Source organism: Cupressus sempervirens, chromosome 3 (assembly GCF_028749045.1).
Source record: "Cupressus sempervirens isolate cs-2001-9-10 chromosome 3, ASM2874904v1, whole genome shotgun sequence".
NCBI lineage: Eukaryota > Viridiplantae > Streptophyta > Pinopsida > Cupressales > Cupressaceae > Cupressus > Cupressus sempervirens.
Window position 1 is genome coordinate 530,967,338 of NC_143120.1, and position 72,089 is coordinate 531,039,426.

At 34.8% G+C, this 72,089-nt stretch overlaps 2 protein-coding genes across 3 annotated transcripts; one reads left to right on the plus strand and one right to left on the minus strand.

The window, feature by feature from the left end:
* Window positions 1-9,530: 9,530 nt before the first annotated feature.
* LOC149567505 (peptidyl-prolyl cis-trans isomerase FKBP15-1-like) lies at window positions 9,531-44,914 on the minus strand. 2 transcript variants are annotated; one of them, XM_089820720.1, is made up of 7 exons: window positions 44,741-44,914; window positions 32,833-32,882; window positions 30,929-30,991; window positions 22,015-22,105; window positions 17,590-17,694; window positions 11,168-11,286; window positions 9,531-9,667 (listed from the first exon to the last, which is right to left on the minus strand). In XM_089820720.1, the coding sequence occupies exons 1-6, from the start codon at window positions 44,811-44,813 to the stop codon at window positions 11,204-11,206; spliced, it is 465 nt and encodes a 154-aa protein (XP_089676846.1). In that variant the 5' UTR covers window positions 44,814-44,914; the 3' UTR covers window positions 9,531-9,667; window positions 11,168-11,203. The 2 variants fall into 2 exon arrangements, with proteins under 2 accessions (XP_089676846.1, XP_089676844.1); XM_089820718.1 differs by lacking the exon at window positions 9,531-9,667 and having other exon boundaries at window positions 10,989-11,286.
* Window positions 44,915-52,002: 7,088 nt separating this feature from the next.
* Window positions 52,003-53,076, plus strand: LOC149567506 (ATP-dependent DNA helicase PIF1-like). The gene has a single exon (XM_089816646.1). It carries the CDS (start codon window positions 52,003-52,005, stop codon window positions 53,074-53,076), a length of 1,074 nt encoding a protein of 357 aa, XP_089672772.1.
* The last annotated feature ends 19,013 nt before the right edge of the window (window positions 53,077-72,089 follow it).

The window sequence follows — 72,089 nt, forward strand, 5'->3', positions numbered from 1 at the left end:
GACTGTGTATAACAAGGATGCATAATGTCTAGTCTTTGCCATTGATTGAATGTTAATGATGTTACAGCAACATTGTAATTTTAAAAAAATTAGAGTGGTATGATGCATTTACTATTACAAAATTATAATATGAAAAATGTTGAAAAACAAAATTCTCTCTTACTAGCAATGAGAAAGGTTCATTAAAACAAAATTTGAAAAATAAAATTACAAGGTTTGAAAAGAAAGGCAAACCAAAAATTATTATATAGCTTAATAATAATAAAAATGTTAGAATTTCAGTTATAAAAATTATAAATATCCTAAAATTGAACACTTCACAAGGAATGGTTTAATAGAATAGGAAAGTAAATGATAAATATATAAAAAAGTTATTATTTACATTTTTAATGAAATACTTTTACTATTTGTGAAATGTTTTTATTGTATTTAGTTAAGCGTTAATATAGAGAAATTATTACATAAATATTAAAATTTTTTTAAAAAAAAGTTAAGTTTTTTCTAAAATAATTCATTTAACAAATATTCATTTATAGTTAGCCATTAAGGAGAATTATTTTCTTTCTTGATAAAGGCTATGAAGAGTAAATTCTTGAGAATCTTGAGGGTAAATTATTTTTAGTGAGTTCTTAAAAAATATTAAATGAATATTTGATATATGAATTCTAAACTCCTAATTAGTGGGCATTAAGTTGCATACGTTACACATTTTTAACAAATTCTTTTTGTTGGGCAAAAGCCTACAACACAATGGTAAATTGTGAGCCTCTTATCTAGGAGGTCTTAGGTTCGAATCTCTTCGAGTTAAATAAATAAATAATAATAATAAATTAAAACACATAATAATTAATCTTGGCTTCGACCTCTTACCAATCAAAAAAAAAAATCTTTCTGTTTCTTAGGACACATTTATTGTTTTGTATACAACTAATTACAAAACATGAAATATATGGGAAACTTACTTTCACAAATTCAAAATGCACCATACATTTAAATAACACATTAGCAAACCAAAGTAAGGAATACTATGGATGTGCACATAAAGATATGATTTCAAATCAGAAAGAGGAATAATAAAATTAAATTTAGATGCAAATGGCAATAGAATAAAAAACAAAGCAAGGTAGAAATAAATAAATCTTGAGTCGTAAAATAGTTAGGTTTTGTGCTCAAGAAGTTGCCACTTATCTGCAATGCTCTAGTTTTAGATTAAGGTAAAAGTAGGTTTTGAAGGGGCCCCGAAACCCTTTACATCTAAGAAAAAGATAAACCATTAAGCACAACTAGGTTATAAAAGGACCTGAAACTAGCTAAACAACTAAATCAGGTTTTACAAGGACCTAAGACCAATAGATGAGACCAGAAAAAACAACCAAAACAAAAGTGGAACCTGGAAAGTCAACAGACTGAAACAACAACCTGAAAAACCTCCCAAACCAGTTTCCAACGAACCAATAATGCAACCAGTTCACCATCACAAAAAATTAGACATCATAGGGAAACAAAAGATTTTCCTTTTGATATGAATTTTCCCTTACCCGACCGAAGGACCCTATCTAAAAGGGGGGCAGAAGAATTAGACTTCTTCCATTTAACCGCAATCCAACTGTCCTCAATCTTCGCAGCCTCAGCAACCCAAGCCTCAAAAGATAAAGAACTAAGGAACCCAGGGGAAGCAGAAGCCGCAACAACCTCCGTGAGAGAATTAGACGACATCTAACCCCTAGGAGGGACATTCGAACCAAGAGTAGAGACCAGAGCATCCACCACCACCACCGGCTCGGAAAGAATGCAAACCTCAGCCACAAAATCCTCAGCAGCATCCAAGGAAAGTTCCACCAGAGCATCCTCCTTAGCCACCGGCTCGAAGCTAGCCTCAGCCTCAAAATCCTCATGAGAAACCAAGGAATGTTTCATCGTGTAGTGCTCAAAGGAGGCCTTTGACCACCAAGAAGGTGGTCGCCTAGATTTGGAATTCCTAGCAACACAATGAGTAGCAACATGACCCGTCGAGTTGCATTTCCTGCATCGAAAAGGGATTCCCTCAAAATCCAACAATTGTGTCCAAGAACCCCTCGGAGAATCCAAGCAAATTGCCTCAGGAAGGCTCTTAGAAACATCAAGTCTACAAGAAAGTGAGCACAGGTCGAGTGGAGAATATCTGAAGTGTCAGCATCCACATATAAGAAATCCTCAATAGCATTCCCAATAGTTTCAAAAATCAAATCTTGCCAAAGATGTAATGGAAGATTGGGGAGTCGGACCCAAATAGGGAACTTATTAAAGGATTCCGAGAGAGGATCGAAATCCATGTGCCATGGTTTGGCCATGAGAGGAAATTTGCCCTACCAAGAAAAATTATTGCGACACAAAATAATCTTTCTGTCATTGGTACTTTGAAACTTAACTACAAAAAAGCCTTTAGCACACGGGAAGATGTGGACTTTATTATCTATAAGTGGCATCCAGTTCTTGGAGATCCAGCCATGTAGATCAGCAAAAGAGGGCCAATAGCCGTGGAAGCGAAAAATGGCAACAAGAGAAGAAAGGTCTTCTGTCGTATGGAAAATGTCTTCAACTGATTCAGGATCTAATGAAACCCTCTAGTTATTAGGGTTGAAAATTTCAATTCATTTGAGAAGCCCCAAAAATTAAAAATTCTAAAAAAATTAATAACTATTAAAAAATACACATTAGATAGCAAGTGGTCTCAATTAGATTCAAATTCAACCTACTCTTACTTATTGTTTCACGAGATTGCCAAAACAGGTTAGCCAACACAAGAATATCAAGGCATATACGGGAGAGGACCCAATAATTGAGCACCCAAACTTCGTGCTTATCAAAATCCTATGTGGAAATTCAAAAATATCCCTAGTTTTTATAGTAGCTAACTTGGCAAGTCATCTGCTTATAACTAAGGTTTCAAGTCCACATCATCAATTATGATGCCACATCAGCATGTTTTTTGCCAAGTTGTCCAAAACAACCCAAATAAAAAGTGAGACAAATGGTTGTACAAAAAGGGTTCTCATACTTGCACAGCTGAGGTGGCGTTACATCATTGGTTGTTTTTTATAAATAATGGTACATTTTATTCAATTATGGGTAGTTATTATTGTACTAACAACTTTAAAGTCACAATTATTGGTACAATACTGTCAAAAAAGTTAGGAATTAAGATAATAAATATGAATATTAAATCATTAAGTGTGGGTATCAAATGAACAACTCCTATCACAACCATTGGAATGTGCTCAAGTACTTGGTCCTCTCCCCTAGAGATCATTTCCACATTTGCACGTCCAAATTTTTGGATAATACTCCACCAATGGCTTATGTATTCCTAGGTATGGCAGTTTGGAACCTACTAAACCTTTTCTACTTGCTATGGTCGCCTACAACACATTATATTTTATATTAATATTCTTTTATATTAACATTAATAGTAATGAGTATATAAAGACCTAGTTTGGCATGCATATATACAATAGAAATAATCTAAACAACATTAAGTCTATATTATTATTGCTTAAATATTCAAATATTGCACATTTCTATTTATTGAATTGTTGGTGAACAAATTGTCTTTCCTTATGAAATTTAATAATTTAATCTATGCCCAAGGTAGGAAATTAATAATGCTTGCAACGATTGGGTAAACGTTATGTTAACCATTTCCCTCTGAATTTTTATAGGTATAGCTCCCTTTTCAATTGACTATCAATGAATTTAAATTAACTGAACAATAAACATAAATGCACACTTTTGCATGAAAGTGCTTAAGGATCTCTCACATACTCTTACATACTCTCATGTCATTCTTTTATTTTGGCTCTCTATATTGTTGGTGTAGAGTGTATTAAAGAAGTTCCTAATTTTAATTGTTACTTGTTCTAAAAATATGAAGAATGAAATAACAATCATATAAAAAACCAATGTTATACATCAACCAATTGATAAGGCTTCTAAAGCACTAATTATGTTGAACGCAAGAATTTGTTTACAAAACATGAAAACTAGGAAATATATTCTTTAGATTATACCTTAAAGGCACTCTCCCTAACTTGTAAAAATAATGGAATATGAAGGAATAAAACAAAAAAGAGAAAAAGAAAGACAACACAAACATTCAGTGAAGTTAGAACTACTAACACATAAACAATAAGCTCTACAAGTGATAAAGGCCAAGATTTTTACACATTCCATTTCAATAAGTAGTTGCAAGGGTTTGAATCACAATCATACCTACCAATATAGATTAAAAATACCCAAAATTTAAATGTTTTCAATAGCAATTAAAACAATGATGTTGATAGGCAAGAGCCTACAATAAAACAGTAAATTGTGAGCTTCTCATGTGGGAGCTCTTGAGTTCCAATCTTCTCAAGGTTAAAACATAATAATAACTAGCAATTGTGATTTAAGCTGATAAGTTGATAGTGCTTGATAATAAATTTGTCATTTTTTAGTATAATCATATGTGAATAAATTAAATTATTAATAATCTTTAATTCAATTAGAATAGTATTTTAACTAAACTAAGAAATATTACTAATTTATATTCAATTGCATATATCAAAAAATTAATTATTTAAAAAAATTCTCCACAAAAAAAATTTATGAAAAATTAACAGGAAAAATATTTTAAAAATATTATTAAAAATAACAACTCCTCTCCGAAATATCCTATTAACTAAATGAATTATACAAAACTCATAATATTTTAAGTGAAAAACTAAACTAATTAAAAAAATTCTTAAATCAATTTTTCAAAAATTAAAAAACACATGATAGGGCAAAGATTTTATGTGAATATTGCTGGAGTTGGGAGAATAGACATCCTTTGATATTGAAGCCTTGGCACTCTAATTTCTACCCTAATACTAAAACTTTTGATATGTTTCCTATATGGGTAAGACTTTTGAATTTGCCTTCACATTTCTGGTTTGATTCACGCCTTGAAGTTATAAGAAACTCTTTAAGTAACTTCCTAATGGTTAATGAAAGTTCTTCAAACCTTTTGCATTCTACATTTACCTGTATTTTAGTGGAAATGAATATATCGAAAGGCCTCCCTAAAGAAATGTTACTCAAAACTATGAAGGGATGTTGGAAACAACCATTGGACTATGAAGGTTTACCTTTCAAGTGTAGGAAGTACTTTAAAACAGGGCATATGGCAGCCCAGTGTTCAAAACAAAGATTGAAGAAGGATGCATCTTGGTGGAAAAATGTTTCAAAGCATCATTATACAGTGGACAAGAAGGGAATGCATCAGAAGAGTTTTTTCGAAGCAGTGTATGGTGAGGCAACAAAACTAAATCATGGAGATATAGGTCATGATGCTCTCATGGTGAGGCCCATTGATAAAGTGGGCATTGTTGAAACTATTCACAACAAGTCTATAGCTACACCAAAAGGTAGAGAAAAGAAAAGACATGTAGCATCTCGAGATAGGATATTGAAGGTTTAGGTGGGAATTTGTATTAGCATGGTGGTAGTTGTAGTTTGGATGCTAGTGGTAGAGTTGAGGAGAATCCCCTAGCATGGCAAGATGAAGCGACCAAGGTGGAAGGTGGGTGGGAAATTGTCAACAGAAAAAAGGGAAGAAAATAAAGAAATCCTTTGACATGATACTTCAATCTCAAACGAAGGATGAGGATAAAAATTGAGGGGATGAGCATAGTTCTTTGATCACTATTGTTTTCCAGTGTGTTTAAGGGGGTTTTGGGTCTATCTGATATTTGGGGAGGTGGCTCTCCTACATATAGCCATCCCTAGTTTGGGGCAAGTTATTTTTCAAAAGATTAATAAAAAAAATCTATTATCAACCAAAAAAACAACTAATTTTAAGTTAAATAAATAGGAGAAAAAAGTTTACATTGGAGATACTAGCTAATTAAGCTAAATAAATAGAAATATTTAAATAATGTATGACATATCTCATTATTTTATAGTTATGATTTTTAAGTTAAATAAATAGGAAAAACCAAGAATTAACACTGGAGATAATAGCTAATTAAGGTAAATAAATAGAATCAAATAAGAATTGTTACAAATAAATTCATAAATTAAATATAATCTTATATGAATAGATAAAATCATAAAATGATTTCTAATTTAAATAAAATTATATTTAAAAAATCTTTTAAATAAGCAACCAATAAGAATTAATTTAGTTAAGGGAAAAAAAACAAAGAGGTAACATTGGAGATAATAGCTAATTATATTGAATAAATACAAATATTTAAATGATATAATGACATGTCTCATTATTTTATAGTTATAATTTTGAAGTTAAATAAATAGGGTGAAAACAAGAGTTAACATGTACATAATAGCGAAGCTAAATAAATAGAAAAAAATAAGAATTAAAAGTGGAGTGAGATGAAAATAGGCCGAAAAATAATTAACAACAAAGGCTAACAATTTTTTGGCCAAAAAAGTACTTTTACGGGAACAAACCTCCCACACAAAGCCTATGAGCTTAAAAATAATAATAAATAATATGGGCTTCAGATCATTACCTATAAAAAAATGTCGTCGAAAACCCCAATTTTGTAGTATAGTCAAGGATTTTTCATTTCAAGAATTCAATGATTATTGACTGGCTGATCTAAACATTAATTCTTCGAGTAATTTTCCACAAGAAGAATTGGCAAATACAAAGGGCCACCATCTTGACTCCTTGTATTTAGTTATTATTATGATTAGGAAAACCCTGAACACCAATGAACACCACTAAAGACTTGAACAAGAAAATGCTTATTTTAAGTCAACTTAAACAATCAAATGACTAATTTAATAATAATCACCAACAAAGTTGTTGATCATCTATTCAAAAATAATGAGCATCATATAGATGCACCAAAACCCTTGACAATCTTTACACACCAAAAAAAACTCTATTATTTCTATAAAAACTCCGTCAAATCTATAAAAAGATGAATTGGTACCTAATTATAATGCACATGAATGTTGATAGACTATACCTACTAGCCCATCAATGAACAAAACACCAAACTTTTGATTCCATGGTGATTGATTTATGTGAATCTTTTGTCTAAGCACTCTAGTAAAGAAAACAAAATATCAAATGCTCAAATAGTTATATTATTTAATAGGTGATTATTATTTTTAAATAGAAAATTTCCAAAAAAAATCTATGTAACTTTTATTTTAATTATTGATTTCTTTGAAAAAAAGAAAAAAAATTATCATTTATGACACTCCCAAAATTCAGCCACAAAGAAACATCTTTCTAATAAATTATAAATAAGACAATATATTACAATTATGTAAATTTAGCTCTTCATCTTTTGTCTAGAAAAAAAAGCTTTGTAAAAATTTTTCTTTAAGATGTAGATTTAGTAAGTTAATTTTGGAAGTTTAATGCAATTTTAAATTACTAATGTATTAAAAAATCTAGCCTTAATGATGGTAATGTCAATAGCCAGCTTTCAAGCTCATACGCCCAAGCTTGAATGTTATGGGCTCAGAGGTTTCCAATAGAAGCTTTTCTTAAGACTCTATTGTATAATGCTCTTTTTCTATTTTCATTATGACAATTATGGAGGATAAATAGTGAGGAGGGTATCTTCTATCATTTGAATATACCCCTTCCTCATGACCTAAAATTTGAAAGATTATGGTTTGATTTTATCTCAACGCTCTTCTAGTTAATTTTATATTAAGCTCTTCTAATGCTTTTGAGGCTCTAGGTCAAGGTGAGCCATGAGGCTTTTGATCCCCTATTTGTCTAGGATCATAAGTTTTGAAGGTTTTTATTGGGAGGAACAAACTAGGTTAATCTTCTTAAGAATGTTCTTTACTAAACATTTTGAAAAACTTACAATGGATCATGATTTAATTTTCCATGAAGCATATTAAGGAACATTAATTTTGGTAGCCCATCAAGATATAGATTTTGGGTTTAATCATCCAAGCACATTGTGTTTTGGTTAAATGTGAACTTGTGTGGGACCAATTAATGTTAAATTTTCTCTAATATGTGAATGAGCTCATTTAGTTGTCCTCCAAATTTGGATCAACTAGTGGCATTTTTGTCTTTGGCTATTCTTCTCTTTTCTTTTTTCTTACCCATGGTTAGAAGGTTGTTGAGATAGGAGAAGCTTACTCTAGTCATTATATGGTAATGTTTATTGGCTTCCTTTGTCAGATCAGATGGCCCTTTAGTCAAGCTATAAAGATAATCCTTCTTGCAATGACTTTTATCTCTACCACTAACCCATGTTTTGGTAAGTGTGTTATATTTGCAATTCTTAGTGATCTATCTAGCTTAACAAGATTGGGTGGATAGTTGAATGGAAAATCTTAAAGATTTTGATATAATCATTTGTATTGGCTTATTGAAGTTCTCAATTAAAATGTAAGTGTGTTATATTTGCAATTCTTAGTGATCTATCTAGCTTAACAAGATTGGGTGGATAGTTGAATAGCAAATCTTAAAGATTTTGATATAATCATTTGTATTGGCTTATTGAAGTTCTTAATTTATTTAGATTTAAAAGAGATGTAATGATAATTGATAGATTATCAATTAAAATGATTCTTCTCAAGAATAAAATTGAATATGTAATGACAATAGAGATTAACAATATTGATCATGGGTCTAGCACAAAATATTTATGTGTATTTTGCTTTCTGAATTGAATAAGTCTCAAACAAGATCAGAGGTTTTCTTTGCTCCATTTTTCCTACCAATGCATGCACTGAATGAAATTGTATTTATAAAATTTCTTTTATTCAAAGAATAAATCTCAAGCCCCGACCTTTTACCAAAAAAAAAATCTTTCTAAATTTCAAAAGCTTTTTGAAAGTGAATTTGGTTGATAGATTTTTTATTTTAGATTAACACTTATCCTTTTAGCAATAATTAATTGCATACAGCTTTCAAAAATAAACTATTGACCATCAATGGAATGCATAAAGTGTTTAAAAATAAATAAATTTATGAACAAGTCATCAAAAAGTCTTATTTCATACATAATTGTAGCAGAAGTCAAACCAATAAAAGTAGAGATAAATATCTTTTATTAAATTATAAAAACTTCAACATCTATTAAAACTATATAAATTCAAAAAGAATTCAAAAAGTTGTTAGAAAGTCTTGTGATTGAAGAATTAAATTGGGAAGTTGCATTTCAATGATTTTTATAAACAAAAAGCCAAAAATTTGTCTCATACACGACTGTAACAGAAATCAGCTAATAAAAATAAAGATAGCATTTTTTTATTAAATTGTTGAAACTTTAAAACTATATAAATTTAACAGATTGTTAAAAATGAAGTTTTTAGGATTTGGACAGTTAGGTATAGATGCGCATTTCCATGAATACTTACAGCTGAAACTAATTAAAAAAAAGAGCTTACGTTAATATAAATCATTAGAAAGAGGCTTCTAAAATCATAGTAGTAGCGCATCATTACAGAATTATCCCATCACACCATATCCCCTTCGCCCCCTTAAATTGTTGAGATTGTTTTACCAAATAACTCCAATAATTTTAGTCCGTTCATAGATTCGTGATGGATTCCAAATTTCAGTCCCATGGCAGACAACGTCGGATGAGTTGGTGCTTGGTGTTACGACGTAAAGAGCTGACGCCCCTTGTTTGTGATCTAGGGCCAGTTAATCTCCAGACTTACAAAATGAAAATAGAAAATTAAAAAAATGTTCCTTCAAGAAAATAAACAATGTGAAAAATCGATGACAACCTCTTTAAAATGCGAATGGGCAAGCCAATTTTGTTGCACGTAACAGAAAAAATTCTGAGGATGGAGAGAACAAATAAAAAATGGAAAGAACTTGTCAATGAACTTCTAACAATTAAAGATTGTCTGCGTTACATGAGAAATTGTCTTACATCATAAATATGACCCAGATTCAACTCTATGAGAACATTTCAAACTAACTCAGCAAATATGGTGTACCCATGCATGCACAGGATTTTATGATTGTACAGAACATCTCGCCTCTGGGTTCACTCAAAACCGTGGAAAAAAAACCTATTAAACATTTAACTAGCATTGCATAATATAAAGATACAATGTTTGCTTTCTATCTTATCAAAATAACTTTAAGACATGGTCTAAGAATACCATGTAACAAATTAAATTACAAGCTTACATCACCGTTAAGGAAAAAATGCAAAAGTCAACAGTTGTGAGGATGAAGTACTCCTTTAATTAAAAAACATTGGGCAAAATCAATGTCAACCTCTTTACAGTGTCAATCGACAACAATCTGGAATAGAACATGTTTCACAGTGGGGGGATTCTTGTTATAATTTAGAGTAACGGTACCCAAGATCAAATGAAAAGATGAACACCGAGAAAATTCTGAGATTATAGTAAACCTTCGTACAATGTAAATAGGCAAGTATCTGAACTAGAAAATGTTTTTAACGGGGGAAATTCTTGTTATTATAATTTATATCGATATAAATACCAGAGTCAAACAACAAAATTTTTAATTGTAATCATAAGACTAGCCGAATCTATATAGAATCATCTATAAATTGCCTCCACAGATCAAGAAATAAAGGGGTTAGTGGAAGTAATTTGAATTATCATATGATCACCCGAAAGGTGGCTATATAACGAATGACAGTCTTGGGTTTTGCCGGCTTTCGTTGATTTCCTAGTTCTAGTACAATAAATAAGATATTTTAGGTTTGGTTTCTTGTGGGAGCTTGTATTCAATAAGAGGCTATAACATCTTTGAGATCTGTGATTGTCTGAGGCGACTTAGGATATTAAGCCCATTGTTAAATCAAATGTATTTTTATCAAAAAAATAAATGCACAGACACTGGAAAGAAATGATCATGTCAAAATACTCCCTTACAGCAGTAGTTTCAACCTTTTTAGCAAGTAGAAGCACAATAAAACATGAAAATAAGAAAGTGGCTGCATAGAAGTTTAAAATTAAAAGCTACAATTTTAAGAGAAATAAAACCAATATGCCAAAAATTTGACCCTTTTATCTTCAGTCCATTGAATAAGTAAATGAAACAAGGATTGGTATTTCACCTTTAACACATTCAACCTTGATTTCCCATTCCATGAGAGCAACATTTTGTTTGATTTGGTGAACTTTTCCAAAATAAGAAACACAAAGCCAAATAATTTAATATACCAACCTTGACTACTATCTAAATTAAGTGGAAATATATCCTTTACAGCTCACTATCTCCATCGCTTTTAGCAGGTTTCCCATTAACAGCAACAAGCTCTGTATCGAAAACAAGAGTTGCTCCACCTATATTTTGATATAACACAAAAATTAAAGACAGTCTTCTTCAACGCTTTAAATGAGCTCCACATACATTCTGACATATAAATTACTGTAGCAAGGAAACTGAAAATAAACTTGTTCCTAATTACATTAGAAACTTGAAACAAAACATTTAATGAGTTCAAGAACATAAGAAACTTCACAATAAAAAAATAGAAGAAATACAAGGAAAACAAAACTTGGAATGGTAGGAGACTCGTATTCATATAAATATTTTATTTGGTGCACCAACACATTTGACTGACAGACCCCATTTGTTCCAAAATATAGAACACAATATTATTCTAGTAGTTATTGGAGTGACAATTACTAATCTCTGTAATGTCCCCTTTTTGGGACATTACGAATTCTTAAGTCAAATTCATAAGAAATTAATTTTGGCTTAAGGGAGCTTAATTAAATGGGTCAAATTAATATTATAAAGTGGGTTATTGGTGACAAGAGGGAAACAAACGAAAGGACTAGAGAAGGAAGTTGAAGATTCACTGTTTGAGCATAAAATAAAGATAAGGAGCTCATTTTCAGCATGCTTGGATTTACGATTGATTTTCTGGTTTCTCTTTGCAGAATTTAGGGAAGCTGCTAAGTTTCTCTTGTTGAAGCTTGAGGACGGAAACCTTCAGGATTTTCTGAGACTCCAGGTGCATTTTATTGTTTCTTTCTAATCTAATTGTGTAACTGTATTTAAGATTGGATTTTGATATTTGGTTATTGTATTTCTGATGTATAATGCAATAACATATTTTGAGGTCTTTTAATGAACATTTACTGGTTCATTGCTGGGCTTATTTGCATAAGATATTTGTTGTTGTCTGAAAATTATTTGAGAGTATTTGGGGTAAAGATTCGATTGGGATATTCCAATGGCATCAGAGCAGTGTATCCTGCCAGCCTGCAAGGTTTACAATTTGAGAGTCTTGATAAGTTCAGTCTTAAGAGTATTGAAGTTTGATCCGATATTGAGAATCTGTAATTTTCATTAAGGAAATATATCTAATTGCAGTCATTGTGCTTTAAGTTTTCAGTATATTTCTGAAAGAATATAAGGCTATGAGAAGAACTAGGACAAGGAAGGCATCCTAGAAGTGATTAAGGAACTTGATAACATTCAGCAGACTTTTAACGTGGATAGCTGCCCTAAGAGATCAAATAACAAAATTTTGGATCATATTAAGCTAGTAGACAATTCTTTGTTTGAGGTGGATGCTGACTGGGCATATGATATTACTCTATTTGAGTTGAATACAGAAGATCTTTCTGATTTCCGTGATGAGGATGATCCTAACTGGAGGATGTGGAACCCAGTTGTTGTTCCTAGCGGTTAGTTTTGTTCACAAGATTGGTGTGGTGACCCGATTTTGCCTTCAGAGCATACTAATCCAGTGATTGGGAGAGAAGGATTGGTAGAAGCAACTAGGGTAACTAGGGTATTGAAGTTGTCTTAATTTTGAGAAATGATGAACTGCAATTAAGTTGATAAAGACGGTGAATGTATCTAACTTGATAGCAATTGTATATTGACAACGGTGATCAGAGAACATGGTATATTTTTGTAAATTGGGTGATCTATCTTTTGCCTTCAAAGCATACTAATAATCTTCAATTGTACTAATAAGCCGTAACATACTTAATTCATCCTGAATGTTACGTCTTAAACCATTAACATACTAGAAACCTTTTCCTGTCATCTTATAAAATTCATTGGTGTACTCTTGAACTATCAAATCTTTTTGCTTCCAAGTTCTGCAACTTCTTAAACAAGCCCAATTCATCATCTTTAAGTATGAGCTTGGACTAAGTCTAGAAACCATAACTCTCCAGCTAGCAATCTTAGGTTATCTGTTATCTTCCCTATCTTTCTACAATTCTTTCCACCATAAGGCAAGATGACCTTTTAACTTTGTTTGGGCTGAACTAACCCTTTGTGGGTCCTTAATGTCTTCAAGCTCAATGAAATCTTCTAGCTCATTAATCTAATCTATCAAATCCTCAAGATGTAAATAAACAACAAAGTTAGAAACTTCAAGTCTATGACTCTTACATATATGTGCCATTGCCTTCAATAGTACCGTCTTCTTCTATAGGAATCTCCACTTTAGCTTCTTCCAGATCTTCAACAACCTCTTCAAATTCATCTCCAATTTCAAGATTCATCCTAGTCCCAGTTAGAGTATTTTGGATTTCAACTCTCCGCTCATTCCTGAATTCCTCCATCATCTTCTTCAATCCTTTAGGGCTCATCCTTCTAGGTGGCATGTTAAAAAAGATGTCAATCTTCAATTTCCCTAGGTTCGACTGTCTGATTAGAAGTATTGATTGCCCCAATCGGATCCAACAATCTACCAGCACCAATAATCTGCCTCAAGCAACAAGGTTTGTTTAATACCAAGAAAACTACCAATTTTGAAAACCAATCAAACTCTTGTGCAATTTTCAAAAAGTGTGACCTCCAATTCTTCCAAGCAACCAACCCTTATTGTGCCACCTTCGGTTGATGTAGATCAGATCCTTAGCTTCTACCACTCAACAACAAGGGTTGCAAGTCAAAGACTAGATTCCAAGTGCTTTTTCTGCTCTGATGTAAAATTGTGCTTTGATACCACTTGATGTGGTCAAGGACATAGAACCTCCAACTGAAATGTCCAATCCTCGCGGCTAAATATCAAGGTTGCATGGGTACTTGTACCCACATCCTTGGTACATGTACCCACGTATCCAAGTACCGGCTACACACATCCCAAGTACTGGGAACTCAGTGGGGAGCATCATAGCTAAGGACCTTGATTAAAATTTCTGATTTTTTTTTTGGTTTTTTTTTTGTATATCAGCTTGTTGTTTATCAAGCTTAATTCAAATCCTAATCAGTTTGAAACTTCAACACAATATTGATTAACAATAAACTTTATCATTGTTCAAGTCAGAAGTTTATCATTTGCAAAGTCATTGTCATATGATTAATGTTCTCTGTTATGCAACTAAACATTGATCATATATATAATATTATTATTACAAACATATAGCAAATCTGAAACTGAAAACAATGCATTATATTTGCAAACTTTATCACTGTTCTTGTTTTGAAAAACCATTGCCATGACTCATAATTTCAGATTTTCTATAAATATAAAAGTATAATTAAAAATAAAGTTTGACATACCCAAGTACCCTTGTCCCTTATTTTGAAAAATAGTCGTACCCATACCGATACCGGTATCCTAAGTACCCCAAGTACCCTCCTCCCCATGCAACCTTGCTAAATATGCTATAGCAGTAAAGCCCAACAAAATAATAAGAAATGAACCACCAACGGAAAAAATATCACTGGATTACCATCAAGTTAGCCTACAAATGCAATTTAACAGAAATAAACCATGTTCTCCAATCACCATTGTCGATAGACAACTGCTATCAAGTTAGATACATTCCCTGCCTTAATCAACTTAATTACAGTTGATCATTCCTCAAAATTAAGACAATGTCAACAGACCCTAGTTAACACAGTTGCTTCTACCAGTTTTTCTCTTGTAAACAAGAACCACTACCTATTTATATACAAGATCGCCACCCACAAGTCATCTTATCCAATCATTAAATTCCAAGACAATGGAAACGTATTACGAACAGATAGGTCAAGACCCAAATCCGTAAGAACATGCCCAAATAGATATAGTAACTCATGTGAACATGCAAGAGGGTTGACCAATCATATAACAACATTGAACAATGCACCATTGAGCATCACATGTCATGAATCTTCATTGCAAAACGGAACTCTCCACCCTAACCATTAGAACAAGTAAGCCAAAATAGGACCAGACCAAACTTAACTCTATCCAGAAACATTGAAACGCGTTGCAAAGCTAGAGATAAGGTATCCACAATGCCTAGATCACACCATAAGGATCACATAAGATAACGAGCCAAATAAATCAATCACCTATCAAAACAATAGGCAAAATGTCCAAAATGAACAGGAAACATTAAACAAAAAGGAAAGTATTTTGGGGTGATGTAAGATTGCCAACGATCCAAGGATGCTCCTCCATCATAGTTAAGGTTAGCCTTTGTCTCCTTGGTAATGTGAGGAGGTAGTCATTTCATTCCTGAGCTTATTTTAGAATTAAGGATTGCCTGTTAATATGAATGTTTATTGAAATTTCATTTTATTGATATAAATGGAACTTCATCCTTGTTCATATATATCGATGTGAGTTGGAACCATACCATCTTTATAAGTGAAGGAGATAATGACTTCAATTGTATTTGTATTATTCGGCATCATATATGCATATATTCTTATGTAATGATTATGCATATATTCTTACGCAATGGTCATGTATATATATATTCTTACTCGAGTGGTTCTCAAATTATTACTTAATAATTTGATAGCAAATATGTATTATATTTTGTAAGCAAGATGGGAGAATTTATGAATTATTTCTCTCAAACCAATCTCGGCAGTTTCAATTGAATAGCCAGCACTCTAAATCTATGGGTAGTAGTCATTGAAAAAAAAACCATCACTTGGCCACGATATCAAGAAGATGGGAGTTGACATTCAAGAGGGTAGAGATACAGACACACGAGGAGGATCAGAGATTTACCATCTTCTCTTTACACTAAAAGTTGGGGAAACAATCTAGGAAAAGGGGGAAGGAAATTGAAAAGAAACTTGGAGGTTCTCGGCTAAGGAAGAATGCAAGCTAATCAAGTCTGCCTTAATCATAAACAAACCAGGCATGATTTCCTTTGTGGATTTAATTTCTATGATGAATATCAGCATTGTGTGTGCTGTGACATTGATTCTTTGGGATTTGATTTATATTTCATCTTTTAAACCTATGAAATGTTGTCCATTCAACATATTTAGTTCAAGTATCATGAGAATGTCTATTTCTATGTTTCAATAAAATAAATGTGTGCGAACCTGTTTAGAGCAGAAATATATGTACACCCTATAAGATATGTATATCTGCGTATTAGTAAAGGATAGGTATATCTGAATTTAGATGGGGAATATGTGGTTGTGCATTCGCACCATGAATGAAGTAGAATGTGAAATTTATAAGGAATTTAAAGACAAAAACAGTCTCTGATGTTAAGGTTATTTTCCCACAGAATTCTCTAAGAAGTTCAATCCAAAGCTTATCGTAAGAATCTTCCTGTGAGTTTCTCCCATGAAGCTGCAGTTCAAGATATCCCAAGAACAACTGAAGTACAATCCTCCTTGGCTGGAATATTTCAGACTGAATAATCACAGGGAACCATTTTACCTCATGTGGTTGCTCCGTCACAGAGTCATGCACAATCATTTTTATTATATCAGTCACTTAAAGGAACAACTGTTAAACAGTCAGACGCTAGTGAAGATTAACTTTGGGAAAACAACCTGAAAAGCCATGTATAAATAATATAATGCTCATATATCTGTTCATGAAGATATAGATGTTGTGAACTCCATATATCTCATCAAAACTTTCTAGATGTTTTCTTTTGTAATAGTTCTGATAATTAGGAAAAGAAGATATGCCACAAAGCTATTGCCCAGGCTGACCACTTTTATTGTACAGGAGTACAGTAAAAACCTGTGTCAAAATGACTAAAGATTTTGATGTTACATTGAGTTATTGGAACTAGGTACAAAAGAAAACATTTAGAAATCTAGGCAGTGACATATTTGGAGTTTACAACATCTAATTCCTTAGAAAAAAAAATATCAGTGTCATATTCTTCATACCTGGCTTCAGTTGTTCATGCATCTTAATAATTTTTTGTGTCTCACAATTTGTATGTGTGTAATTATATATATATCAAAGTCACTATTTATATTTGTGCACGAAACTCAACAGCAACACAAATTGTAAATCCTACAAAAATAAACAGTTAATCTTGCCCATTGTGCGTATGTGTAGTAAAAACACAATTAATATTTGTAAAAATCTAGTTCTGGATTCGATGAAAAAGTTTTGAACCACAATTGAATCCAAAATCAAATTTTGAACAGCTTTAATGGATTGTGGAGGCTTGGTATCATTAACTATTGATATTTGCGCACAAAATTCAACAGCAATAGCAATTGTAAACTAAACAGGTATTCTTGCATCTTGATAAGTTTTTGCATTTCACAAATCTCTTGCTGTCAAGTATAAGTTAGAAGTACAATAATCTGCTATTAGAAAAAATATGGGAAGCTTATATTCTGTATCAAGATTATATAAAAGTGTTGTCATCAAAATCTGACCAAACATGTAACTAACTTCATACCAGGGATCTTGGGAGGAGATCCATGATCTCCATAACCCAATTTGGAAGGTATCTTCAATTTGCGTTTCTCTCCAACACACATTCCCAGAAGACCTTGGTCCCAACCTGTGCCATAATATATGATGATATAGACCATCAGGCTTCCATTAATCCCTTCTTTATCCACAAAAGTTATAAACAACAACAAATTGATCAATTTCATAAATGATAAATTAAGTATCAGAAAGCTGATTTTCCTTCACAGATGTGCCTCTCACAAATACAACTTCATAACTACATTCTAGGGACTAACCTAGACATCCACAACTTAAAGATTTGTGACAATTACTGAAAAAAATTGCAATAGGAAATGTGAACTTCATGAAACGTCATTAGCAGGGTTATTCATAAATTGTGTAGAAATCCAGGACATGGATCAGATGTGATAGGAAATGCACAATTTAAAGACTAAACATACAAAAGTCACTTAGCTATTATCAAAGACTCCATTACCAGAAATTCAAATAAGTTTGACATTTCTTCCAAATAGTCTATCATCAAATCACTGGTCACTTTGAGGGATCGTATATTTGATGATGCAATGCCTTAAAGTAACATTATTCAAACACTAAATCTTACTATAATAGTATAGATCACTATCCCAGTCCACTAAAAAATTGAAACAATCATGTCACCCTGATTCTGTTTAAAAATGTTACAAAGATGAATAGTACTGTGAATTAAGTTGCTGGTTTGGTTTTGGGTACAGATTCAGGTATGCTAGTTTGCTATATTTTTAACCCAGTTTCAGTGCAGCTTGAGTATGACCATACAAAAAGTGTCAAAGATATACACGTAGCCATAGTTTGCATAAAACATACAAGCTACCTCCAAAGCACAACTGCTAACTGATAATTTAATACCAGATGTATAATAAATCAAATTATACTTAAATCATACCATGTCCAGGACCACATACGTCGAGCCTCATATCAAAGATATCATCAAAATGCTTGGCCATAGCAATATATGAAGTACATGAATTCACTGCAATAAAACCAATGAGCTCCTTCAAGTGGCACAGTTCAATCCGCATTTTGACTACAACATTTGAAGCTAGGGTTAACACAGTTCATACTGGACCTCCCCACAAATTTCATTGTGTGCATCCAACAAAATAGTATGCAGAGAAGTTACTGCACAAATAACTCAAAAGGTCCACCATCCTTAATAGTTAGTACTTAATAGTTAAAATTATAATTAGTTATAGTTAGGGTTATAATTTTTAGTTATTCCATGTCTATGGAAAACCTAATTATATTCTGGGAGCACACTTGGTTACCTGGACATTTGGGTTCCATAAATATCTGATTGTTTGACATTTGGAATAACAAAAGTTTGCATTGACAATTTCCAAAGTAAGCATATCAAATGCTGAATCTGAAAACATGATAGATCATTATTTATAATGTTGTTACTGTTCGCATTATGATGGAAGAGTGGTAAAAGCATAATGAAGATATATGGCTGTCATTGATGGCAACTAACGAAACCTACGATGAAAACTATGATGAAAGCCATAATTGGTGAAGGGATAAATCTCAGCACAGGAACATGATTGGTGAAGACATATCGATCAGTGAATAAGCCTACGATTGGTGACTACAGCAAAGCAACTGTCATAATACAAAGCACCTTCACAGTAGTCAAGGAAGACGAGTAAACAAGAGATGCAATCAAATGCACATAATCTAAGTGATTATCCCATTGCATATTTACGACAACAACATAATTGGTTGACTGGTGTAAACAGTTCGAATTAATCCAGATGTCAAGCAAAGGAATAACACTCGAGGAAAGTTAGAAGATTTGAGATCATTGAAAGGTACAATATTTGTTATCCTATTGGATAAAGTGGCAATCAAGAGTGAAAATTATGAGATGATGTGTTGGTTTGTTGGATCAGTATAAGGCAACACTTAAGCGGTGCATTGTGAAAGGTAATATGTTTTGACAGCTCTAAGTGATCAACAGGGAAATCCAGCTTAAGGCCAACAGGGTCCGAATAAATCATTTTGAGATATCAAGATATGTGATACGACTAAGGAGTTTGAGCGGGAAGCTTAAGGCTTGAGCGAATGGTTAGGATGAAGAAGCAAAAGTTATGTCTAGCCTAATAGTTATTAAAAAAGGTTTGAAACAGAAGAAATGATGATGAGAAGACAGTGAATTGTGAGAAAGATACAGAGCAAAAGAGAGCGGACAACAGTTGCAGAAGAGTAAAGAACTAATTAGATTTGAGTGCCATTTCCAGATCAGCGATTTAGTTGTTTCCTAACAATTACAACAATTGAATCCTTGAATCAGGCGAACCCTAACAGGTTCTAATTGTAAATCCTTTAACCAAGTAAGCTAATGAAAGAGCAATTGAAATCCTTTAACAAGGTAGATTCTAGCAGATCTATTTGTACTTCTAACAAGGTACAAATCACTCTTAACAGGGTGAACCCTTAGAAAGGGTAATTGTATGCTCCTAATAGTGCAACTCATTTACTGCAGTAGTGAGCATATGGATATCATCTCATCGTCATTTTCACACTCTAACAAGGGCTTCCACGATAAAAAAAATCATTGTGTTATGTGTGATGATTGTGTGGTGATTTACAATTATTATCATTTATTTGTTAGCATCAATTGCATGCTTTACTGTTTGGAAGTAAATATTTAAAGTTAGCAAATCGGTGGTAGAAGTTTTTAATTACTTGTTTGTACTGATTCACCCCCCACCCCCCTTCTCAGTAGTCAAGAATCCTAACAGATTATAGGAAAGAAGTTTATGCTTTAATACTTAGGCCCAATCATTAGTAACTATCCCAGCCTTCCCTGCAAACTTAAATATGCTATTGAATTTGGTGTTTCTCAACCAACTCTCGATAACGAAGCTATTCTAGTTTCTACTGAACTAGTTTGTCCAGCTAGTTCCTCTTATCAATATTATTCTCAGTTGTACTTAGTGCATTCAACATTCATATTATTGTAACTCTAGATGGTACTACTGCCAGAGAGTTGTGCATTTCATGTTCGAGATATTGTAAACCCTGATGATTTAATTAGTTGATGCATTTATCACTGAAGGTCTTTGTCAGTTCACCACTAGACCCACTTTCCATTTTAAGCCCACTTTGGCAATGATTGGATCCACATGTAATCAGCCACTTTGCCTTGATTAGATTCTGTTGTCATCTGCCAGCGCTCTGCATTCTCTACGCATACCGAAGAGTGTTGATTTGGGTCATCTTTGTTGCATGCATGCTCTGGTCAGCTTGCCACCTTTACATTTCGGCAGTGCATTCATCTAGATACAGTGTATGGTGTCTGAACCATCATATGCTCTCATCTTGCCCACACTGGGAACTTGGCGATCAAAAAGTGCACGGACTCATATTTGCATTTTCTATATTGGAAACTAAAAAGAATTGGTATGCGGTTATTACAAAAACTAAAATTTGTCTACTTAAGAATCACATCCAAAAGGCATAGAGTGCCATCAAATTCTAGCTCGATAAATTTAAGTTGTCGAAAATAATATTTGAGGTGTACATAGCTATTTTACCATTTTAAGTTTGCAGGTGAAAAAAATTAAAAAGGTGTTTGCAATTGACAGAGAAAGAGAAGCCCTTGGGCACAAATTCTGTTTATTCCAATTTTCCATTGACAAATTTTTTGTTAGAAGATGCTGAATGGCATATAATAATTGTAAAACATTTCCAGAATGTTTCATCATTACGCAAAAGATCTATCGTTGGAGTATATAATATGGCTTTCTTGATCCAGGATGTACACCATTATTATATGTTTTTTGTGCTCCTTTGCCTATCTTAGATAATGAAATAGGAAATTACTTCACTACTCAATTTTATGAGCTGGCAAGCAAGAAAAATAATTTTAAACAAAGATTTAAAACAAATTTATCCATGGTAACAGGTTCTCTCAGAGTACAACATTTAAAAACAAAATTCAAATCAACGTCCAGAAAATTGCAAGTTGCTTCAGAACTCAATTTTGGAAGCTGGGTAGCAAGAAAAATTATATTAACTTAAAAAAGAGAAGAATTTAAGGTAAAATTGTCCTATTGATAACAGTTTCTCTGAAAAGAACATTTCACTTTAAAACCCAAATCCACATATACTAACTACTTTGTTCTTTCATCAGCCAAATAAATAGACGGATAATAAAAAAAATATGCATGTGCTACAAACATAGTTTTTTAACTTGGGAAACTTATAAGCAGCTCAAAGGACCTCACATAAAAGGGATGAAAATGTATTCATAGGATTATTTAATAATTATCTAAATTGAAGAACTACTTACCCAGAACAGTTAGCATAAAACAGGCTTTCATTAAAAAGAGGACTTCAATCTAAAGTATATTGCCAAATAGCTGACCTTTGATTACTTGACCACTGCCAAGTTCAAATTCGATTGGATCTCCCCTCTCAAAGCTTGAATCAAAAACTGTCCCATCAGTAAGAGAACCCTGAAATAGAGGTCATATATCAGACATAATTGCAATTATTAAAATTTCCAGTTTCCAATCAATAGTTTACCTACTAAATTATAAGTAAGCCACATAGCATGTAATGCAAAAATCCATTATTCAGTTAAAGTTCTTCGATGTTGTGAAAATCCACATTTAGTATATCCTACTTGTGGCTTATCAAAGTCACGCCTTGTAAAGTAAACAATTGTTAGTTAAAGAAAACATCAACAATATCAAGACTACAAATCTAAAGACTAAGTGATCCCAAACACTTGATGAAGTTCCGATCTGGTGGTCACATTCTTTTGAGCAATGGAAAAGCGTAGAAACCCTCTCACAAAGTAATTTTTTTCTTTCATTTGTGAGATACAAGAAAATTCACACAGGATGTTTCCTGCAATCAAGGACATCTCTGCCCCATTTTCAGTATGGGAAACACATCCCATTCCCTGACACATGTCCCAAGGGATCAAAGACACATTTCCCTACAACTGTGATTTTCTACAATTAATGGATTAAAGTTTTAAACTCTCCATTTTATTCGCTTTCTATTCTATGGGATTGCCTCTAAACTTCAAAGGCAGGTCCTTTTAAAAAAAAATTATAAATCCAATTTTTTCCTAAACTTTTCCTAATTGAGACCCATTTTTTGAAAACAAAGAAATTGTAATTTTGATTTTCCAATTTTTTCCCCAAATCATTTCGTTGCTGTGGTTGACAGCATATATTAATTTTATGTTTTAGTATATCTTTTAATTGATAAGTAGGAGGTATTTTCCACAGCAAGTCAAATTGTGATATTGCTATCAGGATTCAACTGTGTAGTTTTTGAGTCAAACTCATTGAGCTATATACCATGAGTATATCGGTCAATGAGTTTGACTCAAAAACTACACAGTTGAATCCTGGTAGCAATATCACAATATCTTTTAATTTTTTTGTTTTTTATATGTGACATGTCATCTATCTTTTAATATTTTAGTTTGTTATATCTTTTAGACCATGTTAGGTTGCCAACACTAAATGTGCATCACACACAATCATCTTAAGACAATTTAAGGAATATTTAGATGCACCCAGCACTCTGGTCATCGATACTTGTTAGAGTGGAAGGAGGTAATCCAGTACAGAGAGAGCCCAAATATCAAGGGATTAAGCTTAGGTGATGGGTGGTTGGCCCATGTGGAATATATTCTGAGTTTCACTAAGCCCATCATTGGCATGATTAGGTATGTTATTACAAATCACCCCTGTTTCACTGAAATTTATAATGGCATGGACTCCATGGTTGAAAGAATGACCATAACAGGTGCCACAAAAGCAAGACCACACAGAACCATTTCTCAAAAGGGTGCAAAAGATCAGTGCTGGATGTCAAAACAAGATAACCATGACCTTACATCTCCTAGCATTTGCTTTGTCTCCAAAACGCTATAACTCAGAGGTATTTTCTTTGCCGAAAAGGGTGGCACTATATAGCATATAGTGATGAAGAGCTTGTTATTAGCTACAAGAATGCATCAAATAATATTCTCATATATAAATATACAAAGTGTTCCCTCAAATGAGTTTGGCTGCTTCATATCCTTAAAGAATCATGATGTTTGTGTTGTTCCTACAAAAAAGGTGTTCATGAATAGTGGTCGATATGGGCAAGGCTCTATTTACTTGCAATCTCTTCAATAAAATCACTCTTTCAAGTAGCATCTTTTAAATTTCAATTTTCTTTATTTTTAATTCACTGCTATAAGCCTGTATAGTATAAAATTATAAATAGATTTGTACTTTGTAATTGTAAATGGTGTATGGAAATTCAATCCATTGTGAGTTCTTCTTCAGTTAAGAGGAATTGAAATACAAAAAAAAGTTGAGAATTTGGTCTTTATGTACTCAACTCGTGTCTTTTGTCACATAGCAAACCTCTGATTATAATGACGGGGTGATGAAGAATTGGGTTAAATCTCCTGAGTGTGCCTATGTAGATGATAGAATTGCATACCTTGCAAAAGCCTCTAGAGGCAGCATTTGTATCCGACATGGCTGGTAAGAGTGGTGAAGTAGTTGATTGTGTTTCAAATAGAATTGAACCAATTGTTGAATGAGATGCTGTTGATGAAGAGCATTGTGAATTATTATATATTAATTGCAACTCTCATTGTGCAGGGACATTTGACAAACCACTGAATTAAGAAATTTTAAGTATTTAATGCATCCATAAACTCATACTCTGTACCTGTTCCCATGCCAGACAGGCAGTATTTGAAAGCATCACTGGTATGTTTGCAAGCTCCTCCTCAATCTGAATTGAAAGTAAAGTAGCAAAGAATGTATACAGAGACTGCTTTTAAAACAGCTAAAATTAAAAAATCTTTTAAAAAGCATATCCCATCTGTTGGTCTAGTTTATATCTGACCACCTTATATCTGAAATTCAAGCATGAGAGTTATCAGGTCCCACCAGTAGCTCTTGAATGCCTGGGGCATCTCAAGCTTCAGCAAAATGCCTGGTCTATATGTATTATGGAGTGAGTAATAAAGTGTATGATTTCCTACACATCCATAATAGTATCCATGAGTTTTCACCCAGGTAGAAATGCTGATTGATTAACAGATATAAGCTAAAAAACTGGTGGTTTCACCCTTCTAGCAATTAGTTACAAACTGATTCTATAAAGACTAAAGTAATAAACTATATTGTCCAATGCAATCAGTCCATAGTTATCTATACTTTTAGCCCAAGGAACCTTTGGAAACACACCTTGAGGCAGCCCTCTATTACTTGTGGCTCTCAGAGACAGCCCTGAACAAACCCCCCCCACCCCACCAAAACTGGCACGTACCATTCTGTTCGGGGGTACTTTCCTGTGGATGGGGCTTGGGGCTCTTAGTTGGTGGCCCCTGCTTTCCTCTACTTCTGGCTTCCCAGTGGTGTTTATAGTAATTCTTCCTTTTTGTTTCTTGGTTGTTTGTTTTCTTTTCCCTAGGCACCGTTTGGTGTTCCTTTTGTCAGTTGTCTCTTGGTTGTAACTCTCAGTCCCTTAGACCCTTTGTTGGTCCATAGTTGGACATTAATAAATGATCTTTTCTTATTATCTTATGGCCAGACAGTTCACCAGCTCCTTTTCTTTTTCAGCCATTTAAGTTGTGAATCCTTGCTCTTGAAAATGATTCTGAAAAACAGCTAATTGGGTCATTCTCGATTTGGATAGTTCCAGAATCCTATTCTACTCTTCACAACATTTAATTTGGCAATAAGTCCAGCAAGCGTAAACGATGTCAACAACTATAACAAAGTCAACAGTTGGATGATCTGACATGAAAAATTATACTATTGGAATGGCATTGACCAAAGGGGGATTTCACGTTAGGCTGACAGAAAAAATCAAAAAACTAAAAAGGCAAAAAAAATACAAGCAATTTTTCAAAAAAAAACCTTAATCATCAATGACTCAAGTACATATTTCTGAATGCATTTCACTCTTATGGAGTTCTTTAGAAAACTGAGTGATGGAGTCTAAATTTCCAATATTTTGAAGCCCCCATTTGTGCATCCTTTTTAATCTTCTTATCCTTTACCCTGTTTATATTTTGATTTCCATATCCTTGAGTTATGTTGTTCATCATTATAAAATTTTAAGCATCTTTCAAGCTATTACACTTCATGAGGCAAATCTCAGGATCATTGCTGTTTTAATACTTAAGTTGCTCTGCTTATGTATTTTTATTGTTTCTCTTGCTGATACCGACATATCATTGTAGCTATTATTCATCTCAAATTAAAGCATGGATGTATGAAGAGGGAGAAAATCAAGGCAAATACACTTGGTTATGTTATGGATCATGAGAGGTTTCCATTGATGAGTTTCAAACATACTGCAGGATTACAGTATTTACAGTTACAGGACATCACTGCCAGATGGATTGGAGAAGTTTGCTCAAAACAGTGTAATGATGTAAATATTGTGCCTATTTGAAATATAACATGTTTGGTCAATAAAAAACACATGTCAATTGAGGAAAAGAGATGATGTTGGTATGAGCCTGGAATACACCATTAAGCACACAGATATTCGCATCTATACTGTCTCCACAAGTTATATCAATTAGGCCTGTTATCATGAAATCACGTAAAGAGGAAATAGATGGAAAGTTTAGTGTGAATATTATGGTGGTAAAGGCTATAAAGACAATTTATATAGCAGCAATTTGAATGAGAGCAATCCACATATCCATGGTGAAGATGATCAATCAAATAGTGGTAACTAAAATCATTTGCTAGATAATGAAATGATGACTTCGTGCTCGTGTCAAATCAAGTCAGCGGCATACAAATGGTGATCTGTAAAGAAGTCAAATAAAATATTAAAATTGAAGATATAGTTTACAACTTATAAGAAGCAATATGATCCCGTTGAAGGAAATCACCCATTAAAAAGGGAATGAAACAATCGTGCGTGTGTTGTCCACCTCCAGTAATAAAGTCTTCAGCAATATATATATATATATATATATAGAATGGTAATTGAATTCCTCCATCGTAAACAGAAAACAGTGAAAAGGGGACTTCTGAATATCGGATGTCGTCAATGAGAGTCGTCGTGGGTCTCAGTTTTATAAATCAAAGCAAGCAATATAAGATAGTGTGTATAAAATTTTAAGTTTGTGCCCAGCGGCAACCAGAAGTATAGGATACAATCCCAGATGTCTTTGCAAACAAGGAAGGCGCTGAAATATAAAAACGGCAGCCAGAAGATGTCAATAATTAATGGAAGAGCCCGATACAATATGCTTGATAAGTGAAGACATTGGCGCCCGTATCTTATAAACCGCTGGAACATTATCAATCATAATTAACTTTATTTTGTGTTTGCTGCAGGTTGGAGCATCACCGTGGAAACAGAGAGAACAAAGAGGAGCAGCCAACGCAGATTTGGAATGTAGAGATTCAAGCATCTTCATATATTTAATTGAACTTTTGAACTTTTAAAACCCAATCTTAATCATCATTGAGAATTAAAGGCAATATGGTTATCAAACGGCCAAATAGTTTTGCCAAAGTTATATTGAAATTTTGTGTTTATTATAACCAGTTATAAAGAGAGGTGATGGCTAGAGAGGCAACCGACACCCTTTGCTAGTGTATAAATATGAGATGTGAAACCAGACAAAAAACAATTCATATACAATATTTTTTAATTCTGGGCATTCTCAAACTATCCAAGCGCTTATGATATACTATTTTCTTATTGGCAAAGATCGAATGATTGAACCAAACTGGTGGATGTTGGAAAATTGGGCAAAATTTAATATTGGGATTGAATGGCAGCGAATAAAGCATCATCATTGAGTGCCTTCATTGCATTTTTATTCCAGGCATAAACAGTAAGAGATTTTATTTTATTTGTTCTTAAAGCCTTAGAAGCAAACTATTATATAGTTCTGTCCTTTATGATTATTTTTTATTTCTGTAAGTAATTTAATATCAGGATAAGTGGATAGAATCAATTATAGTGAAATACTAAATTGTTTCCATATTTGTTTCTATTTTGTCTTCGTAATGAGTTAAAAACAATTCAGACTAATTTGAAATTGCATACCTGTAATTGATTTGTCGCATATTGGTAATTAAATTACTTATAGTTTAAATATACAAGATTTCATAAAGTTTAACGTTAAAACTTGTAATATTGACTCTATCGCCCCCTTTGAATTCTGGCACTGGTCATTAATTTGCTCATAGTTCCTAATCCATATGCTGGCAACCATTCTGTATCTTTTCTTTGAAAGTTGATATATCCACTTGTTTTGACAATTCACAATATCTTTTCATTCCAAACACTCATATTTATATGGTCAATAATTTTGTTCTTAATTCAGAATCTGCAAGTTCGAAGTATTCATATTTCGAAGTTATCATTAAAGTTGTACTTCTTTGAGGAAGTCAAAAGCTTTCTAAATTTCTTGCCATTTTGGAAGACCTTTATTGTATTCAAATCTATCTGTTATACGTGATCTTGGATTCAAGTGAGTGGTTCAGGATCAGGTGCACCCGCCTTGGCCTTGCAGAGCCAGAAGTGCTGAAGATCGAATTGACTGATCTTGTCAAGTTGGCCATAACAGATTGGATATCCCAGCATCGAGTTGAGAAGACTTGTAGGATTTCAATCTGTGGTTTTGGGAACCAAAACTGAGCATGTAACGAATTACCCAAAACCTCCAGATAGGAAACTCTTCACTGCAAAGGAGGGAAAAAGTAACGTACCCTCTAGGTTACCATGAATAAATAAATAAATAAAAATCCTAGCCTATTCTTGTATTCATCCCTCATAGGCTAAGAGATTTATTAATAAAGGGGGCATGGAGATATTTAAATAAATCAAACAAAAAGCTATAGTTGCTCAGATGAATTTTATTGTTTACTAAGTTCATTAAAGAGGGCCAAAATAAATTACAACATTAACCTTTCCTAGGCAAGTATTCTCATGCAGGCGGCTTAGATAAAGTGAAGCAATTAAAATTAAATGCCCAAGTTCAGCAGCTAGGATTGAAAAGGCAAGTGATCAACTGCTTTTTTGGTTCGAGAGTTTATAAAGTAGTCAAACGAAATTTTGGGATTCATTCTTAACATGTGATCAAAATGATTTTTTCTCTGCAAGTTTTTCACAATAACCTTCTCAGGACACAAACCATGTCAAGACCTGTTCTCTTGGACGGAACCCCAGGAGAAGTTTAGCCAACACTGCATGTTTGTGGCAAGCTGCAAGCATTTTCAAAGGCACAGAAATTAATCTGATGAAGTCACGGAGTGTAGGGAAGGTCTGCAATTGATTGAGGGCACCTCTTTGAATCTGAAATATTTGTCAGCCAACATCACTTTGGTTGCAGCACTTGATAATGGAGACGTAGCCTGATTAAAGCCTTGGAATGATAAGCATTCAATATCATTCAGTACATAAGATCTATGAAACATCACACGGGAATTCAAACAAGTTCCTGACTTCTGCATTGATAAAGTTCTGAGAATTCCTCCTACTAGTAGCACAATCAAGTACGTAAAAACGTTGCTTTCTCAATATCAGAACTCAGTAAATCTGAAGTTTTCCATGGGATTTACTTTATGTCTGTTTCATATGAAATTCTATTGTTGCATGCTCAATTATTTTAGTTCACAAAACAAACTTGAGTTATCACAGCTTGACAAATTTTCATACTTGCACAAGTATCTGGAGAAAGGAAATTTCAGAAGTGCTAAAATGTGTATCTAGAAACATATATCTATTGTAAGGTAATTTGACTATGAATCAAGCCCTGTGGCCTCTGCAAATCAAAAGATGATGCCATGTGGCTAAAACCAGACAAGCAAGTTGGGATTCCAAATAAAAATAACAAAGTGAGGAGCAACTTACTCCCACCCCCGATGCAGGGTGGCCAAGTCTGTCTCATTACTGAACCTATCCCAAGGTTTTCTTTCAATTCGACAAGCAAATCAATGCCATTCACTTATTCATGCGAGCAAGTGCATGCAAGAACTGGTCCATCCTTTCACTATCCCAATGGGATGGACTGCTACCAATATTATAAGCATCACAATTCAGATCTAATTTTCAAGATATAAATCCAATGAGTAGAATTTGCAGGTCAAAAATGATTCTGATATTAATTTTGTTTGCTTACTTTTTCTTAAAAAGCATATAAACACTCCCTACCTGGTATACAAATCGGTTCATATTGTGGTTTTGCGTTGGACCCGTCTTTAAATGCTTTAGTCAGAACCCCAGTCTTTTCTTTCAAAGTACTAAAACCACCTTATGAACTCTATTCCTCTAATCTGGTATCTCATGAAATAGTCTTCTCACATTACAATTTTATTATGAAAGGCAAGTTTTCCTACAATCGTTAGATTACAAGCATTCAAATGTTTCAAAGCAGGTAAATTCACAAAAGATTAAGTTTAATTTATCATCAGGCTCATTGATGTAGTTCACTATCCAAAATTCAATATCAATAGCTATACTCAAAAGAGACTAACCTCAATGGAAAGCAATCCTAAAGTCATGTATGCTTGTAACTTCCACAAGTTTCAGAAGCTTTAAATTGCAACTGCTATGTCAGTTATCTTACCTAAGTTTAGGACTTATTAAAAATGTGATGTGCTATTTCTTTGTCAGATAGTCTGACTTGCTTCCAGTCTACCAGAAGAAACTGTTGGATTTCCAATCTGATCAATGTTTCGCAAATGCTCATGGAAAAGGTGGATGTTCGAGACATTTAAAATTAAGCACTTATTTTTGAAGTATTAACCTAGCATTCAATTTTACCATTAAGTGTCGATGCTTGTGGTGCTTAGTAAGATAACCTGATCAGTAGTCAACATAGCAGTACCAACCAATTATGATACAGAAAATATGCTCTATCTTCTCCAACTCCACTTTATCAACTCTCTGTCAAGCCCTATCCCCTTTCAGTCTTCTTGTGGATATTATATTTTGGATTGCAACAGAAACAATAAATAAATCTTCAACTAGATATTCAGCATTGACATAAAAGCTTAAAGCATATGTTATGATTTTCTGTTGTTTATTTGTGATGAAATAACTCTTAGCCGGTTGTCAAAAGACAAGGATATAAATTGTAGGTAACATATAGCAACGTAGCATTCTAAAATTTCATTTATGTAATATTCACTCCCCATGCAGTACAGCAGAAACTTTACAAAGAGGATTCAGAGCTCAGTATGCAGCAGGACTAAAGTATCTAACTACTTATGCTATTCTTGTCTATTTTCACAGAGAGCAAATTGTGAAATCATTAGCATGCTTACCCGATAGTGGACCTTGATTCGATCACCTTTGTGAGCTTGAATATCACATGATTTTGGTTTGTGCTGAAAAAAAAATACATAAGATTAGACATTATCTAAAACTATTACTAGCACAAAATATAGTTAAATTAGGCAAGGAATCTAAAATTATGCATCAAAATATACATATAAAACATTTTCTCAAAACCAATGATAAAATATAGTCAAACTTAGAAAAGGACGCTAAAAATTTCATTTCTTAAAAGAAGAAGAGAAGCATCACTTTTGAAATGTGCTCTGGAATGGAGACTAGGATTTTCTGCTTCTTTTCAGCTCCTGAATGGAGGAGGGTATGTCATGAGGACTGTTCCAGGCTAGTAAACACAGAGAACTCAGTAACAAGAGCATCAAAAGGGTTTCCATGCTAACTCCAGGCAGCATATGTCTTCCGCTAAGACTGACAGCCTCAACAGCGTTAATAATTGTCTAAAGAGGTGCAGTGATAAAATGCAGCTACTCACCAGCCTGGAGGCAGTAGCTGAAAACGTGTATCATCTAAGGAATTGCATCCTTATATGCAAGTTTATAGGCATTCACGAAACTGGCATTCATGTTAAAATAGTTTCCAATGGTCTAGAAACCACAGAAAACTAGAAGTCATTCTTGCACCAAAGGCTAATTGATTGGCATTTTCTCCAGGATAGTGGATGAAGTTGAATTTTTTTAAGCGTGGCCATATTGGCATATTCAGGCAATCATGCTTTTCAAAACATTGAGTTCCATCCCACACAAGAAAACCCTCAAAAATTCTACATGATGTTTCACCTCTTCAGTTTTTCCTTAATTTTATAAAAGGGACCCCCTTCATAAAGATAAAAGTTCATTCATAGACTCCGGTTTCTCCTTCATTCATATAAGGGATATCAGAAGATGAAAGCTCATTAGGTTAGATAACTTTCAGAAGTCACCATTATGCATTGGTTAGTGAACTCGATGACATACTCATAATGTGGTGTATGTCATAGTCGTCATACATAATCATTACTATTCACAAATATCATGTCAAAATATAAATATAATCACACAAGGTTTTATTGTACACATAAGAATGGGAAACTAAATTCAACTCGAATCTTTTTAAAGATCACAAAGGTCGCAAAATATGAATAATCCTGTCAATAATACAAAAACATGGAAGGGTGCACAAGTTTAAGAAGCTTCTTAAATCAATTCCTCCCAAAATTGTTGTGCTATGATGGTAGTGTAAGTTGTCCATGAATTTCTTCACTGTTCATGAATTTCTCTGAATAAATTGAAGTATTATCTCATATGTTTATAGTTTCACAAGTCTATGTAAACCAACAAGGAAATACATAAATTGTTGCTTCTAAAAAGTAATTCCAGTTAAAACAAAACATAGATTCTTATTTCTGAAATCACGGTCCAACAAGCATGTACAAGACACTCATCTAATGAAGCAATTTCATATTGAAATAATATTGGCAATTTATTGAAAGTTGGCTACAAAAGCACTGTTTAACACGCATACAAAAGACACTCATCTGCTAGAGCAATTCCATATTGAGATACAAATAATCAGTTTATTGTGGGTTGACCACAAGGTATATTTTACTGTATCCATAGAGAAGCATTACAATAAAAACAACTGCAAACATATAATTAAAAAGCATCTCACTCCCTAACAAAGACAATGTGTCAAATTCAATAATTGTTCTTAACAAATTACAACAATTTCAAAGCAAGCTTCGAAAATCATGTATGTGGCGACAACATGAAACTGTTAACAAGTTCCAACCTTTTACCTCAGTTGGATTAGAAGAATTTAAATTATTCCGGCCACTATTTTCAAATGATTTAATTAATATTATTTCATTTCAAAATGTAATGAATATATTATATATTACCTTCACTCCTATTTGCAGCTCTACAACATCACTTGACTTCTTAGCAGCGACTGCATTGACAAAAAAACAAATGTTACTAGAACTCTCTCTCCTCTTCTACCTGTCTCTACTCATGAACACATACATATATTTTAGATATTCCAAAAGCACATACAAATTTATGGAAATGTCAAAAAGCATTTTTACCATGCATCATGATCAAACATAAGATGGATAGGATACTTCAAAATGGAAGAGAATTGCATATTAAAATAATAATACTAACAGAATATTAGGGAATATTACAATTGGAAAAAGAAACATGAAACAGAAAGAAGTTATATTTATCATAAGGGCCTTCAACAATATTACAGTATAATGAAAGCACATTAGGTATATCAAGAAACTAAAAATATAAAAATATTATCCTACTACACCTAGGATTATGTACAATAGTATACCCTTCCTAATCTGCAGGGATTATGTTAAAACCACTGTTTGTGTTGGACATTGCGCAAACTGTTTATGGCATCTCATTTGCTTGAAACAAAGCTCCAATCTTCTTTAAAAAAATCCTTGATTGATACTTTGTTCCTTGTACAGATTTAAAATTTCCACAAACCAGGATATTGACTTGTTGAGTCTGGAATTTGTTTCTCAAATGGAATCAAATGTCCACCATACAGCATACCATTTTGATAGAAATACTGAACCCTTTTGCTAGGAAATTTCTTGCCAACATTTTCTCTTTTAATTGAACCAACATACTTTTCTGTGATGAAATTTGTGAATTTGCCAACATTTTCATTTTCAATTGAAAACTTAGCATTACTTTTGACTCTTTGAGTGATAAAATTTGTCAGATCGCCACCAGTTTTGTGCTAAATGAAAACTCGGCACTACTTCTCAGTGATAAATTTGTAAGTCTCCCACTGTTTCTGTGTTGATTAAAAACTTTGCATTACTGTGTGATGAAATTTGGACGAGCCTATTCAACTTCTATCTCTATAACTTCCGTCTCCAACTGATTACACCTGTATGAACTGAAAATTGGATAACCCAAATTGATTCCACATAAGTAACCCAAAAGTTAGTTGAAGCATCCACTAAATGACCAAATTTTTTATCAAGCTAAAAATGTGAAACACTTGTCATCCACAATGCCCTCAAATGAAAAAATATCGACACAGAAAAACTTATTCCTGTGGCTGAAGATTGCATAAAAAATGAAGATATTGATGATCTCACTTCACGAATAGTCATCAAAAACCAAAACAAATTGTGCAATCTCAAGTGCTCAAGTGCTGAGTTAAACATTACTTGGTGAGACCTGTTTGAATCTTGTATAAGAAAGAATATTCAAATCGCAAAATCAAATTTGAATATTCAGCACATGAAACTAATTTAAAAATTACTCATTCAATAGACAGAAAGAGCTATAATATATAGCCCTAAGATTCCAAAGCCAATGCGGACAAGGAAAATGCAAAAGATCAAAAGCCAAGGGCTTGCTAAATAAATAAGTTTCCAAATCTATGGGGATAAGATAAAAGCGAGATCCCATGAAAAAAGGAAATTATATACTCAAAAATCCTATCCTACCTAAGTAAAATTAATATAATATGGTGCAATTAAAGAATCGCCCCATGAACAACCCTTTAAGTGCAACTTATGACAGCTGTGAAATATGAAATTGCCCTAGATGCTAAGACTGATTAAGTGTCCATACACAATGATGATGCCCCTCAAAGGATGAGAAGGAGAAAGCCCATCAAACAAACCTCCTCTTAAAGAGAGAATGAAGAGAGAAGGTCTGAGTAACAGCCTCCTCAAAAATTGAGAGAGACATCCTAGTGCAAGGGAAAACTTCCTCACAATTTGAGAGAAGGGAGCCTATGGAAGTCCCCACTTAAAGTATAGTCTTCTGCACCAATGGGTTGATGCTCGATATGGAATGTTGACAATGGTCCAAGATCACCAAACAATGTTTCTCCCCTTGGGAAGAAAAAATATAAACTTGTGATGCAGGGGTGATCCCCTTAATACCATAAACTCATAACAAAAACAAAGAAACAACAGCAAATGCGAGAACAAAATATGGACTTCTTATTTGTGCTGCAAATGCGGAATTACAGAATTCATAAGTACAATATGCTAACCCACATGGGCGCCTTCAGTACAATAATTTGCAAGATAAGCTGCGAACTATCACCCAAAGCTATCCTAGACAATGTTCGGACCTTTTTTAAATAGGCAGTTTTATGCCACTCAGGAAGGTTCTAGATGCTCAAACTTAATACCTAGGGCTGACAGACCCTAACAATACACATAGAGTCGGCCAAATACATCTTTGACAAATTATCTTAGAAATTTCGGTAGCCCAACTTCTAGAGACCATAACTCACAAATTGTTGCTTCGAATGACTATTATAATCACTTTTCGGAAACGCTAGCTCCCAATCTACCATCTCAAGATCGCGCCATGCCCTTCCGTTGAGTTGTTGGACCTCATCCGGGCACTCTAAGGCCTCCAACAGTGAGCCTAAAGATTTTTCTACAAATTTTTCCATCGAAAATCCACAATAACTTCTCTGATACTAATGCTTGAGCAATGAGATTTTTATAGTAGGCTTACAACTCTAAAATGAATCTTCTTGTGGAAAATGAGAATATTCTGTGCTCGTATGACAAACTTACTAAAAATAGTAAGCTCCCATAAATACTAACCACCCTGTCTACTAGTCCTTCTTAAAATAGAAAAGATTGAAAATAAATAAAAATTTTGGGTGATGCAAAATTGCTCTTACACCTTGGATGCTCCTGCATCAGACACCCGAGGTAATTTGAGAAGTGACCCTATCATGTCTCAACTGTTCAGAGGAAAACAAAGACGGTTAACCTCCTCCTTTGCTAGCTATGATGAATCCTCAACTGGTCTCCCTTTCAATTTGACCAGATATTCCTCATAAGTTTTGTTTTTGGTACTTTTGCTAATACGATTGTCTAGTATCTCCTCAATCTCCTGTGTAGTTGAACTAGCTATTGGAATACTCCACTGCACTTCTGCAACTTCAACTCCATCACTTCCTTCATAATACTCTGTCAAATCTGAAATATTAAATACTGGTGAAATATTCAATTCAACCGGCAACTCCACTTCATATGCATTTTCAGAATCATGTCTCTTCACTATCCTGCACGGCCCAAACTTCTTCATCTTCAACTTATTATACGTACCCATTGGAAAACACTCCTTCCTCAAATGAACCATGATGTCATCTCCAATCTAAAATTCCTTATACCTGCTATTCACATCTGCCTTAGCCTTATACTATGTATTCATCTTTATGATGTGCTTCCTCACCTCCTCATGGATGTTCTTCAAATGTTCAGAAAAATCTTTTGCTTCAGCACTACTTATCTCTCCTTTATCCAACTGCCTCAATTCGGAAGCATTTCTGGGACTACTCCCATATACAATCTAGAATGGTGATTTACCAGTACTCCTATTGACAGAATTATTATATGCAAATTCCGCCTATGGTGAAATCATATCCCATCCTTTTGGTTTATCTCCAACCAAGCATCTCAGGAAGTTTCCCAAACTACGATTCACAGCGTCTGTCTATCCATCAGTCTATGGATGATGCAATGAATTGAACTTCAAATCTGTCTTCAACTTCTTCCATAATGTACGCCAGAAATACCTAACAAATTTGGTATCTCGATCTGAAACTATACTCTTTGGCACACCATGTAGTCTCACCACTTCTCTGAAAAACAACTCTACTACATGAACAACTTCACTAGTCTTCTTGCAAGGAATAAAATGTGTCATCTTTGAAAACTTTGGACAAACTTTGTCACAACTTGCTGTAACTATGGCCAATAATAATTTTCAGCAACCAAGTCTATAGTTCTATCTCTGCCAAAATGTCCAACCAATCCTCCACTATGTTTCTCCTTGATGAAGTTCTCTCTCATTGTACTTTTGGGAATGCACAACTGACTTCCTTTGAACAATATATTATCCTCGATCATGAAATCCAACCACTTTGTCCTGTCAAGTGTAACAAGTTTTGTACATGCCTTCCATGCTTCACCAAAATCAAGATCATTTGGATATAATATACTAAGTTCCTTGAACCCAACCACCTCTATCTGCATTTATGTCAGCAAAAGTTGTCTTCTACTAAGAGCATCTGGGACTTTGTTAGACTTCCCACTCCTGTGTTTCAAAACAAATGTATAACTTTGCAAAAACTCAACCCACTTTAAATGCCTTTGGTTCAATTTTCCTTGACTATTCAAATATTGCAAAGCTTGATGATCAGTATACAAAACAAACTCCTTGGGGAGAAGATAGTGTCTCCACTTCTTCAATGCTTGAACTATAGCATAAAATTCCTGATCATAAACAAAATATTTTCTTTTTGCATCATTTAACTTCTCACTTAAATAAGCAACAGGTCTACCATCTTAACTCAAAACAGCTCCTATTGCAATACCACTAGCATCACAGTCTACTTGAAACACCTTGTTAAAATCAAGAAGTGTTAAAATAGGCTGCTCAATAACTTTCTATTTCAACGGATTAAAACTCTTATCTGCTCCTACAGTCCACTTAAACTCTTTCCTATCTCCTCTCATTGTTTCAGTCAAGGGTCCACAAATACTGCTAAAACTTCTTATGAACTTTCTGTAAAATGTAGCCAGTCCATGAAAAGATCTTACCTTTGTCACACTCCTTGGTGTAGGCCAGTCAAGGATAGCCTTCACTTTCTTTGGGTCCATTTTCAGACCTTCTCTCGAGACTACAAATCCCAGATACACCAACTCTTTCTTTACAAAACTGCACTTCTTCAGGTTTATCAACAACCTTTCTTCCCTCAACTTATCAAACACCTTGCGAATATTAATCAAATGCTCCTTCAATGTCTTACTAAAGATCAATATATCATCTAGGTAAACAATGACAAACTTACCTAGAAACTCTTTCAGTACCTCATTCATGAGCCTCATGAAAGCGCTTGGTGCATTGGTTAGCCCAAAAGGCATGACTAACCACTCATATAGTCCTTCCTTTGTCTTGAAAGCAGGCTTCAACTCATCACCTTCTCTGATACGAATCTGATTGTACCCACTCTTCAAATCTATCTTTGTGAAATACTTAGCCCCATTCAAACAATCCATAATATCATCCATCTTTAGCAATGAAAATCTATACTTTACTATGATCTTGTTGATAGCGTGAGAATCTATGCACATCCTCCATTCTCCATTCTTCTTTGGTGCTAATATTATTGGTACAGCACATGGACTCGGACTCTCTCGAATCAACCCCTTCTGCAACAACTCATGAACTTGCCTGTTCAACTCTTCACTTTCTGTTGGTGTTATCCTGTGCACTGCCTTGTTTGGCAAACTGGCTCCTGGTACCAAATCCATCTGGTGACTGATCTTCCTCACCGGGGGCAATCCACCAAGTACATTATCTGATACGATATCAAAAAACTCTCCCAACATATCTGCAACTTCTGCAGGTACCTCCTCTACTTCTTCCTTACTATCTTTAGGAATTATAGCAAAACACATATGCTCATGCTTCATACCTTTAAGAAATTCTTTTCCATCAACAAAACATATTCTGACAACACTACATACCTTTTCTTATTTATCCTTCAACGGCTTCAACTTATGTTTCACTCCATCCTTTGTTAGAGTGTAGGTATTTACTCGCCCATTATGTACAGCATGCCTGCCAAACTGCCACAACCTACCCAACAACATACAACATATGTCCATAGGTATGATATCACATAGTACCTCATCCTGGTAGCTTCCAATCTTGAACTTCACTGAACACTGCTCATTGACCATGACCTTGTGGTCATCTTGCACCCAAGCAATATGGTATGGACCCAGGTGTTTTTGCCTCTTCAGCTTCAACTTGGTGACTATCGTTTCTAACACCAGATTGTCAGTACTTCCACCATCAATGATCACATCACAACACTTATCTTCACATCTGCGCCTTGTGCGAAACAAGCTCCTTCTTTGCTCAGGTTCATTCTCACGACTCGACAGTACTCTTTGGTTAACTAGGACTTCTCCTCTTTCAGCATCTTCAGAATGTGAGGATCTAGCATGTTCATCGACATGTGCAACTCTCGTCTGACCTTTTGTTCTTCAATCTGTCATTCCTTGGCGCTAGGTACATTTAAATGCTTTATGCCCTTCTCTGTAGTGAAAACATTTTCCACGGAAGCCTCCTCTTCCAGATCCTTATCCCCTGCCTCTTCCTCTCTGATCTCTATTGTTCTCATCATGGAAACGATTGGAATTGTTTCCCTTCTAGTTCTGATTGCTACTTCCAGCCTCATCTTTGTTCTTTTGATCATCATTATGACCACCACAAGATCTTCCACCACGACCTCTTCCACTATTCTTATTGTCAAACTTCTTGCTCAGTGTCTCCTCGTCTCTTAGGGAAAACTGGTATGCCTCCTCAATACTGTTCATTTGAACCAAACTCAGCTCATCTTGAATGCTTAGCCTTAACCCATTAAGATAACAGGCCACTTTCTCCTTATCAGCTTCCTCATGGCCGATTCTAGTGAGAACTCGATAGAACTCTTCAGTATACTCTTGAATAGATTTTCCCACTTGCTTCAACCCTTGCATATTCTTCAATAGATCAAGCTCATAATCCATAGGAATGAATTGTCGCTTCAATTTATCTTTCATCTGATCCCATCTGGTGATTTTGTCCTTTCCCTTTCTATTTCGCTCCAACTGAACCTCCTGCCACTAGATCTTCGCATGTCCCTTCAGTTTTGTTTGCAAACTTGACCCTATCAGGATCATCAATATCTTCATACTCAAAATACTCCTGTAGTTCATTGATCCAATCGTTCAACTCCTCTAGGTTAAGATTTCCAAAAATGTGGGAACCTCAAACTTAGGTCTTTTCCAATCTTGGAGATGGCCCTAAAAAGCCTCTCTTCCTCTGGATTTAGAACTGCCTCTGCTTCGACATTTTCTTCTACTTCATCCTCATCCTCGCTTTCGTCTCTTATGGGAAGATCCATTCCTCTACGCATTTGTTCTTCCAATGCTTGCATTTGTCTTTGGAGGGCTTGAAAACCCTTAGGTGTAACACCTATAGATCTTCCACCACGCTCTCTTCGTGGAGGCATTTTCGTGCTTCCGCTAAAACCCTAGTGCAAACTGCCTCACAATCGGCAATCTATCTACACGCTCAACCCAAACTACAGTCCTAGTGCGAACTGCCTCACACTTGGTGATTTGTCCACACACTCAAGAACTCTAGCTCTGATACCACTTGATGTAGGGGTGATCCCCTTAATACCATAAACTCATAACAAAAACAAAGAAACAACAGCAAATGCGAGAACAAAATATGGACTTCTTATTTGCGCCCCAAATGCGAAATTACAGAATTCATCAGTACAATATGCTAACTCACATGGGTGCCTTCAGTACAATAATTTGCAAGACAAGCTGCGAACTATCACCCAGAGCTGTCCTAGATAATGTTCGAACCTTTTTTAAATAGGCAGTTTTATGCCACCAGGAAAGGTTCTAGATGCTCAAACTTAATACCTAGGGCCGACGGACCCTAACAATACACAAAGTCGGCCAAATACATCTTTGACAAATTATCTTAGAAATTTCGGTAGCCCAACTTCCAAAGGCCATAACTCACGAATTGTTGCTCCGATTGGCTATTATAACCACTTTTCGGAAATGCCAACTCCTAATCTACAAGCTTGAAATTGCACTAGCACCCTTCCGTCGATTTTTCAGACCTCATCCAAGGACTCTAAGGCCTCCAACAATGAGCCTGAAGATTTTTCTGCAAATTTTTCCACCGAATATCCACAATAACTTCTTTGATACTAATGCTTGAGCAATAAGATTTTTATGGTAAGCTTACAACTCTAAAATGAATCTTCCTATAGAAAATGAGAACATTCGGAGCTTGTATAACAAACTTACTAAAAATAGTAAGTTCCCATAAATAGTAACAACCCTGTCTACTAGTCCTTATTAAAATAGAAAAGATTGAAAATAAAATATTTTTTTGGGTGATGCAAGATTGCTCTTACACCCAGGATGCTCCTGTATCAACTTGTTAGCAAGATATCTTCTCATTCCTTAATGGAATAAAAGGGAAGAAAACTAAGAATATACAATGTCTCTAGAGGCTTCACAAGTGTGACCATGTCAATACCACAATGTGCCACGACCAAATCAAGAGTCTCAAGCCCGACTGAAAAAAGTGACAAATAAGAACCTTGTGTAAATGGATGTAGAACAAGATTCAAAGATGAAGATGAACCCTCCAAATGTTGATCAATGATCTCCAAGCTAATGCCAACTTTGACAAATGTTGATAAGATGAATCAGGTACCATGTACGATTCACATAAAGTAGTCATGGATGTATGATGCTCAATATAGGCAAGACAATTGGATCACTCAGACTTTGGTACTAAGCAAAAGGTGTCAATGTGAACAACGTTTAAGTCTAATCTATAAACTTGAAAATATCTTAGAGGCAAATGTAGGCACAAAATGAAAAAGAGGCATTGAAAGTGCTACAGTGACATCTAATGAGATGATGATAGCAGTTGTCATCCACAAGGAGATAACTGTCCTCAATGGTATCCTCTAAGTCTGCAAGATGAGACTCCCTAAATAAACCTACATGTTTATCAAGCAGTCATCCCATATAGATGTATCTAGAAGCCAATGAATGGAATCCTATTGCAAATGATCACTGAAAGCACATCCAATCCCTTTTTTAAATAATCTATGCTATGGACAAAATTGATCATTTCCTATTTTCCTCATCTCCCCTTGTCCTATCTTGTGTGTGTGTGTGTTCTTCCTCTTCTTTCCCTCGATGCATGTATAAGGTCTCCAAACTCTCTGCATTTAAGGCAAGCTCAATCTTCTAAGTGCATACCAATCGTCAAAGTTACTTGTCTAAGCATGCTTTCCTGTCTAAGTCCAACCTTTCTTGGTCCTCGTCAAACTTCAGCCATCCTAACATGCCTTCCATCCTTCCCCTCCTCTTCCTTTGTATTTGTCAAAATTTTGGACTTTTGGACCTATCTTTACCAACATGCCAATTACTCAACCCCCAACACCCAACCTACGGTACGAGTCTTGGGGTATCTCCAACCCTTGATCCATTCTTGCCTTTGTTTTTGTTCTCTCCACAATGTCCCAGCATGTGTCATATTGTCAATAGTAATTGATTTTGGTACCATAACTTTACAAAGGAGGATTTTTTCCACAAATAAGCATTGTTCAAATTTGGAGTTGTGAATTTATGTTGTGGCAAACCCATTTTTGTTGTAATAGATATGAATTTCAGTGAATGCATCCACTCTAGAAAAATCATCTACACTTTAAACAATTTCTTTTCAAAATCCATTTTGAGCACCAGTGTTTTAGGATGCCAATCCTAGGACAAAAACCGTGGCAATTCAAAAAATCTATCTCATACAAAGTTTGTACTCTTCTTCTAGTACTAAGAAAAAAAAATTCACCAATCAATATAAAGCTTGATGGGCAAGAGATCAGAAAAGACAACAACAGCCTGGGTAAAAAAACAACTAAATGATACAGTGTTACCATTGTCAAACATGACCCTATCCATTTTTTTGACAAAACTATTTAGCCTCCAATTAAGGTTAAAGTTAAACCAAGTGAGTCATGGAGAACATAGAAGGGAAAAAAAATGTATTTGTATAGCTTATCATTTACAATTATTTAACTCATATTAACATCAACAAGGGACCAGTACAAGCTCTTACATGCACAACTATGAGACTAATATCAGCTCCTTTTGAAGAACCACACTAGAAACCCCTTATAATAGACCAAAAGTCACAAATCAGAAATCCAATTATTTAGAAAGCACTTCCACATTAAAAGCTAAATATGGAAGATTAAGAGTAGCAACTTAGAATTCCATAATAGATGTCCCTTTTGGGACTTGAACTTGGGCCTCCACAACGAGAAATCAGTGCTTAAACCAATTAAACTCAACCCTTGGACAATGCATAAAGAATTTTGGCTTAAATGATTGAGGTCATAAAGCCTTCATTTGTTTCAAATACAAAGACATGCCTCTCTTTTATCTGTATACTGTCACATTGGAACATGCTTTGTTGTCTTCCATAGATTCAAAAACGTTAATATATCCATACAAAACCCAACTGGCAATTGGAAGCTCATCTAGCAACCATTGCCAGAACACCATCTGATCAACAGCATCATTGGAAGCATAAAGATGTTGACAATGCAAAGGGAATACTGGCCAAAGTCAAACATCATACAAACAGCCCTGTTAGCGGGTCATACATATAGCCTCCGATTGCAGAAATACGGTGAGTAGAAAGGATATAGAAATTGTTTAGATATGCAAAGCAAATGATTTTCCATATGCCTTATTAAACTGTTCGAGTATGAAAAACAATTGATTGGACTTTTGTGGCAGGAACAACAAAAATGTGGTCAATGAATCGTGATAAGGCAAATAATCATTCTTAATCTCAAATTAGTTTGGAGGTGTGGATTTTGAATATTACTTTTTGTTAGATTTTGATGGTTACCCGAAAAAAAGGTGACCAATACTTGACATCACTATGCTACCGATGACCTTTTTTACCAAATACAAGATTTTTTCGCTTCACACAAAGTACAAAGAAGCGGGATTTCTATTGCTCTGGATAGAACAATTTGCACTGTATGAAAATCACGGATACTTGCTATATACCAAATCAAATCTTCAAAAAACAATTGAGTGTGCTTGCATCAGCCACAATAAGACAGACCTGCCTCCAACTGGCACGATGAACAAGTCTGCAACATGCAATTAAAGGAAGAAAATATCAAGGAGAGAAAGGTGAAACCCAATTTTTGAATCTAACCGTTGTTAGCATGACATCTGAAATATTCATTAAAGGGAGGTAATTTCAAGGAAAAGAAGCTGGTAACCCTTCTTTGAAATAATACTTGGCCTAAAGTTGATAACTCTGACATCCAGCGTTCGGAGTGGCCAATCATAAAGGGATGTAAAGCCCAAACAAAAGACCAAATGCCTAGTTTTCAATTCCGTATATTACTTCTTGGCTCTTGCTAAAAAGAGGCGTCGAAATTAAATAGCACGTGAAAATGGTACATAGACCTCTATTTCCATAAAATCTCCAACTTGATTTGCCGAAATACAAGATTTAAGCCACCTGCCAAAACCGATCATGAATTATATGAAGTTTAAATCCATGATTCTCACTAACAATAAAATCAATTACAATTTCTCGCCAGGCATTTACACAAGGGCACACTGCTTAACCTTGGTGTGCACAAGGTGAATCTTTGCAACGACTAACCATTAGTGCCATTACAAGTTTCGGCTGAAAGTGAGAAGCTAAACATATATATAAGAAATAGAGTGTATCACAGTCCATGGTAGCGTTTTATAAATATATTTTTAATATAACAGTGATGTAAATACTACTGCTCAGTTTTATCCAAAAAGAATTTGACAAATTCAATACACCCGGTTGTTTCTCCGAATGTGCGATTCACCAGCAGCTTTGCACAGACCTATCTAAATCATGTTTAGTGATAAACAGAATATATCATCAAATTTTGCAAAAGTTATCAGTAACTTGGGGATCACAGAGAGAAGGCTGGGTATTTCGGAATATTTAATGTGCATAAGCACTTGAAAATGATAGATCGGGTGATTAAACTTCTCCATGTATCCGAGGTTCGTCTTCTTACGGCGGCCAGCAAAATAGGCGAACTCGAGGTAATGTGCAAAAGTGAGACGGGCAAAAAAAAAATCCCCTAAGCATGTTTCTGACAAATGTGGTTTTGAATATTACCTGATAATTGAACTGAAGCAAGCAAGTAAATGAAGAGAACGCATGCCACAAAATTAATCCACATCCGCCCCATCTTTGCTGCACTCGCTCTTTCGGCTTTGATCTGCTCTGCTGGTCCCCTGACTTCAGCTGATCAAGCAAAAATGTCGTTTATTAAGGTAGGTATCACGACGCAACACAAAATAGATGTTTATTGAGTTAAATATCCCGGGCAAACCCAAAATCAATCATCTCCGCGGACCTTGCTCATATGGAAATAAACTACGAATCTCATCATATCTACAATTGATATGAAGGTTAATTAATTATTTGTCCCTTCTTTTCTCTCTCTTCTTCTATTTATTATTAGTCCTGCCTTTGTATTAGTCCCTGCCTTTCTTTTCTCTCTCTTCTTCTATTTATTATTAGTCCTGCCTTTGTATTAGTCCCTGCCTTTTTAAGGCAGGGATTAATGTTTTCGATGAACCCTTTTTAGTCTCTAATTTATTTTTTTGTGACTTGGACAATGTCACAGTATAATGTTTGGAGACGAAATATTTTTAAAAAAATTATGATGTAGTTATTGCTAATTTATGATTGGACGCAACAGAAATTAGCGGGGTTTTCAGGGTTTTTCGTATTTTAAAATTGAAATAAATTTCCTCCGCAGGCAATAAGAAACATTGATTGTTGCCATTACGAAAGGATAGAAACGCATTTATGGCGTCTCAGAAAGCATTAAAGAACCATTAACTATTCCATAAAGGCCACCGACTATAGGATATAGTGCATATAATTTTGCGTTGGAAGAAATGGCGGTTTAAACTTTGTGAGATGTTTGGGTTTTCCAAAGCTTTCGTTTTGCTGAAGACTGTGTTTTCCCTCCGCATTGAGAGCCTGTACGCGAGTTATCAGAAGAAAGAACAACGGTAAGAAATCTACAACCGAAGTTTCAGAAATGTTTTCATTTTTTTTGCCATTTTGCAAATCTTTTTTGCCTTTTACTGTAAGGAATGAACGATCAATGTGGACTGTGTATTCGAAATGTTGGGGCTTTAAAAGTTAAAAGTCTTAGAGTAAAACTCGTATGTATAACTTGAAGCAAAAGATGTAAAACGACCCGGAATTCTGGCTTGCATTCGGCAAGCGCACCCCCTCGTGTCTTAGCTAAATCTCCTAATTGCTAGTATTTCATCCTACAGAGAGGGCTGCTGCCTTGCAATTTCCTCTTCCCGTGGGTTTGTTTTTCGCTTGTTAGGCTTTGGTCCCAAAAGGAGGGTTTACCGTTCTGAAATTTCTTTTTAATTTGAAGCAAATAAATAGCCTCCACCACGATAGAAGCAATTTCTCCGCTCTCTCATATTTATAATTTGGAGCTATTATAATCAACACAGGACAAAATTCGTCGCTGAATCTATATTAAAAAGTTCTTAAAAACAGATTTCATTCAAAGACTGTTAATTACATTCTTATCGTCCCATCCTCCCCTTTCATGGGCGAAGAATTCCCTGAAATAGAACAGGGAGAAGAAGAGGAAGCAAGATGAGTGATATCTGAACTGCACCTCCGAGACAAAAGCATGGCTTCCAGTCGCGATTGGGCGCTCATGTTGGTCCCGGATCGAACCCTACTGGGGCCATGAAAAGCTCTGATTTTGGGCATCTCCAGCAGAAAATACAGCTGCTTGGGGTTAAGCTTCGTGGATCCCTCCAGGGCCTTTCCTCTAATCCCCACACGACGAACAGCGTCAAAGAGTAACATGACATGATTTGGGTAATCCTGCAGAATTTGTTCTACAATTATGGGGGGCTTAAATTTCATAACTTGGCCATCTAATTTCATAACTTGGCCATCTAATTTCATCACTTTCACCTAGCGCCCCGTTCTGGATGATCCGGCAGCGTTACCCACTTTAGATTCTGATGCCCAAAAGCAAAAAATCAGAGCTTCGTGAGCGCAATTAACGACTTAGAGTGATTGAAATTTATAAGAACACCTGGTTAGATTGACCATAAAAATAAATTCAATTTTAACAAAAGATTTAGAACACTATGTTTTAAATATAGAATTTTATTTTTTAAACATAGAATTTTATAATATTATATTGCACTTATATATAATATATTGATTTATATTTTAGAACATTATAGATATATTTTTTTAGCAATTAGAAGAGTTTGATTAATAAATATATAATATTTTAAATGTTCATATCTAATTTTATAATTTAATTTTATATTAAATAAACTTTTAATATTATTATTTTATTCTATACTTTTTACACACACACACACACACACACACACATATATATATATTCGTCTAATTTCATATTTTTAAAATTCTTTCAATAAATATATATATTTAACATGTATCTTAGTATAATAATTATTTAATACAATTTAAAGTAAACATTTATTTTCTAAATTTTGAAAATTTTATTGCATTATTGTATCATTATATTTATTATAGCCATTACAAATTGCAATCCCAAAAACTAATTTTTTATTGCATTACAATTAGTGAATACAATATCTTCATTTTTCTACATTCAAAAAATAGTTTTCTTGCTTAAACTATACGTTCAAAGCAAATGGCAAAACAAATAAAAATAACACTTTTTTGTGTGCCTAGCCAAACTATGAGTAAACATCATCAACGCAAGAAATTACCAACTTATTATATATTTATTTCAGTCCACCTGTGAGTCTCATCAAAGAATCCTAGGGCATACGTCAAACACAATGTGTATTCCACCAGGGAAATCGTATTAAACTGTTGCACCCATGACACATGTTGGATTTGCGAGTCTAAAATAAAAGAGCAGTCCTTTTTTATCCGCATTAAGAAGCAATCACAAGACTCCTCTGCCAGTCTTTTCTCAGGGCTATTACAAAATGCACACGAAAATTCCAGAGCTTCGTGTTCTAAATTTTTTTAAAATTTTTAGAATTAAAAAATAATTAAACCCCAGCAAAATTACATTTGGCCAATTAGAAAGTAGATATTTTTGTTTAAAAAATATTTTTAAAATAAACTCTTCCAAAACTTTGGGCTATAAAATTTGTCTGTATATATCATATATCACTTTTGGCAAAACATTTATTCTATATCGTGCATTAAATTCAAATTAAAAATGATTTCTTAAGTTCCTACTACTACAAACTATCATTCAACAATCTATTACAAAATTTTGTTTTCTTGGAATGCTTTCCATAAGTGTAAACTATTTATTTATCTTCGAATTTTGTCTTTACGATGCACTGAAATACTTGCTATTTTTCATCGTCTCACAGGACACTGATTACAACTTTCAGTTTCACATTGCTTAAAGCCCTGCACCACTAACAAAGGAGGTTAGTAATATATTTTGCAATTTAGCAAACTGATTGTAATTTTCAATTTAGCAATTCTAGAAGTCATTTTTGTGTCCCATAGATTCATAAAACCAGTGTGCCAGTATAGTCAATGATCTCAAATTGATGATTGATGAGCTAAAGTTTCTTGCTTTCTTTACTTTGTAACTAGCTCTCTATTTATGTTCTTGCTACACACACGAAGTGATTGTAATTTTCAATTTAGCAATACTAGAAGTCTTTTTTGTGTCTCATAGATTCATAAAAACTAGTGTACTAGTATAGTCATTGTTCTCAAACTGATCAGCTAAGGTTTCTCGCTCTCTTTGCTTTGTAACTAGCTCTTTGTTTATGTTCTTGCTACACACACAGACACACACACATACTATATATATACATTGTCAAATTTACTATATATTGTGAATATAGTATGATATTTGCAATTGCGTTTGTCGACCATCAAACTGATGTTAATTTCCAATTTAGTAATGCTAGATGTCATATTTGTATTCCATAGATTGACAGGAACTAATATACTAGTATAGAGTACACAAACATAGTCGGATACTTCTCCAAAACCAACATAGAAAATTATTACAGAAACTAGTCATGCAAACATTGGCAAGTCAATAGCAAACATGCAAAAAGAACATAAAATTATAGAAACTGTCGGCCAAGTTCAACAACTACATCGCGTTGATATAAAATTGCATTGAAACAAGAATAATGAAAATGTCAACAGAAAACAACATCGAATTCTAGAAGGTGTTGACCGAGTCCAACAACCTAAGCAAACTAATATCTATACAAGAAAAAGCACTCTGCCAACAATTACCGCCACATTGCCACACAATTCCAATATGAGAAACTCACTCCGATGTGTCAAAGCCAAAATTCGTGAAAATAGAAAACAACAACCAAATACAGATAATGATCACAAAGATGTTAAGAACAATGCCCAATGTTCTGGCACCAAAAGGACTCGATCAAAGTGGCAAAATGCTCCAAAACCCTCAACAGAAATTAGAATGCAAAAATCAATCACACGATACTTGAGCAACATTAGTGACACACCCACTCATCCATGCAATATCTGTGAGATGCTTAATTTCCACAAAAACATACGTATGATTGATGAAACATTTGTTCAGGCTTTCTTGTCACTTCCCATTGCACATGACAAAAAGAAAATTGTCATAGGACAATTTGTTTGTAAACAATGTTACAAAGCTACGACATGTCAAAAAGTTCCATGCTATGCAGCACCCTAGAATATACGACAAAACCCACACATAGGTGTTGTGCAAAACTTGACTTCATTAGAGGAAAGATTAGTGTCATTGTGAATTGCTTTCGCACAAATAAGGCAACTAGGATACAAAAGATCACGATATGGCTTGACGGGCACAATAATCAATGTTCCTGTCGACATTGATAAAGTGCAACAAGCATTGCCAAGAGGAATAGATGAGCACAAAACAGTTGCAGTTATGCTAAAGCGAAAACTAGAGTACGAGAATGCATATGCTCAAGGAAACATAAGACCAGCTCATGTAATAAATGCATTACAAAAACTAGTAAAACACCACTGTATATTGAACAAAAGGTACATATAGTAGAGAGCTGGAAAACAATGATCGAAACAACACAAGAACAAAGATGCATAAATATTGACTCCCAACCTGAAAGTGATCACGACAACTATGAACTTGATGATGAGCCAACTTCAGAATCCCTAATTCATTGCTTCAATGACACACAATCAATCAAAGATCTTGATGCAACAATAATTCAAATTGCACCTTCAGAGGGAATAAAGCCTCTTGGCATTTTCCAAGATAGAAATTCTGAAGAAATGAACTTCCCCACGCTATTCTATGGATATGCACGCGCATCAGACATCATGAGTAGGTTTTCATATCAAAAAATATGTAAATGGGAGCTTATGCATCAAGACTATGACTTTGCAACACATATAACAGATATTTTCTTTAAAGCTGTGAAAATAATCATAGAACAAATATCATCATTGGCATGGGTCTGCATAAGAAAAGCAGAATTGAAAGGGAAAAAGTTGCTAGCAAAAGACGTACGAACATCTGCCAATCTTGAACAAATATTAAGATCACCGATAGGTTTCAGATCACTGAAAATTGTTCGGACATCTCCACACTACCTAGAAAACACAAGGAAAAATATATTTGCAATGATTAGACAATTGGGGCCACCAACATTCTTTGTTACATTAACAAGTGCAGAACATTTCTTGCAACCATTGCATCTAAGCCTACAACAAATGTCTAAAAAACAAGAGCAAAAACATCATGAAACTATAGAGGATAGGAATTTAGACTTTGAACTAAGGCAAAGCCCAGTACTTTGTACCCATTACTTCAACCATAGACTTAACGCATTTCGCAAAATGATGATGGCAAACACAGACTTATTTGGTAAAGTCTTCGACTATTTCTTTGTCACAGAATTCCAAAACAGAGGAAATGAACATGTCCACTTTATGTTATGGATTAGAGACGCACCAATATTTGGAAAGTGCACACACGAGCAAATTGTAAACTTTGTAGATAGATACATCTCATCCGATTCAACGTTACTAGACGAAAACCTTGTAAACATGCAAACACATCATCATACTAAAACTTGCAAGAAATATAGGACATCTAATTGTCGCTTCAATTTCCCTTTGCCACCAATGTGAGAAACAAGAGTTTTGGAGCCATTGACAACAACAGACAATGCAGTGAAAGACAAAGCAAAACAAATTTTGCATCAATTGGAAAATAAGCGATATACAAAGAACATTACATTTGACGACTTCCTTGAAGATCTCAACATAACAAAAACTGAGTACATGACATTAATACAACTAACATTGAGAAAAAGAGTTCTACTACTCAAACGAAACCCAACAGACATTTGGACAAATGCATTTGCAAGAAAAGTTCCAGCGTAGTGGTATGCGAATACAGATACACAATTCATATTAGATGCATATGCCGCTGCATCATACTGTTGCTCATACATGACTAAGTAAGACACGACAACATCATTAGCCTTTCACCAATTGCAAAGACAATGTACTGCGACTTATGACGACAAGACACAATACATACGCCGACTTGGAAATGCATTGCTCAACCATCAACAAATGTCTAGTTGGCAAGCTGTTCACATTGCTTTATCATTGCCATTAAGAAAGTCGTCAAGAAAAACAACATTCATCAATACTGCACCATCTGAAAGTAGAGTAGTCATGCTCAAAAGTCCAAGACTATTGGCCAAAGAAGAAGACAATTCAGAAGACATAATTTATGCATCTGCAATAGAGAAATACATAGCAAGACCAGACACACTAGAAAATTTGTCGCTTGCAGAGTATGTCGCATTTTATTACAATAGCAACGGCAACATGCAAAGAAGGCATAAGCCACAAATCATACGATATGTCAGATACAATCCACATGTTGACTATCAGAATTACTGCAGAGAAAAATTGATGTTATACATACCGTTCAGATGCAACGAGCAAACACTACTCTCTGGTCAAAAGACATGGAGTGAAGCATTTAACCTAAACAAAACAGAAATAGCAAACAACGAAAAAAAGTTAATAGTCAAATTGACTACACTTGGGGTGACATTGACGAAGTAGCAACACAAGTTCAAATGGACAACAATAGCACAATCATCTTTGATCGCCAAATAGACTGCAACAAGAACTCACTTATAGAAGAACATTATGACATTTTCCCTGATCTAATGCACAAAAAGCAAAAAAGATTAGACCAAATCAACTCGAAAACAATATGCTCAGAAATTGCACACCCCTTCCTTAAAAATAGTGAAGAATATTTCAAGATGCGAAGAAAATTAAACAAAGAACAACAAGCAATATTAAAGGACGTCATAATGTCAAAGAGACTTGCACTAGAAAAACCAATTTATTTATTCCTCACTGGCGGAGCTGGAATTGGCAAAACATACACAGCAAAAGTGCTTTACGAGGCTTTGATCAGGCTATATGACAAACAACTAGACAGCGATCCTCTAAAGCCAAAAGGAATCATTGTTGCCTCAACAGGAAAAGCTGCATACAATGCAGGGGGAACCACTGCTCATTCAATATTTCACCTACCATTGAATTGTTCAAATCTAAAACCACTAGATTCTGACACACTAGACAAATTGACGAAAAAACTTGACCAATTACAAGTCCTCCTAATTGATGAGGTATCTTTGGTAGGGTCTACAATGTTATACAACATAGACAAAAGACTACGACAAATAAAACACACACCAACAAAGGCATTTGGAAACATAGACATAATATTTTGCGGTGACTTATATCAAGCACAACCTGTATGCGATGCTTGGATATTTGAACAACCAAAGATAAACAATGAAATTATCCACTACACATTTTGGAATGAAAATGTCAAACATTATGAACTACACAATGTCATTAGACAAACCAATGAACAATTCATCTCCACTTTGAATCGAATCAGAACTTGTCAACAAACTGATGAGGACATCCATTACATAAATGCAAAATGTTATAGACCTATACCAAATGACCCAAGCCTACCTCATTTGTTCCAACGAAACATAGATGTAGATGAACACAATAGAAGAATGCTAGAGTACATGCCCAGTCCGATGCATATACTTGACGCTATAGATCACAAAGATATAACCATTGAAAAAAACATCTACCAAACTGAAAGAACAACGCTACTAGCAAAAATAATTGTCAAGCAAGGAATACTCGTAGAACTTATAGCAGGAAACCTTGACATAGAAGATGGATTAGTAAATGGTGCTGATGGAATTTTCCAGTCATATACAAAAGATAAACAAGACATTGTTTGGATACAGTTCAATGATGCAGAAGTCGGAAAACTACATCGTCAACAAATGCAATGTCTTTACACAAAATCCATACCTCAAACATGGACACCATTGACACGAATCACTAGATGAGTGAAAATAGCAACCAAGGTTATTAACCACTCACCGTTCCCCTTTCAATTAGCTTGTGCTAGAACTATTCATAGGGCACAAGGGCTCACAATGGACGCAGTTGCATTTGACCCACACAAAGTCTGTCAACAGGGACTAGTTTATATTGCATTGTCACGTATCAAAGACATTGACTCACTATACTTGATTCATAGACTGCAACATCAAAACCTAAAGCTATCACAAAAAGTACAGTCTGAGACAGAATGCCTAGAAACTTTCGCACAATGGCCATTGAAATACAGTCTTCCTTCACAAACATCAACCAATATCACAATATGCACAATAAACACACGCAGTCTACTACTGCATGTAGACGAAATTGCTCATGACCATGACTTATGTAGCGCAACTGTACTATGCTTACAAGAAACAAGAATAAGCAACCTCAATCATGTCCCACAACTTGCCAAAATCTTCAGATTGTATCCTTCACATTCCATTCATGGCCTTATGACATGTTGCGCACGACATACTGTCTTACAAAATTTGGAAACATTTGCAACAGAATACCTGGAATCAATAATAGTTGACATTTTCTACAACAAAACCAGCTTCCAAATTGCAAACGTATATTTGACACCCAAGGCACCAATCAGTGACATATTCAACCTCGTAGAAACAATAACAAAAACATTACCGGCAGCATCAAAACTAATTGTTGCAGGAGACCTGAACGTTGACATGCTTAAGCAAACAAAACAACAGTCCCAACTGCATTTTTTTATGCAACACCACGACCTCTTGCTAATGGTTGACAAGCCTACAACACATGCAGGAAGCCTATTAGACCATATATGGATAAAAAACATCAATCCCAAGACAACTATCCACACTGTTTTAGACACATACTGGACATACCACTTTGCTCCCGTACTACAACATCAACTATAACAACTAAACCCAATGCAAAAGACACACAAATTTGATAAAATAAATCTCATTGCACCATTGACTTAGAAGCTTCCACAGACATATTGCACATTCTTCTACACCATCAATGCTATAAACCATACTAGACATGCTACCAAGATTAGACTAAAAATACAAGTTACTAATTTTATTTTATTGACTATTTCTTGTAGACTATGGAAACCAAAGACAAAACACAACAATTGGATAGCCAACAAGAAAGCAAGCAGAAAAAGTAAGTATGCTCAGAAACAATTGCTCATTTGAACACATACATAATACAAGCACTAAGCTTCTAACACAAACACGTTTCTACATGCAGACAAAAGGTACAAGCATTTGAACCTTCAACCATATTCGACATTTGCATGACACAATCAACAAACATATTTGAGGGTGACATACTAATAACATATGGACCAGCTTGCAATACAGGTTCCTCGAGCCAGCAAGGATCACCAATTGCACACATAGATATGATTGACAAACATGCTCAAAAAACAATAAAAATAAACATCACCAACAAGCTGGTTGACAAATATCTGCATTGGCTGACTCCTGGCACAAGCATCCGCATAGAGAACTTCAAGATAAACAAAAAATCAGATTTCGAAAGAGGAGACGTCGAATACTGCTTACAGCTCACTTCAGACACACAAATTTAGAAAATTACTACTGTATGCAAACAACAAAAGCTAGCACCGCACACAAAAATATCGCACCTAATACAATCACCAAATACATACCTAGTTGGAAGCCTCGGCGTTCTTGTCACATCCCACCAGCAAACAGCACAGCAGTTCTAGCTACAGATCAGAGATGGAGAACTCCCTTCCGACACCGCAACTATAAGATATAAGTTTCAAATTTAAAATTCATTTTTTGCAAATGCTTTACAATTCCAACTAATTTCAGCAACTAATAGCATACTCGTTATTACAGCTCTGAGTCTTCCAAAACCATAGCTATGCGTACAAAAATCTACAAGATATCTACGCATCACCTAGAAAACCAACACCACTGCTACTATTACTCAAAAATGTAACTCGCAGTGGTCCAAGAGGCTCAGCAATACTACGATCAGGCCAGTCCACATTTATTGATATGCTCAATGATCAATGCACAAAAACAACACTCCAAAATTTGGCAGAAACAAAGTTGCAGGTAATAAAGCATCAAACACAAATACACTGCATGCTAATATGCACAAGAGTCGACAAATTACACACACATTCACGAACTTCTCCCTTTCACTTTCAGGTTACAAGAACACTACGAACAAAGAATGTCCACCAAACACCATACCAGCCACTATGCACAATATGTCAATAGACAGTCTCGCTATCTGCAAGCACAAGCACAGGAGAGATACATTGCACAAACTGTGGCAAAACCACAACATTCAATTTCCAGCCTTACCTCCAGTGTGTCATTGAAACAGAGGATAACATTGTTGACTTCTGCCTACATGGAAAGTTACTTGAGGACAACTTCCCAGAGCTGACCAGAATCCACTTCAACCAGTACATTGAACAAATGTCTACAGCTGTCTACATAATGCGAAACTTCAACATGTACGGCACATTCACACTAGCAGTGGATAATTCCATTCTTTCAATTACCACAGAAACCAACATGGTAAGCTAACATTCTAGCCATTTTCAGCAATTTGCATACTTTGTTGGACTCATTTCTACATTGCTAACCTTCTTAACTTTTTGTATTGCAGGAAAAATATGCACCTTGGACTTAACAATAACATCAACAACAATATCAAATAGATTTTGTTTTAGCCAGTCAACTTTTAGCTTCACCAACAATCCGCGTTCAGATCTTTTGAGCTATATAGTATCAGCACTCAGCTTCTTTTGTTATCATGAAAAACAAATAACAGACAACTACATTTTGTATAAGTGTAAAGTAATATATGAATAGCTGTACTAAATGCACCTTCTTTTGTTATTACGAACACCGAACAACAAAAAATTGTATTCTGTCTTACATTGCAAAGCAATACACCAACAACTGTCTTAAATTGAACAGCAGAGAACTATATTTTGTATCACTCTCAATTAGTTTAAGATTTTCATGCAACATTAGATGCTTTACTTTCACCTCTTTAAAGAGACAGCCTTTGCGCTATTTCAGTTTCACAAAACAAAATCTTTTGACATAAACTTAGCAGCCATATGTTGTTCTAATTTTAAAACTTTACAATAATTTTAAAATTTTACTATTGTGATCAGACATACTATGAACAGATTTCTAATTTAGTATTGGAATTTTGATTTTGATTTTGATGTTAGTGTATTTACTTTACAAACAACATAGTACTTGTTTAAACAAGTTATTTTCTTTGCATCTCATAAACTGTTTTTGCTACAATGAAATAGAAGGCAGGGACTCAAGCTCCACCAGAGTCCTTGTTTCTTTATTTTTCTAACAATCTATCTATTATCTATATTTCTTTTGATGTTTTCTCGTGATATATTTCTCTCTCTATGTCTCCTTATGAATTTTGGTAGATCCCATTATGTCTTCAAAATCAATCTATCTTTATCTTTCCATCTATTTTTCTTTCATCCCTCTTATTTTATATTCATCGCCATCTTTATCTTCCTCTCCCACCTCCATATCTAGACATATCTCTCTCTTCCTATTCATCCAATTTTTTCTATTAGCCCCTACCTAGACCTTTAAATATCCGCATTATCATATTTCCTCTCTCTCTCTCTCTCTCTCTCTCTCTCTCTCTCTCTCTCTCTCTCTCTCTCTCTCTCTCTCTCTCTCTCTAACCCTCTCCTTCTCTCTCCTGGGAACCCATAAGAAATTAGTGTATCTTTACACTAAGTTCATGCAATAATTTTTTTCTTTAAATAGTTAATATACGTTACACAATACAATTGAGGAATAAAGTGCTACCATAAGTATGAACACTAATGTTAACACTTGTTATGACATGATACCAATTAAAGCAATTCAGTTAACTATCTCAAGGTCCCAAGACTTTTTAACTAAATTATTAAACTATTAAAATCAATCACAAATTACTCACATGATATATTTTAAGTTCATTTTAAAACCCAAACTGAAATATTTCTAATCCTTAATTAGCATCAACAAGACGAACACATGTCAAGAAATAGACTATTACTTATACATGGCATATAAGGAATCACATTATATTTATCATATTCGTATAAGAAAGGTACAATCCATAAGATACAATTATACATCATGATGTTTACAATAGTACACTTCCCATTGCACATGTCAGAAGGATAACAATAATAGTGAATCAAGTCATGATACAATACAAGTACAAATATGCATCTCCTAAATAGATGTTTTCATTAGGTAAAAGCAAGTTTGAAGGGGACCCGAGACCCCAGACAAAAAGGAACCAAAGTTAGGAGCTAGTTTTACAAGGACCAGCAACCTATAATATCAAAATAGAATTCAAAGGTTGGTTTTATAGGGACCAGCAACCAAGTCAAGCTAGTTTTACAGGGACCAACAACCAACATAAGTAAACAAAACAATAGGGACCAAAAGTCCAGATAAAACCTAATTAAAAAACATTGACCAAATCTTTGATAGCACCAGTAATAGATGTTCCTAAGACAACAACCTCTTTGAGAGAGTCTTGAATATTATTCAGAAGAAGTTGGAGGTCCGCTTTCTTAGTGCTTTGTTTGGATCTTCTACTCAGACCACCAGCCAACAACGGAGCATGACTAGTTGAAATAGCTTCATCCAAAGAAACTTTTCCAATAGAAGCAACATCAGCCAAGATGGACAAAGTAACATCATGCATACCCATCTCACTATCCTTAATCAATTTTTTAAGGGAAGCTTCATACTCCTAAAGTTTTGTTGGGATGTTCCCAACCAGAGATTCTAGCTCCTTCCGCTTCTTACATTCCTCATCTAGCTTCACCTATAAAAATAGAGATTTTTCTTGCAAGGAAGAAACAGATAAGTGAAATTTTTAAATTTCATTGTACATTTAGTTATCCATCTCTAGCCCAATATTAACTTTCTCTTTGGCTTTATTTAGAAATTCCAGAACATTATCATCACCCTTTAAATCCTAGGCACCCTCGAAATCATCAATATGTTGGGGATTTTCCTTAAAGTCCTTGATTTGGGTCTTTGGCTCATTATCTATACCAGAATTAGTATCTTCATCATTGCATTTGGCTAGAGAATCAATAGCGTGCACTAGATCAAGGGAAAGGGTAGTATTAATAAGGGAGTTCTCAACATGCTCCAAGTCTAGTGTCTGGGTAATCAAGTTGATTAACCCATCTTTGTCATTAGTACTGGTCTCCTTCTTAATTTTGTTATCATGCAAGACCTCCTTATTCACCATCTTTCCACTATCCTCTTTGATTATAACACCTTTTTTCTCAAGACTAGAATTGTTTCTTTTTATTCTTCTATGCTTCGAAGAAGGGACATTATCCATAAATTTACCCTTATTAGAAGAGTGCTTACCTCTCTTGCTGACAGTACTAGGGAAAGAAAGTGGAGAATCATGGGCCGAGATTGTTGGAAATATAAGAGGAATAACTGAGAAGGGAGGGGTGAATCAAATATTACAAAATTAATCCTAGATCCCTTAGATGTCAATACAAATCAAAACATCAACTCTGATCAAATTGTATTTTGTTGTTACTCGGCAAATACATAGGCACTCGGTTAACACTAGCAAATACTGTAACTCGGCAAGCACTGAGAATCAACTGTAACTTGGCAATAAATAAATAAAATGATCTTAATGTGATTAACTATGATTAACCTTAAATTTAACTTAGTTGCATAAACATAAAAGAAATAGCATGAAATAAAGTGACACCAAGATTTAACGTGGAAACCCAATTTGGGAAAAACCACCAATTGCAACTAGTTATTGTTTTTCACTCTTCTAAAGTGAGCCATGCTAGGAGCCAACCCTATCAAAGGTTACAAAACACGTTATTAGGTGTGACCATATTAGAGGATTTAATCACCCTATTAGGAATGGTCTTGTTAGAGGTCTTCAAGACACTTCAAATAGAAATGTCACCTTGTTAGAAGATTTACAACTAGCTGTTAAGCCAACTCTGTTAAAAGATTTAGATCACTGCTACAATGGTTAGAAAGTAACAATGAGATGACCTATTTTCTGATGCAGTTGAATTGCTAATTACAGATCTCAATTCTAGATTTAATACTTGATCCTTCCTGATCAAATGTATCTTTGCAACTCCACAAGGATATTCTACTTATCCTTCAAATTTGCTTCCTCTTGGCATCTTCAAATCTTCTATTTTCTTTTCACACATGCAATCCTCAACTTAACCTTATATTTATATCTTACATATTGTCAAGTTGGCTTGAATACAACTTAGAATACTTAATATTCATCTTCTTAGTCGGCTAGAATCAACAAACAAATTAGTTGAACTCAATATGCCAAAACAAAAAAATCCTTCTTTAGCTAACCCTAATTGGTAGACACTAACAAAAATAGATTTTCCTTTGTCAATCAAGTGAGCTCGATTAACATTGGTTTTCATGCCAACTTGCTTTGTCTCATGAGTGAACTCGGTAGAGACTGCCTTCTGTGAATTCTCTTTGGTAACTGAGTGAGCTTGGTTAACACTCATTATCTTTCAACTTTCCTTTGTCTCTTGAGTGAACTCAATATACACTGACTTCTAAACTTGGCATACACAAGAATGCTCGACAGACACAAGGAATTGTCTTCATTGCTCGAGTGAGCTCAACAGACACTAACTGGTGAATGTATGACATTTTGTGTAACATCAAAGACAATATACAATTGATGAATTATTTTCAACAGAGATATCATCCAGGCTGAGAGCGAAATCCTTGTTCTTAGAAGAACAATAGTCACTCACAGTCTGGGCCATTTCATCATCCAAGGGAGCTTCAACAACTTCCAAATCTTTGGAGCTTTGATCAAAGTCTGTTTCCATTGCTAGACCCCACTTGCTGCTACTTTTGTTTTTCATCAAAGAGCCACCAACATTTTCCTTTCTATTGGGCATGTCTTCCACTCCCCTTTTCTATTTATTGCTAGAAATAGAGTGAGCAAGGGTACTATATTGGCAAAACTCAATGATAAGTAGGATGAGACCCTCATGGATGATAGGTATAGAATCCTTATGCTTATGGGCTTTAAGCCCAAATAGGAGAGAATTCTTCAAGTAGTAAGGGAAGGAGATTATTTTCTTATAATAGAAATGATTCAAAAAAAAAAGTGGTATTGATGAACCTTGGAAACCCTACCATCCAGAATGAAATACAACTGCACATAGGTGAGAACCTCTTGTTAGATGTCCTTAATTTGAGCAAGATCATAGAAGTTACCAACCTTCACCAGTCTCTCATCCTCCAAGTCATTTTTGGGAAAGTGCTTGACCACCTCTTCTGAAGCTTTTTTTTGCTTGAAAAATCTAATACCTTCATTCGGTAGCCCGATAACCTTAGCAATGGAATTAGCATTAAGGGTAAATTGTCTACCATAGAGCGTAACCTTGTCACCATCCCAAGATTTGTAGAATGTGTCTATCACATGAGATTTTTAACCATGAAGTTTTTCAATGTAACTAGTCACCTTCCCTTTCTCAAGCTGATGCCAAACTTCCTTCTTCTTTTTCCAGTAGTGACACTTCTCAGGTTCCAACTTTTTCACTTCCCCACCCATATTCACAAAAAGAACACCACTCTACAAAATGTGACTGAAAAAGCTCAGAGAAAAACCCCAAGAAATTATCAACGTATTACCTCTAGAATGGCCAAAAACACCCACAATCCATGTGAAGTACTAGAAAACATCCATGCACAGAAACCATTCCATTTAAAACAATAAATGGAAGCATTAGTAATTTAATAAGTGGAGGCTGAGAGCATATCAAATATTGATTTTCCCTTCTCAAGATATGTTTCTTTCATAATTACATTTAGCTTTTAGATCGTCATCCATGCTTAGTTGGTCAATCCACGTGACGATATCATTGCTTTGGACTGTTAGGTTGGTCATCCAATCAACCAACATGTTCGTTTCATGACAGTTATAAGAAATTAACACTTTTTGAAAAAAATTGAGGTCTTCTTTACTTTCGCAAAGAAGGTTAGAAATATTCCAGGTAGGGTCATGTTTATTGTTAAGGATATTGATAATATTTTTGGAGTCCCCTTCCAGCTAGAGGTTCCTACAACCAATGCCCTTAGCTAGCTTGATCATATAATGTGCCTCGACCATCTTGACTTTATGGCTAGAAGTAATTCAAAGAGGAATAGTCTGGTCCCTAATTATATTGCAATTACAATCCCTTATGACTCCCCCATAGCTAGCCTTGCTTGGGTTCCCTTTGGAAGCCCCATCAAAATTAGTTGTAATCCATCCATTGAGAGGAGATAACCAGATGACATTCTCCCTCAAATTATCCTTTTTAACTTTACAATTTTGACCAGGATGCTCCAAGTTGGGATTTTTTGAGGGGCCAAAGTGTGATATAAAATTTTCCTTTATGTTTCTAATAATTCTTTTACTAATGACCCAAGAGGGGCTGCTAGTATCTCTGAAGATTTTGTCATCTCCTAAATGGATGTTACATAGCAATGTCCCATAGAATTTACATGATGACATCTCACAATGGACAATATGAAAGTCTCCAAGCAATGACCAAGAAGATAGATGCATCAACAAGGAACATCTAGTAGCAATAGCACAATCTTTTGATCTCAATGGTCATAGAACCACCACTACCACTTGACCACGTGGAACTCAAAGGTCCACTTCCACCATGTTAAGAAGATAGTACCAAACCTCACTCAAAGAAACAAGAAAACAAGCAAGACCATTGCAAATGATACATTGTGTAAAATGGTTTTAAGGTTATCAAGTATAAATGATTGAGACGCAAGTAAAATGTACCAAATGTAATGTATGAACCGAAAACACATATAGGGAAATGTCATGACATATGTCAACTCTTGAGTTATCCTCATAGTCTCTTTGGACCTAGTGCCCAAGTGATCATATGTAGCATTAGTAATCCTTTGATATAGATAAATAAAACTAATTATGTAAGACCTCAATCAAACATCTCCTTCAACTCCTATCTTAACATGTACTAGATCTTAAGGCATGTAGGGTGAGGAACACAATTATCCTGTTAATATTTTATCCCAACCCAAAGTTTATTAAGTTTTCACTTGTTAAGTCAACTTACAATGAGTTATCTTGATGACCATTGTAATGCCTACCCCTAGTTTACTTTTCAGTTATTATTGTTGAACTCTTTTAGGCCAGCTTTATGTTTATGTTTGATGATCAATGAAATTGCTTTCCATATTATATTAAATGTATTTCATACTCAATTTATATATGTGATGAGTTATTTAGTTATTTCAGTTATTTTAGGATTATTTCAATGATGATACATGTATATTCATTCAATGATTCCAATTCTTTCATGATGATAGTTAGATGGATTATTAGTATGCATTTTCTATGGATACTTACCCCATACTTGCATGTGTATGGTGTACCTGTATCTTTTGTTTTATGTATGATGTTTCTAATATGGTTGAGGAAGGGAGTCGTACTCACCTACTAGTCGGGATCTACATGATGCACCACTTCTTGCCATTGCCTATTTAGTTTAGAATATATGTGTATGTACATGCATAGATTTTATGTAGATTGTAGGTACCAATTATTGACTTCCGTGAATTGCCAAGATGAGTGTACCCTATCATAATATCTCAATGGTAAGAGAGGGGAGATAACCCTTGAGTTTCATCTAGTTTTATGTACTTCATTATGGGTTTTTATTTTAGTCTTGTGGGTTTGTGATTTTTTTAAAAATAATTAAATCAAATTAAAAGAATAATTAATGATTTAATTTAACATAAATTTTATAAGGAAAATTTGATATTTAATTAATTGAGAAATTAATTAAATAAATGAATTAAATTTAAAGATTTAGTTAAAGTCTAATTTTGGGCATAATAATATTTATTTAATTTAATAATAATATATTTAGGAATTCATTTTTAAATACATGCTAAATATTATTATTACTTAAGTTAATAAATATATTGGCCTGTTCATGGGCTTGTTGGGGTTAATCCAACTTCAAAGAGGGTAAAGGCGTTATGGACACCTTTAAAGGATGGTTGGATTAAAATTAACTTTGATAGGACGGCCAAGGGAAACCCAGGTGTTTCAAGGTGTGGGTGCATGGCAAGAGACCATAAGGGCAACATACATGTGTTTGTAGCTAAATGCTTGCAAGATGGAACAAATAATACTGCAAAATGTTCTGCCATTAGGGAGGCTCTAGGCTTACGAGCATAAAGTGGTTGTAAATGAATACATTTGGAAGGTGACTCAAAGATCATCATAAATGGCATTAAGAGAGGAAAGATGGAGGCATGGCACTTGGATCAAAGTATACAACAAATCAAGGAATTGCTTTTGGATTTCGATGATTTTAAGGTCTCACATTCATTTTGGGAAGCAAATAGAGTGGCAAATCTGCTAGCCAATTTAGGTGTTGATTCAACATTAGGTCCACAATATGAGATCTTTGAGGACTTTTGTCACCTTGGATTTGAATAAGGGGAGCACTAGTATTCAACCATTAGACACAATAATTCACTCATGATAATTAAAACTGGAGGTTTAAGGGAAAGGCATCATGAGTCCAACTTCCAATGACATAAGTCATTCCACAATAAGTAGAGATTTCCAAGCTACCAATGAATCCCTTGCATGTGTCAAATGGAGTGTTCGTTTTCTTTGGTACTTCATTCTAGAGAGTTTTAAGGCAAATATATTCAGGTTGAAGGCAGGTCAAGTTCATTTATTTTTCACTAAGATAGAAATGGAGGTGAACTTCTCTCTCAGCTTGGATTCTCAGATACAGACCTATGAAGGCTAGATTTCCATGTGGAGTCTTAAACATTTTTTTTTGATGACCCGACCTTTTTGAAGGTCATTTAGCAGATGCTAGGGCCAAAAAATCTAGAGGCATTCTAGAAGAGGAGATCAAATTTGGATGTGGCATCGTTGTTTTTTGTGCTTGCATTGATGGTGGGCAAATCAAAAGAAGAGGTTTGTTGGGTTGTGGTTGCATGTGTAGAAAGGCAGTGGCTTCTAGGGTTGGAGGACATAATTGAGAGAGTTGTTTTGGGTATTAGAATTGAGATGGGTACTAAGCCTTGGAGGCTAATTGGTGGAGGGGACTCTTCTATTCAACCATGGTGGTGTGGCTTTCCTCTAATTTGCAAGGCATTCATATCCCCAAAGCAGAATAGGGGTGGAAAATGATAGTGGAATTCCTAACTGAGCACATTTGGGTGCCAAAGGAGAATGAACAAGGGTTGATGAAGGCCACATCGAGGAAGAGCATGCTTGCTCCTAGACAATAATTTCACCACCAGATTGCAAAAAAATGCCACCTAAAAGAAGGTGTATCCACATCATAGGGAATTTGGGTTGATGCCTTTTTACTTGGTGAAGAGGGGGAGGGCAATGGAAAGTACCATTGGGGGAGATAGGGGAATTTGGTGATGGATGACTACTCAACTCCAACTTTCCCTCATGAGGTAGTAGTGTGATGGTTCAAGAAGTAGCAGATAGCGGAGATGGCGATGGCTCTATTTTGTTTGTTTTGACTAGTTTAGTGTTTGGGTTGGGTGGTTTTGTCCTCATCAGAGTGTTTATACTCTAAATTTTTGTTGTCTAATGACATACGTATGGGCAGGGAAAGGGTAATATAGGCTAAAAGGCTTATGGCCATACAATAACAATGTATCTCTTTTTATCAATATAATACAAATATTACCTATAAAAATAATAATAATAAATAAATATTCTTATCAAAAAACATCTCAAGAATCAATTAAAGAGAGAAAGAATATTATTTAATAAAGATATTTTAATTAAATGGCTAAAACGTTGTGCATGAAAATAAAAATATAATTAAAAAAACATGAATCTTCTCTGCAAAAATGATGAATTCCAACATGAATTTTGCAAGAAATCTAGGGCAAAAGTGGCGACAGCGTAATAGAAAGAAACATCCTAGAGATCACTATAGGAGAGACGACTCGATAGCCAACCACAACGAAATCCATAACAAGCTTGGGAAAGCAGATGATAGATTTAAGATTCAGACAACCAATAGGTTCTTGTTCTTGGAAGAACAGACTGGAGGAAATCAATGCCAATGCCGCATAGAAGGGTTTCAAGTAAACAATGCAGAGGCCTCCTTTGAATCCTCAAAAAGATGTGCATCCCATGCCCTTCTCCCATTATTCACTGTCAAACAGCTAGGTGATCAAATCTATGTTTTCAATGTCACTAGATATGTGCAACCCAAGCTTATTAATTCCCTATCTGATCCTAGGAACAAATCCCAGGTGGTCGCGACCCCAGTAGCTAAGATTCCCTTCAAGCCTGTTTCCCCTTCATCCTACATTCCCTCTCATCGCAGAGAAATCAATACCAACCTGTCATCTAACCCTATACTATTCATAGGATTTTCCCCAAAGAAACCCCAAGATCTTCCTATTAAGATTTCCATTAAAGCAACAGACGATGCCTGGTATGATTGTCTTAAGAAGGGGATTTTTGCTATCTGGAATGGTCTATTAGAAGAAATCCCGCTTTTAATAGATTGGCTAAAAGACAACTGCCAGGATTAGGTAAGTATTTTTCACCATTCAAACAATACTCTATTCTTAAAATGTGAGGAAGAATTTGTTGAGAAAGATCTCGTTTCTATTTCTGAATGTTTTTTTAGAGGTTACTGTGTCAAATTTTTAGAATGGTTCCATAATTTTCACCTAGAAACGGTTGACTGCATGATTCCCACATGGTTCTCCCTAACTGCTCTCTCTTCGGAGTTGTGCGATATAGACATTATTAATTATTTAGGCTCTGCAATTGGTGAAGTCATAGCTATTGATGCATCTTTTTTCTATTGTAATAATGTTAAAATCCTCATTAATGTTAACATTAAACACCTGTCAGAAGTTCAAAAGAGAGTTGAAACAGGTAAAGCTTCTTATGACATTAAATTTCACATGTATAAAGGGGAAATCATTGATATCTTGAGATTTGATGAGATACACAAAATCAGACCCAAGATCCTTCCCCTTACCTTAGATTTCAGAAGTATTTTTCCTAGGGTGAGCCAAATAATAAACAACAAGAACCAGGAACAAGGTAAGGAAACCTCCTGTTTAGAGAATCAGAATGTTCAGAATGCTTAGAATAGGCCAAGGTCCTCTCTAAAAAGAATCATAACAAGCAAAGTAATAGATTCCTCACCAACCCCAAGCTCAGATATCTTGACAAAATCTAAAATGGGGAAGGTTGGGAGATCCCCAAAGAGATCAAAAAAACATAAGAAAAAAGCATCTAAGGCATTAAGAAATGATAATACAATAAGTGAAGATGAATCTACCAAACCTTAGCAACAAAACAAAAAGGAGAATAAGGCTGAAACCAGAGAAGAACCTACTCTTGTACATATCAAAGATACTATCAATGATAAAGAGCAAGGAAAGTGCCCAGTTTCAGCTCTAGCAGAGTTGGAAAATCAGAATGTCAAAACCAGTAAGGAAGATTGGAGTGGCCCAGATCAACTCAATACAGATATAGATATAATTGCAAGACTATTTGAGAAGGAAGTTCATAAAGATATAGATAAGAATGATAAGGAAGGCCTAGTACTAACTACAACTACAACAGGAAACAACAAAGAAGAAGGTCTCTCTAAAATGCTCCTTTGTAGAATAGGAGAGTTATTCAGAAGCAATGAGGTATTTGGAATTGATTCAGACAGAGATGGAAATAAGAATTTAAATTTAAACATGTTAGAAAAAGAAATCACTCTTCTATTCACTTCAGAGGAGATGGGAAGGATCAACACCTCACTTATAGTAGAGAATTAGGACCAGAAGTGGTCACATTCACAAAGAGAGATTGAACCAAATATAGTGAAACTCGGCAGTAAAAGAATCAAAGGAGTATCCAAATTTTGGCAGACCCCAAATAAGTACCCTTCTTCACCCTTCACTTTAGAAAAGGATCAACCAAATTCATGGGACAAAGAGAGGGCAAGAATAAAATCAAATAGTTTAGAGTATTACGATCCTCATAAGGAAGAAGTTTCTACTCCTTATCAAACAAGCCACATAGAGGATAATGAAGCAAGTCTATTAGAGGAAAGAGAAAATCTGTTAATGGTTACCTTAGGAAGAACAAGCAACAATAAAGAGCCACAAAAGGACACTAACATCTCTCTAACAACTCGGCCCCTAGCCTCAATCAATAGGATGAACCCATCTGGAACATTTAGTAAATTCTAGTAGACTCCTCTTGCTAGCTTTAGCTCACCATTTACTCCCAATAGCTCGGATCAGCAGTCACAAAAGGGAGAGATCCAAGAAGAGAATCTACCAATATTGGAGTTCTAAGAATTTTTGAATGTGGAATGCATCTCGAAATCCCCATGTAATGAAGATATGGCAAAGGAGGATGCTGTAATGATCGACCAGCTCACTAAGGAGCTGATTCAAATTTTTAGTCCAAAAAATTTGGATAAGTCTTCAGTATCACAAAAGGAGGAACTCATTCGGAGGGTCCTCAAATTGGGAGGTGAAAATTATTCCGGTGATAATCTCAGAAGAGATATTTTGAACATTCAAAGGAAAGAACTGGCCTCAACATTTTCCAAACAATCTGGAATAGATAACCAGATTGCTAAGGACAACAACTCAGAGCAACAGGAACATCTGCAAGCAAGTAAGGCTAACACAGAATAGGTAGCAGAGATGAACATTGGACAACTTGGGATTCATATGACACAAATAGGGCCTAAGTCTCCTTGTTGTGGTAAAACAAAAGGCAAAAGAGGGAGAAAGTTCCTAAAAGAACTCAGAGAAACATAGAGTCTCAACAAGGACCAGCAGAAGATAGATCAATTGTTTCACAATGGGAAGGGGAAGTGCCTTCCTGCTCAGGTATGAAACTCACCACATGGAATTCTAGGGGCCTCAATGCCCCTATCAAAAAGAGGTTACTTAAGCTTAACCTCAAATCCTTTAATTTTGATATTATTCTCATTCAGGAATCTAAATTAAATTCAATAGAAATAGATAAATTTAGCAAAATGCTTGGGGTATGGTGATCTGCGTTTGTAGAATCGGTAGGGGCCTCAGGAGGTTTAGGCATCCTCTGGGACCCTAGGAAGGTCAATATTAATATTCATAACAGTAATAGAAATTGGATTAGTGGCAAAGTACAAAGCTTAAAATCTAATTTAACCTTTACAATCATTAATGTGTATGGTTCGGTTAATAATACAAATAAACTTCTAGTTTGGAATGAGATTGGCCAACTTCTAGATAGTCTAGATAATGAACTCTGTATATTAGGGGGTGACTTTAATACAATAATAGATTTCAAGGAAAAGACAAGAGGCTCACAAGTGCTTTCACAAGCATTTAGAGACTTTAAAGAATGGTGCATGCTGCACAACTTAATTTATGTTCCTACCAGTAATGGGACCTATACACGGAACAACAGGAGAAAGGACTTTGCCTTCATTGCAGAGAAGCTTGATAGATTTCTAATTAGAGGTGAATTAGATATCAACAACCTAAATTTTCAGTCTTCAATTCTTCCGATTTCTAGATTAGACCACTTCCCAGTCAGATTTGAATTTAATGAGCCTCTCAAGCCTTCCAGGAATCCCTTCAAATGTGAAAAGATGTGGTTCCTAGACCTAAAATTCCTCCATAACATCAAATTATGGTGGGACCAAGACAACTGTGTAGGATCAAAAATGTTTATCTTTATCCAGAAACTAAAGATGCTAAAAGAGTGCATCCTTAAATGGAATAGAGAACAATTTAATCACATATTTAAAGAAAAGCTGGATATAGAAAATCAACTTAAAAATTTAAATTCAGAGGTCATTAGAAAGGGCATGGATAATAGTAGTTATCTCCTTGAAAAGGACTTGCTAGCAAAGCAAGAGTCAATTCTATCCAAAGAAGAAACCTTCTAGAGACAGAAATCAAGAGAAAGATGGTTGGCTAAGGGGGACCACAATACAATTTTTTTTCACAATTCCACCTTATATAACAAAGCCAAAAGCAGAATCACACGCATTAAAAACCAACTAGGAAACTTCTCTGAAAATCCTGTAGAAATTGTAGACACCTTTGTTGATTTCTTTCAGGATCTACTGAATAACTAGCATTGCTCAAATTATTCCGCACAATCTAGTCTTTTAAAAGTTATCCCCAAGATTTTAAACCAAGATGACAATAAAAACCTTAATAGACCTATTACTTTAGAAGAAGTCAAGAAAGTGGTTTTTGACATGAATCCGGATAAATCACCGAGCCCAGACAGATTTCAGGCCTTCTTCTTCCAAAAGTGCTGGGATATTATAGGTCAGGATCTTTCGAAAGCTATCGAAGCTTCCAGAAATGGGGGCTCTATCCTAGCTAAGATCAATCATTCCTTCATTACGCTGATTCCAAAGAAAAGTGACCCTAAATCTCCACGCAATTTCAAACCAATAGCCTTGTGCAATATTGTCTATAAAATCTTCTCAAAAATTCTAGCGAATAGGATTAAAGAGATTCTACCTAAGATTATTTATGAGGAACAAACTGGTTTCATGCCAGTCAAATCCATCCTTGATGGCATCATCACTATCCAAGAGACGATTCATTCTGCAGGCCTCAATAAGGAAGCATGTATGCTCATGAAACTAGATATCCAAAAAGCCTATGATATGGTGGGTTGGAGATTCCTATGTAAAATGCTAGAAGCATTTGGATTCTCTCATCAATGGGTTGATTTAATTTTCAAATTCATTTCGACACCCAAGATCTTGATCCTTGTCAATGGTTCTCCTGAAGGCTATTTTGATATTTCGAGAGGCATTTGGTAAGGGGATCCTCTGTCTCCCTCTCTTTTCATCATTATGGCAGAAGCTTTTGGGAGAGCAATGAAAAATGCCTATAATAAACAGAGAATATCGGGTATTACTATCACGAAAAACATGCCTAATATTACACATCAAGAATTCGCTGATGACACCATTCTCCCATGCAAGAGTAAGATCTCTGAAGCTTGCTCCCTCAAAGGTATCTTGGACTTATATATGGAAGCCTCAAGTCAAAAGGTCAATACTCTGAAATCAGAAATTTTCTTCTTAAACACCTCCCCAGATATGGAGTCTCAGATTTGTAGGATTATGGGATTCAGGAAAGGAACCTTCCCTTGCAAATATCTGGGTACAACTTTAGAAAAGGGCTTAAAATCTAGAAAGGTTTGGGATAACACTCTCGTTATACTGGACTCAAAGTTATGCTCCTGGAAAGATAGATGGCTCACCAAGGCTAGAAAATTTACTAAAATCTGTGCAGTTCTTTCAGCCATCCCAACTTACCCTCTGTTCTACCTCCCTATATCGAATCAAAATCTCAAGAAACTTAATTCCAAGATGAGGAACTTTCTTTGGAATGATCGAGCCAATGATGATAAATTAGCTCTTATCAAATGGGAAAATATTTGCAAACCTAAGACCCTTGGGGGTTTATGATGCAAAGCCACACCTTGGAAAACTCAAAAGGAATCAGTCACTCAACTGAGTTGCTTCAAGGGGCATCTACAACCTTTAAGTTCACACACTAAAATCCAACATGAAAATGTATTAACTGAGTTTCTTCATACACATTTAAAATGAATTTACATGGACTTCCTGTCGTCTCAATCATGTTCTATTCCCATACAATATATATGCATAACAACTGCGACATGAACTTTCAAGAACATACTATTACCACACCGACATATTATAACCACCCATTGTGATCTGAACCGACTGTTCTTATCATTATTATTATTATGAAAACACAACCAGAGATACCCTAGACTCGACTCATAAGACTCCTATAACCATCCACTAGATTCAATAAACATAACTTTGAAAATAAATCCCCCAAAATATCTTCTTGTTGCCTTCGGATAGACCCGCACTCAGACATGAATAACTTTCGAACCAAAAAAGATTTACTCAATCCAACCATTGATATTTTGCGTAACTAGGTTTCAAACAACATATAAAAATTTGAGAGAAATCCAATGGTTCAAACCCGAGATATTGACCCCGCATTAGAGTACATTTTTTCTGCAATTGTTATTCCCTAAACTGATTGCCATTCAGTGATCTTCAAAACAACTTCCTATATCCCTGTATAAAACCTCATTAACTAAATGAATTAGATAATACATTGCCCTTCCTGCTGAAATGACTGCAAAAAATTCAACATAAGTTCTGAGAACGACTCCCAACACAATCCGTTGGTGCTGATAAACTCTAAAAAACTGACTCCACTGCAGTTGGGTATATTGGACAGGACGTTGATTGTTCAAAATGAAAGAGAATCATGCTTCTTATAGGAAAAACGTGGAAGAACAAACAAAAACTAAAAAAAAAGATTTCTCTCAAAAAAAAAAAACTGCATTCTTCCCTCTCCATTCGAATTCCTTTTTACATAAAAGATTGGCTTTTAAATAACCAAAGCCTGACTGGCCTTGCTGTCCAGTAGGAATACAACGTTTTCTTTACCATCTAAGAATAGGAATCTGAAAGACGTTTTACCATCAATACCATACAGCAATCATGGATATTCTTGTAACTGCCTATTATCTGTCACCAGTATTTGATGGAATTCTCTTTAATTATTTAGCACAACTACGAATTAAAACAACTATTCTTATTATAAAATTCACACACCTGGTCCTAGGTGGCTATATCTGGAGAACTCATCAAATTGCTACTCCAGGTATGCCACCACATGTAGGACATTATTGAAAACATTTAAATTTAAAACACACACAAAACGTAAAACATTACTTATCATATTTTCTGCTCTGCTACTGCAACATACTCCCCTGTAGAAAGAATCTCAAGTCCACTTGAGATGAGATCTTGAACGGATGA

Bases quoted from the DNA above. Each gene is read 5' to 3' on its own strand.
- LOC149567505 (XM_089820720.1), bottom strand. From the start codon at position 44,813: ATGGGGCGGATGTGGATTAATTTTGTGGCATGCGTTCTCTTCATTTAC. The intron at 32,883-44,740 runs GTAATATTCAAA...TTGTCAATGCAG, and splicing joins TGCTTCAGTTCAATTATCAG to TCGCTGCTAAGAAGTCAAGT. The intron at 30,992-32,832 runs GTAATATATAAT...TTTTTTTTTCAG, and splicing joins AGCTGCAAATAGGAGTGAAG to CACAAACCAAAATCATGTGA.
- LOC149567506 (XM_089816646.1), top strand. From the start codon at position 52,003: ATGTCAAAGAGACTTGCACTAGAAAAACCAATTTATTTATTCCTCACT.